General features: G+C 41.2%; 1 protein-coding gene across 7 annotated transcripts; it reads left to right on the forward strand.

Annotated features, from left to right (window-relative positions):
- The first annotated feature begins 8,566 nt into the window (after window positions 1–8,566).
- On the forward strand, window positions 8,567–54,053 carry Zfx (zinc finger protein X-linked). 7 transcript variants are annotated; one of them, XM_090326537.1, is made up of 9 exons: window positions 9,124–9,195; window positions 29,645–29,733; window positions 34,859–35,206; window positions 35,309–35,428; window positions 49,539–49,688; window positions 49,859–50,002; window positions 50,712–50,861; window positions 51,659–51,799; window positions 52,615–54,053. In XM_090326537.1, the coding sequence occupies exons 2-9, from the start codon at window positions 29,673–29,675 to the stop codon at window positions 53,796–53,798; spliced, it is 2,298 nt and encodes a 765-aa protein (XP_090182663.1). In that variant the 5' UTR covers window positions 9,124–9,195; window positions 29,645–29,672; the 3' UTR covers window positions 53,799–54,053. The 7 variants fall into 7 exon arrangements, with proteins under 7 accessions (XP_090182660.1, XP_090182663.1, XP_090182658.1 ...); XM_090326534.1 differs by lacking the exon at window positions 9,124–9,195 and adding an exon at window positions 8,567–8,653 and having other exon boundaries at window positions 34,859–35,428; XM_090326532.1 differs by having other exon boundaries at window positions 34,859–35,428.
- The last annotated feature ends 18,036 nt before the right edge of the window (window positions 54,054–72,089 follow it).

A 72,089-nucleotide genomic window follows, 5' to 3' on the forward strand; every position in this document is an offset into this window, starting at 1 on the left:
TTATGAGGTAATCTCATTGCTTTTCCCAGACTGAACTGACATTTCAAGGCTTAGGAGTGCTTCTAGCCTCAGCCTCCCGAGATGCTGAGAATATAGGTGTCCTTCAGTATACCTGGCCATGAGAGATTTGTGCTTTTCTTTTTTCTGGAGCTGGGGCTGGAACCAGGGCCAGAAAAAAAGCTATTACCACTCAAGGCTTGTGTTGTGCCACTTGAGCCGTAACTTTGTTGCACCACGTATCTTTGAACCTTGATCCTCAGATCTCAGGCTACTTAGTAGCTAGGATTTAGGGGTAAAAAGCAACAGGTGCCAGGCTGAGATGCGTTTTAACATACAGAAACGGATTGGGTTCTGAGTTCAAGCCCAGTACTAGCGCAAAAAAATGTTTTGTTAAAAAAAAGGGGCGGCGGGAGCTTGGCTTAGTGGTGGAGTGCTTGGCTAGCATGCACAAAAGACGTGGGTTCGATTCCTTGGTACCACATACACAAAAGAAGCCAGGAGTGCTAGCCTTGAGAAAGCTCAAGGGCAGTGCTTAGGCCCTGAGTTCAAGCCCTAGGACTTGCCAAAAAAGGAAGGAGCCATGTGTGGGAGGTCACAACTGTAATCCCAGGTATTTTTCTTTTCTTGTTTTCCTTCTCTCTCCTTCTTTCTTTCTTTCTTTCTTTTTTTCCTTCCTTCCTTCCTTCCTTCCTTCCTTCCTTCCTTCCTTCCTTCCTTCCTTCCTTCCTTCCTTCCTTCTTTCCTTCTTTCTCATTATGGGCCAGTCTGGAGGCTTGAAGTTAGGGACTTTATTACTCAAGACTGGCACTCTACCACCTGAGCCACAGCTCCCCTTCCAGATTTTTGGTGGTAATTGGAGATAAAAGTTTCATGGAAAAGATGTGTGTGGGGGGTTGTAAATATGACCACTAATATTAAATACATGTATGACTATGGTGTAATGAATCCCATTATAAAGTGTTAAAGAGGGAGAGGAGGGTGAAGGCTAAGAAAGAGTACTATATATGAAGTAAATTTGATTGAAGTACATTATATGCATGTATACAAATATCACAGTGAAATGTTTTTGCACAATTAAATTATGTTAATAAAATGTTCTTTCTGTGTATGTGTGTGGACTTCATGCATGATAGACAAGCACTCTACCACTAATCCACATTCTCAGCTTGCTAATGAAATTTTAAAAGAAAAAAAAGGTTAAGAAAATTCAAACATCGGGGCCGGGAGTTTAGCCTAGTGGTAGAGTGCTTGCCTAGCATGCACGAAGACTCAGGTTCCATTACTCAGTATCACATATATATAAAAACCTGGAAAAAATTTCAAATATCCACATTGTTGGTTTAAAAAAACAAAACAAAACAAAAATTTCATGGGCTTTCCTGCCCGGGCTCACTTTGAACCATGATCTTTATATCTAAACCTTCTGAGTGGCTAGAATTACAGGCATGAGCCACTAGGGTCCCTCTCTCCCTCTCCCTCTCCCTCTCCCTCTCCCTCTCCCTCTCCCTCTCCCTCTCCCTCTCCTTCTCTCTCTCTCTCTCTCCCTCTCTCTCTCTCTCTCTCTCTCTCTCTCTCTCTCTCTCTCTCTCTCTCTCTCTCTCTCTCTTTCCAGTCCTGGGGCTTGAACTCAGGGCCTGCATACTATCCCTGAGCTTCTTTTGCTGAAGGCTAGCATTCTATCACTTGAGCCAGGGCGCTACTTCCAGTTTTTTTCTATTTATGTGGTAGTGAGGCATGAGCCCAGGATTTCATGCATGCTATTCAAGCACTCTACCACTCAGCCACAGTACCAGCCTGAGCTTTTAAGATGCATTGAAATAAGGATGTTGTACATGGTTTTTGCTTTTTTCTTTTTCTTTTTCTTTTTTTCCCTGTGTGTTTGTGTGTAGAAGGAAAGGGATTTAGTATGTTGTCTGGGCTGGCTTCAAATTCAAGACCTGCCTCAGTCACTGAAATAGAGGGGATTATATTGTGCACAGCTGTTGTGGAAACACACACACATACACACACACACACACACACACACACACACACACACACACACACACACACACAATTAAAGTCAAGCACAGTGGCACAGCAGAAGAATCACAAATTTGAGACCAGACCAGCCTGGGTTACAAAATGAGACTGTCTCAAAAGACACTCTCCTCCAGAAAAATTCCCAGAATTTCTGGACAGCAGCATTTTTAAATTATAATTTTAAGTTTATTTTAAGAACTTACCATTTACCATATAACTTGCAACTACCTTATGGCAAACGAACAAACAAGCAGCAGACAAGTAGCATTCTGTAATGTATATGACAAGTGAAGATTTAAGTATTCCAAATGAATGAGAAAATACTTCATAGAATAATAGATTATTCTAAAGCAATTTCACAAACCTGTAACTAATGAAGAGTCAAGGATATTCTGAACTTGACTTGTTACCAAGGAGGTGTAAATTAAAACAATGATTTTGCCATTTCTTATCAGATTGGCAGAAATTTTTAAATAAGAGCACACCGGGATGCTGGCACCTCATAGCTGTAATCCTAGCTATCAAAAGGCTGAGACCTGAGGATCATGATTCAAAGCCAGACCAGGCAGGAAAGTCTGTGAAACCCTTCAACTAATCACCAAAAAGCACTAGCCTTGAGCAAAAGAAGCTCAGGGACAGTGCTCAGGCCCTGACTTGAAGCCCCAGCCCCCCCCCAACCCACAAAACACACACATACACACACACACACACACACATACATATCCCAAAAATAAAACCAGCGGTTCTCCTTATGAATGATTGGGCTAGTGTGAGAAAGAACTTCCATTATGTGTTTCATCTTTCTCTTTACTAGGTTTCAACATAATGAATGGGTTTCCTAGCATTCTCCAAAGGTGATCATTTGATAAAGTTGAGATATAATTTTCATGCTATCAGTATCACTGTTTTAAGGGCGCAGACATGGTGGTGCATGCCTGTCATACCAGCACTCAGGAGACAGATGTGGGAAGATCTGGAGTTTTGTGGCTAGCCAGGCTACATAGTGAGGCCTGGTCATAAGAAACCAAGAGCTAGGGATATAGCTCAGCACTAGAGGGCTTGCCTACAATATGTATGGTCTTGGGTTCCTACCAGGGTGATAGGGGGAAATCATCCTTTTACAGTATACATACAAGTGGCGCTGTGGCTCATACAATTTGGGGCCAGAGTTTGCCCTAGTGGTATAGTGCTTGCCTAGTATGCAGAAAGATCTGGGTTCGATTCTTCGGTACCACAAACATAGAAAAAAAGCCGGAAGTGATGCTGTGGCTCAAGTGGTAGAGCTCTAGTCTTTAAAAAAAGCCCAAGAACAGTGCTCAGACTTAGAATTTAAGCCCCAGGACTGGGGGAAAAAGTGCCTTAAAGTATATATACAATTTGTTAATTTCTTGTACTTTCACAAAGTTGTGTAACTATCACCATGAGGTGATCATTTGTAAAATCTTATAAATTCATGACCATATATATATACCATATATGCTATAATATATATATTGTTTCAATAGCAGTTTATTTTTTTGATGTTCAACCTTTCTGAAATTTGGCCAGCAAGAAACTTTAAACTGACTCCTTAGACCTTTGAGCAACCATCCCCCCTCCTACTTTTTTTTTTTTTTGCGAGTCTTGTGGCTTGAAATCACAGCCTGGGCACTGTCCCTGAGCTTTTTTTGTTCAAGGCTTGTACTCTACCCCTTGAGCCACAGTACCACTTCTGCCTTTTTCTGTGTATGTGGTACCAAGCAGTTGAACCCAGGGCTTCATGCATGTTAGGCAAGCACTCTACCACTAAGCCACATTCCCAGCCCTGAGCAAACCTCTTCTTAACTTTGACCCTCTTTTTCTTATTTTCTAATATGAGATGTTCCTGGCTTTTCTTTTACTTTCTTTTCCAGACTAGAATTCAGTCTTTTTTTTTTGAGGAGCTCTGGTTTCTTCAGTAGAAAATTATTGAAGGTATAATCTGGGCACTACAGGTGTTCTGGTACGGCTGTTGTTTCCTGGCCTATTGATTTTTACCTTTTTAGTAGAGCTAGTTTGTTTGCTCTGTCTTGTGATTTATAATCCATGAGGCAGAATTGGGCCATTACTTGTTTTCAGGAATTGAGCAATATCTTCTTCAACTAATGACTCCTATGAAAAATATTGTTTGAAAAATCACATAATTGTCATTTTTTAAGATTCTTTTAATTGGGGGAAGTTGTATAGCTTAAAGATGCAGGTTTAAACTAGTTATTTGGCATTTATTATGGCCAACTCAATTGCTACAGAAGCCATAATTTCAAGTTGTCAAGTAGTAGATAAGCAGTTGATTTTTTACAGGGCATGCTTAGATCATTAAAATAAGGCCTATTTGAGGGAAGGTAAATTATTTTTAACTGCTAGGTTATAAAAAATGCATTATCACAACTTTATTCAAAAGGACTGATGCTTTGTTTTCTTATAAGCTAGTAGTTTGTTGTTTTCTCTCTGGATTCCTATCAGTGACTAATGTGTTAGTACAAATCAATGGCTTCTTTTGTACTCTTTCCCTAGAAAAATGATTGAATGGCTGTGTTGCTTCTGACTCAAGCACCTATAAATATATCAGAGGTTTTGGGCTGTTATTAAAATACCTTCAAAATCTTGAGTAGATGCTTTTAACTATCTGATATACATTAACAGTGCTGGTGGAACAAATAAATTTTAGCACCTCATCAACATTCCTTTGATTGCTTTGAAACCAGCCATTTTGTATTCAGAACATATGTTCTTGAAATGTTCTGCTCCCAATCTGCCTAGCTAAAATTTCCTTTATTGTGTGTTTATTTAAATGAGAACACAAGCCCGGCAGCAATGCCTCATACTGCCTATAATCAGAGCAGCTCAGGAGGCTGAGATCTGAGAATTGCAGTTGAAAGCCAACCCAAGCAGAAAATCTGTGAGCCACAACTCTAATTAACCAGTAAAAAGCTGGAAGTGGAGATGTGACTCGTATGGTAGAGCTCTAGTAGTGGTCCACACACATGCACACAGTGTGAAAGAAAACAAATTTTTTCTTCCATTTTCGTTTTTAAGACAGGGTCTTCCTAGCTAGTCCAGAATTTCCTGTATGGCTGGGTTGGCCTCAAACTGGCAATCCTCCTGCTTCAACCTCCCAAATATGGGAATTAAAGGCTTGCATTAGCGTTTCCAGTTCAAGAATGCTTTCTTTTCTCCCCCCCCCTTTTTTTTCCTGTCCTGGGCTTTGACCCCAGGTCCTGAGCTCACTGTCCTTGGACTTTCTTAAGGCTAGAAATCTACCACTTGAGCCACAGCACCACTTTTGGCTTTTTTCTATGTATGTGGTACGGAGGAATCGAACCCAGGTCTTCATGCATGCTAGGCAAGCATGCTACCACTAGGTCACACCCCTGGCCCCTCACAAATGTTTTCATTCAGGAGAGGGGTTAAGAAAATATAGTACAGGGGGCAGGAGTGTGGCCTAATGGTTGAGTGCTTGTCTACCACATGAAGACCTGGGTTAGATTCTTCGGTACCACATACATAGAAAAGCCAGAAATGGTGCTGTGGCTCAAAGTGGTAGAGCCCTAGCCTTGAGGAAAAAGCCCAAGGACAGTGCTCAGGCCCTGAGTTCAAGCCCCAGGACTGGCAAAAAAAGTACTACAGGGGATGAATTTGATCAAAGTAAATTGTATGCTTGTAAATATCACATTGATATTCTTTTTTTGGGGGGGGTCATGGGGCTTGAACTTGGCCTTGGCACTGCCCCTGAGCTCTTCAGCTCAAGGTTACCAGCCTACCCCCGGGCCTGGGAGTTGTTCCAAGCTCTATAACTCAAGGCTAGCCCTACCCTTGAGCCAAGCCCTGCTTCCTGTTTTCTAGTGTCTCAGATTCTTTTGTGCCTGGGCTGGCTTTGAACCTTGATCCTCAGATCTCAGCCTCCTGAGTACCTAGGATTACAGGCATGGTACGCTGGCACATCCTTTTTACAATTAACATAGTTTCCTTATTCACATTGCTCCAGGAAAAGGGGCACCTCTTTTCTTTCTCTGTTTGCTTAGGTCCTTAGCGTAAGAAAAGATCAAATTTATCAAGGCTAGCTAGATAGGCTCTTAAATACAACAGGTCTAGGGCTTAACTGGGCCAGGCTTGATTATCAAATGCTTTCAGTGATCTTAGGTGCCCTCGGGGTGTTTTCTACTTTCACAGCCAATGTAGGTTTTAATTATTATAAGCAAATGATTTCTCTTCTGTTACTCTGGCTCTTCATGTATTTTATCAGAATATTAAGAGTCCCCCTACTAAGATGATTTTTTTTAAACTGTAGTTGTTTAAACACTATTTAATGATGCTGTTTACTTCACTTCCGTAATTGGACTTGAAGCACACAGGACTTTCTTTTTTCTTTTCTTGTATGGTATCATCAGGGATTTAAGGTCTCTGTTACTGAGCTACATTTCTAGCTTCTTTTAGTTTGTTGAAAACTTTATTTAGGGCCAGGAGTGTGGCCTACTGGTGGTGTGCTCGCCTAGCATGCACAAAGCCTTAGGTTTAATTCCCCGGAACCAAATATACAAAAAAAGCTGGAAGTGGTGCTGTGGCTCAAGTGGAAGTGTGCTAGCCTTGAGCCAAAAGTGTTCAAGGACCTTGGCTAGGTCCCAGGACTGGCAAAAACAAAAAAAACAAAAAAACCCCCAAACATCTTTATACATCTATATGACATAATTTGTACAATGTTATATATAGATGACTTACTTTTGGTAGACTTTAGTAAAAGTTTATCTAGTCTAATAAAACTAACCTTTATTTCCTGCCAAAGTCTTTTATGTATGACGAGTAATGACAACAGGCTCTTTGATCATATCAATACATAAATGACTTGTGAGTATGTGGTGATTTTTTTATTTTATTTATGTATTTATTTATTTATTTTTGCCAGTCCTGGGCTTGAGCTCAGGGCCTGAGCACTGTCCTTGGACTAGAGCTCTACCGCTTGAGCCTCAGCACCACTTCCGGCTTTTTTCTATGTATGTGGTACCGAGGAATCGAACCTGGGTCGTCGTGCATGCTAGGCAAGCACTTTACCACTAGGCCAAACTCCCGGCCCCTATGTGGTGATTTTTCTTCTTTAGTCTCCTTGGATCTTTTTTTAAGCGTTTAAAATTCATGTTTAGAAGTATTTGATGGTAAGGGAAAAACTAGTAAGAATGCTGGTATGAGGATTTTGTGTCTTAAGGGTGGGATTTTCAGTTGCATAAATGAGTAAGAGACCCTATTCCTGGCAGAGACTGTATAATACAAACTATTCCTCCCCCCCCTCTCTTTGAGACAGCACCCCATTGTATTTTGGGCTTGTCTTGAATGCCTGAGCTTAGCTTAAGTTATCCTCCTGCCTCAGCCTCCAGTATAGCTGGGACTGTAGATATCAGCCAACAGGCTGGTTTTGTTTCTTTCACTTGAAGTAACACTGCTCAGTTTTATTTACTTGAGATAATATTCCTTAGCTTTATTTATATTCATGTAAATGCACTCTATCACAAGCCTGAAGGAATTTTCTATAAATGATGAAGAAAGAGTACTTACTATATGCAAAAGTAAAATTTAATCTTTTTTTTCTTGCCAGTCCTGGGCTTGAGCTCAGGGCCTGAGCACTGTCCTTGGACTTTCTCAAGGCTAGAGCTCTACCACTTGAGCCTCAGCACCACTTCCGGCTTTTTTCTATGTATGTGATACCGAGGAATCGAACCCGGGTCTTCATGCATGCTAGGCAAGCACTTTAATCACTAGGCCAAACTCCCGGCCCTAAAATTTAATCTTTAGGAGGAAAAAAAATCAAAGCTGAAGTTCTGTATACATGGTATCTGTATTTAAATATTTTCCCTAATGTGGTTGTTACTTTTTATATATGTATTTGTTATTGTTTAACTATTTAGAGCTTTGAAGAAATAATGTGTCCGACTCTGGGTTAATGGAAAGACTGCACTATTTGACTTCTTTACATAGCTGAATCCCAAGTTTAGTACAGAAATACAGCCTAAAAACGTGAACTTAGAAAAGCACAAAATACACGTCGAAAGGTGATAAGTGCTTTGTTGAAACAAATACATTTCCTCCTCTCACAAACAAACTTCTTTGAAGGCTTGTTTAAACAGTTTTTTTTTTAAATGGATATTTATGGAAGCCTGTGGAAAAACTCATTGTTTATGCAACAGTTACACAGGACTTATGTTTCATGTGCTCTCAACTGTTAAAACACAGGTATATAGCATGTATATCCCTAAAAATCCCTGTTTGCTACAATGTGCAAAACCATAACCTTTTTCCTCATTGCACTCCCCCACTAATGAAATTAACTTGCCTCGCTGACTGAAAAGCCTTTTCATTAAAAAATGTAGGGGCTTGGGAGTTGTTCTAAGGCAATCCTCCACCTCCCCCCGCAGCCTGCACACCCTTTTAAACTGGCAAACCCATTTTCATTTTAATGTTTCGAGGATTTTTTTTTTAAGGGAAAGCAGGGGACGGCGGGGATTGCTAAATTTATCTTCTTCCCCTAGCCACGGGGATGGAGAAAACACATTTACTGCGGGCGGGGGTCTGAGGGCCTCCAAACAACTCGAGCTGGCGCCTCGGCCAGGACCGACGCGACGAGGCGGTAGGTCTCCCAGGAGGCCCCCGGGGGGCGGCCGCGGCCCAAGGACAAGGTGGGGGGCGGCCGGGGCCTCCTGCCTCTCCTCGGGGTCGGCGGACCGCGGCCTCGCGCGGGCTTTACGGCCGAGGCGGCGGCTGCAGCGCGTTTGGTGGCGGCGGTGGCGGGAGGGAGCGCGGAGGAGTTGGAAAGAAGGGGGGCGCTGTCACGGCGACTCAGGCCGCCGGAGACCCCGCCACAGTGAGGCCACTGGGCTTCCCGGTCGCGGGGCGTAAGCGGCGCCGACCCGGGGCGCCAGGGGGACCCTCCGGGCGGAGGAGGGGGCCTATCAACCCTTCCGCATTTTCCTGGGTCTCTCTCCCGGGCGGTGACGTGACGTGCTGACGGCGGGCCCGTGCCGGGGAGCTGGGCCGCTTTTTGTCAGCTCCGAGCTCGGCCCCTCCTCCCTCCCTCCGCCCGCCCCACCAGCCGGAGCCCGGCCCAGTGCTCCAGAGAAAGGCCGGCCTGCTGCACCCGCCACCGTCGGCGACCGCTCGTACGCCCGTTCGGTGAGTCCCGGGTGTCGCCGCGGCCGTGGGGCCTAGTGCGCGCCCGGCGGCCTGGTCTCGGCCTGGTCGGCGGCCCGCAAGGCGCCCTTCCGTGGTAGGCCAGGCGGCGTGGCGCGCGGCGCCGAGCAGGCCCTGAGGAGGCCGCAGTTAGGCCCAGGGAGGAGCCGGACTGCCTTGAGCGGCGGCGAAGGCGCGCTCTGTAAGCAGGCGGGGGTTGGGATTGGGTTGCCCGGCGGTCCGGGAGGCTGTGGAGGGGTCTTGGGTGGGCGCCGCGGCCGACCCAGGGCACCGCGCGGGGGCGAGGCCTGGCGAGGAGGCGAAGGCTGCAGGCGTGAGGTGAAGGCCGCAGGCCGGCCGGGCCGATTTTCGCTATGTAAATATCGGCGAGGGGGGGGCGGGAGGGACGGGGGACAAAATGGCGGCATCTCGGCGCCTGCTGCAGGGAACGACTGAGGGGGTTGCCGGGAGGGGGAGCCGCCATCTTGAAGGCGGTGTCTGGAGAGAAAATTCCGCTACAGCCCGTGAGGGGGGGTGGGAGAGCGGGCGACGGCGGTGCCGTCGCCGCCGGTGACGGACACCGGAGCCTTGGCGCAGTGGCGTGTGCGCGCAGAGGGGCGTGCTCGCTCCCTATGGCGGCCATTGCCCTCGCTGCCATGAGCGCTTAGGTTCCAGGCGTAAGGCGGCAGCGCCACCTTCCTGCCCTGCCTCCCACAGCCCCGTGACTAGTTGCTGTTTCCGCTGCCTTTCAGCGGAGCTGCCTCAGGCGACCATCGTCGCCTCCCGGGCGCGGGAGCCATGTCGCCTAATGTAACTAAGCTCCCGGCTTCCAGTCTTTCCTCCATGGCGTCCGGAGCCACCTGAGAGCGATCTGGCGGGTGGCAACCGGGGACGGCGGTGGGGGGGGACACAGGCCAAATTTGCTTGTTGTTTTAAAGTCCTACATGGCGGTGAGGGTGACCTCCTTGCGGTGGTTTTCCACCAATCATTGCCTTCTATGTGTAACAAGAAAACCTGATGGGAAAGTTCTCACCGTTCCTGTGACCAATAAGCGGGGAAAATGCCCGGCACGAAAGCGGAAGAATAAAGAATTTCAAGGAGTCTTTTGTATTCATTTCTGGGGAAACTTTCTTGTTTACAGACGTGTTCTTTAGTCTTCAGAAGGCATAAGAAAGGGGCACAATGTTACTTGGTTTTGAATCGAAGACGAGAAAAGGTGATGCAGTAGTTACAGTATCTTGAAGGCTTTCTCGGTGACGTTTTCAAGTGGAGTTCCCTGCCTAAAAGTTCTTGAGCAGCTTGCACACGGCACACAACTTTCCCAGGGTTGGAGATGCCTGGTGCTAGGTGCCTAAGAAAGATAAAAGGAGGTTTTTGCTGGTTTTGTTTTGTGTCGTCGTTCAGAGGTGGAGCGTGACAACTGGTGAACTTAGCACTAAAGCACTAAATACTGCCGGAAAGGTATAGCCGATTAAGGAGATTTTTTTTTCTAATTAAAGACCAGATTTCTGTTTGGAACGTCAGTCAAGGAAGGGTTTGAAATTGTGGAGACAGGACGTTGTTAGGTACTGGCGGGGGTGGGCAAAGGGCATTTCAAGGGTGAAGCTTCTGGAAAAAGCGATATTGACAAGGAGGCTGAAATGCTTGGTGCACAGGTAGAGGATGGTGGGAAAGGTAGCCAGGAGGGTGGATGGCTGCTGGAAAGCCTAGTAGGAGCGAGCAGACCGGGGATGATGCTTGCGCGGGATTGATTTTTTTTTTTTTTTTGTCGGTCCTGGGCTTGAGCTCAGGGCCTGAGCACTGTCCTTGGACTTTCTCAAAGCTAGAGCTCTACCACTTGAGCCTCAGCACCACTTCCGGCTTTTTTTCTATGTATGTGGTACTGAGGAATTGAACCGGGTGAAAGCTACGCAAGCACTCTACCACTAGGCCAAACTCCCAGCCCCATGGTAATTGATTTTTATGATAATTGGACTAGGACAGATTTCAGATTCAAATACCCAAAGTCTGAAATTGATCAGTTTTTCATGATTAAGGACAAGGTTACACACGGAATTAAGAGATTTGTTACCTTTTGAATTAGCTGATTTTTTTTCTATCCTAATTTTCCATCTAATAATAAACAGTTGCTCAATTGTTATTTCTGTGGTAAACAAAAAGGAGTTTCTAATATTTCATTTACCCTGGCTGAAGATTATAGGACTAATGCTGACAAACAAAAACATAAAAAAGAATCTGTAAGTGTTCCTATGGTAGTTTTTTTAAATTGTAATGTATAGAGGGGTTACAGTTATATTCACCAGACAGTAGATGCATTACTTCTCACACATTGATACCCCTTATCATGTGTTTGTCCCCATTTTGTTTTGTTTTTTAAAAGAAGTTTTGAAAAGGTTGAAAGAGTGATTATTAAGAGAATAGTGGCCTTGGAATGTCCTTTATAGTTTGTGTCCTCTTTGCCAAAAAGTAAACCCTCCTTTTGTTAGAGAAGCCTTCACGCTCTTGTTTGGATTAATATTTGACTAATCTAGATGCACACGTGGGGAATACTTTCTAGAACTTTATTATATAAACCTGAGGGTTAAGTAGTTTTGGTTAATTCATTTTTTTTTACCAGTCCTGGGTCTTGATCTCAGGGCCTGGGCACTGTCCTGAGCTTTCTCAAGGGTAGCGCACTACCATTTGAGCCACAGTACCACTTCCTAACTTTTCTGTTTGTGGTACCAAGGAATCGAACCCAGGGTTTCGTGCATGTTGGGCGGGCACTCTACCACTAGGCCACACTTTTGGCCAGGTTTTTCTGTCTTTGTGCCACAACAGATGAGAGTAGTTTTGCAAAAGGAGCAGAGGGACTTTGCAGAGAGACCTTGAGAGTTTATCAGGAAGGGTATCCTTCAGAAAAGTCTGAGCAACAGCACATGTCATAAGGCTGGCTAGAAGCAAGATGTAAGTTGGGCTGCGCTAGTTTAGGTCTTAAGGGGAAACAGATTTAGAAAACCAGTTCCTTTTATATTTTATCAGCTGGAAAAGACATAGTAGAGCTATTTTTTAAACCAACCTTTAAAAAAAAGCTATGAAGAGCTGTTGTTTTGGGATGTCCATCTGGGAATTCCCTTGTCTTCAGAGAATCTACTCCCACTAACTCATCTGTTTCCCCCTCCTTAAAAAAAAATAGAACCTGGGGCCGGGAGTGTGGCCTAGTGGTAGAGTGCTTGCTAGCATGCACGAAGACCCAGGTTCGATTCCTTGGTACCACATACAGAGAAAAAAGCTGGAAGTGGTGCTGAGGCTCAAGTGGTAGAACTCTAACCTTGAGAAAGTCCAAGGACAGTGCTCAGACCCTGAGCTCAAGCCCAGGACTGCTCAAAAAAAATGGAATCTGTTTTTTTGTTTTTGTGTGAGCGTGCGCACACATGTGCATGTGCTTGAATTCAGGGTCTGGGTGAACTTTTTGCTCAAGGCTAGCACTCTAATAGTTTGAGCCAGAGCTCCACTTCCAATTTTTTAGATAGTTAAATTGGAGATGAGAGTCTCACACACTTTTCTGCCTGGGCTTCTATCTTCAAAGAGGGATCCACAAATCTTGGCCCCTTGATTAGCTAGGATTACAGGCATGAGCCACCAGCACCCGACCTGTTGTTGTGTGTCTATGTATGTGTGTGTAGCCAGACAGTATATCCACAGTGGATGTTTGTGATTAATATTAAATTGGACCCGTTGTATGATTAGGAAAATAAGCGTAGTGTTTGTTTTCCATGAGAAATGGTTAAATGCAAAAAAAAAAAAATGAAAGGGCTTGTTAGCCATCCATCTTGGATAAATAAATATTTGTCTTAAGTTTTTATGCATTATTTTCCAGATAGGTGCCAGTTCTCATTTCCAAAAAATCTTCTGTAGGTTGTTGTTTTTGTGCCCACTGGCAATTCAGTTTTTTTTTTTTTGGCCAGTCCTGGGGCTTGAACTCAGGGCTTGGGCGCTGTCCTTAGACACTTTTTGCTCCAGGTTAGCGCTCTGCGACTTAAACCACAGTGCCACTTCTGGCTTTTTCTGTGTATATGGTACCGAGGAATTGAAACCAGGGCTTCGTGCATGAGAGGTGAGCACTCTACTATTAGGTTAGGTTCCTGTCCCCTGCAATTCAGGTTTTTAAATTTATTTTATTTTATTTATTTTTGGGCAGGATCTAACTGTGTAGCCCAGGCTGGACTGGCACTTTGGATGCTTTGGCCTCAGCTTCAGCGCCAAAGTTATAAGTATGTACTTCACACCTGGCTAGGATTGCCTACTTTTTTACTTAATGGAGAAGTTGCTAAGTAGCCACATGATATAAACAATTGAGTTTTCCTCCCTCCTTGCGATGCTTTCACACTATCTGTCTAAAGCTATCTTTGTCCTTTTGCCTCTCCTCCAGCCAAGCTGCGCTCTTGGTGCCTGCTTGCTCCTTTGGAACTGAGCTCTGTCAAGGGTGCTTTCTCTTGTATCATTAACCTCAAACATGTTGGCACCTTTCCATCTCTTAATAAATATTCTTTGGTTTGCTCTTCTCACAAAAACCTCGCCTATCATATTTCTTTTCACCAATACTTTCGTTTGTCTTCTATGCACTTATACCTAAATCCAATACTTCCCAAATTTGGAAAGTTATACCACATGTGTCATTAAAATATAATCTCTGCCTTCTCTGGTGAGATTTTTCTCAAGGTCAATTCTTCCTTTCTCTTGAATCTTCTCCCCTCCCTTATATGTCTTTAAAAATGTCTACTCTTGGGGCCGAGAGTTTGGCCTAGTGGTTAAAGTGCTTGCCTAGCATGCATGAAGACCCGGGTTCGATTCCTTGGTACCACATACATAGAAAAAAGCCAGAAGTGGTGCTGAGGCTCAAGTGGTAGAGCTCTAGCCTTGAGAAAGTCCAAGGACAGTGCTCAGGCCCTGAGCCCAAGCCCTGGACTGGCCAAAAAAAAAAAAATGTCTACTCTTCTAGGTTCTTGTCTGATATTTTTATTTACACACTGACTGGGTCTACTCATGGGTCAAAGCTGTCTTAAACTGGGCAAATTTATCTGGCACATGATAGATGCCCAATACTACGTCTAGAAAAAAAAAGTTAATCCCCTGAAATGTCTACTGTGTTTTTGTTTTTGGGTTTGTTTGTGTTTTTTTTTTTTGGTCAGTCATGGGACTTGAACTTTGGGCCTGGGCGATGTCTTGAGCTCTTCATCTCAAGGCTTCACCCTACCCCTTGAGCCACAGTGCCAGTTCCAGTTTTCTGGTAGTTAATTGGAAATAAGAGTCTCATGGACTTTAGTGCCTGGGCTGGCCTTGAACCGCAATCCTCAGATTTTAGCCTCTTGAGTAGCTAGGATTACAGGTGTGAACCACGGCACCGGGCTCTATTGTTTTTTTTTTTTAACTTTTTTTTTTGTTTCTCCCTTTTTGGTACTGGGGACCTAGCCTAGGGTGTTGCACTTGCTAGGGCAAGTGCTTTTCCACTGTACTACATCCCAGCCATGGTTTTTAATTTTTTTTTCTGTAAATACCACTATCCTTTTTCCAGGCTCATTCTTCTTCACCCCTTAGAGAAATGCTTGTTAACATGTGGGGTTTTTTTTTGGTCAGTCATGGGGCTTGAACTCAGGGCCTGGGTACTGTCCTTGATCTCTTGCTTGAGGCTAGCATTGTACCACTTGGAGCCACAGCTCCACTTCCACTTTTATGGTGGTTAATTGAAGAGTCTTACGGGGACTATTCAGCACGGGCTGGCTTCGAACCATGATTCTCAGATCTGAGCCTTCTAAGTAGGTAGAATTACATGTGTTAGCCACCTGTGCCCAGCTAATCTTTAATCTTTTAGGTTTTAACTGTATGTATGTTTGTATCTCCTAAACTGAATATAGAGAGGTTCTCATTTGTGTTTGTCCCTAAGCAGTACCTGGCATATAATCATTATCTCCAAAAACAATTACCTCAATTATCGGTGAAGTAAATTTGTTGTAGTTGAATAGTTTCCAACTATCCAAAATCAATTAATCTAGTCAGTGTGTTCTTTGACCAAAGGGTATTCATATTAAGACACACTTTTCATTAGGGCAGCAGGTCAAACCCAGGCACTGAATAACCTCTCCCACCCTTTAACTGATTGGAATATGGCCAACTAAGCAAATGCCAAATTGCTTTTCCAAACAACATTTTATAAAATTCAGTTGTCTTTTGACTATATTTTACTCAAAGGGAATTATACTTTAAAGAAACAATGGTCATAGAGTATGCAACCATTAGGTTTTTATAAAATATATTTAGCCAGTTGCCAGTGGCTCATGCTTCTAATCCTAGCAATTTAGGTAGCTGAGATTTGAGGACTACAGTTGTAAGCTAGCATGGGCAGGAAAGTTTCTGTCTGTGAAACTCTTTATGTCCACTGAATCACTAAAAAGCTACAGGTGGTCCCGCTAGAGGTGGGCTAGGTCCCCAGTACCAAAAAGGAAGAAACAAAAAAAATAGTTAAAAAAATAGAGCCTGGTGCTGTGGCTCACACCTGTAATCCTAGCTACTCAGGAGGCTAAAATCTGAGGATTGTGGTTCAAGGCCAGCCCAGGCACTAAAGTCCATGAGACTCTTATTTCCAATCACTAAAAAGCTACTGGTACAGCAGTATCAGGAACAGTGCCCAGGCCCTGATGTAAAGCCCCAAGAATGACACACAAAAAAAGGAAATATATATATATATGCATGCCAGTCTTGGGACTTGAGCTCAGGGTCTGAGCACTGTCTTCAGGCTTTCTCATGGCTACTGCTCTGGCACTTGAGCACCACTTCCGGCTTTTTCTATGAATGTGGTACCAAGGAATTGAACCTGGGTCATCATGCATGCTAGGCAAGCACTCTACCACTAGGTCAAACTCCTGCCCCCCCCCCAATATACTTTTTTTGGTCAGTCTTGGGGATTGAACTTTGGGCCTGGGCACTGTCCCTGAGCTCTTCAGCTCAAAGCTACTCCTTGGGCCACAGCGCCACTTCTGGTTTTCTGGTGGTTAATTGGAGACAAGGCTCACCAACTTTAGTGGCTGGCTTTGGACTGAGATCCTCAGATCTTAGCCTCCTGAGTAGCTAGGATTACAGGTGTGAGTCACTGCACCTGGCCTTGCTAGTTTGTTTTAATGGTATATATATATATATTTCCTGTTATATTGTATGTGCATTTATTTGATTATTTGAAATAGGAAAGGGAAGGGGGCAAACAAGATGATTGGGAGGGGGTAGGGAAGGGAAATGGGGACAAAAACATAAGAAGGGGTATCAATGTATGAGAAGTAATGCACCTACTATCTTTTTTTTTTTTTGCCAGTCCTGGGCTTGAGCTCAGGGCATGAGCACTGTCCTTGGACTTTCTCAAGGCTAGAGCTCTACCACTTGAGCCTCAGCACCACTTCTGGCTTTTTTTTTTTATGTATGTGGTACCGAGGAATCGAACCCGGGTCTTCATGCATGCTAGGCAAGCACTTTAACCACTAGGCCAAACTCCCAGCCCCTGCACCTACTATCTTAATTGTATATTTTTTTGTCCTTTCTTTTTTGGTACTGGAGATTGAACCCAGGATGTTGCACTTGCTAGGCAAGTGATTAGCTACTGAACTACATCCCAACCCAAAAATGTTTTTAAAGTTTAAAATTATGATATATTTCAAAATTAGTGAAAATTAATATTTTGTGATGTTTTTGCTTCATTTTCTTTCTTGTTTAATGAAGTAAAACCTTACAAATCTAGTTAATAGATGCACCCCTCCCCATCCTCAGTCCTGTCTTTCCAGAAGTAGCCATTGTCTTAAAACACACACACACACACACACATACACATTCATATACATCCACATGCATATACCAAAAAAATTAAGTATTTACTGCATGAACAGAAGCACACTGTGTGCATTATTTTATATATTAGTTTGAGTACATGATGTTTATGTGCATCCAGTGCATTGGCTTTCAAAGTGTGCTCCAGTTATTCCTGGGGATCCATCTTGAACATTTTTTTGCCAGTCTTGGGGCTTGAACTCAGCCTGAGCTTCTTTCTACCACTTGAGCCACAGTACCACTTCCAGGCTTTTTCTGTGTATGTGGTACTGAGGAATTGTACCCAGGGCTTCATGAACACTAGGCATGCACTCTACTACTAAGTCACTTTCCCAGCCCTTTAAATTAATAAATTTATTTATTTGTCAATCATGGGGCTTGAATTTGGGGCCTGGACATTGAGCATTGTTGTAGGAAGCACTTGAGGTCAAAACATTGTGTGTGTGGTGTGTGTGTGTGTGTGTCCGTGTCCGCGCACGTGCGCACGTATGCTGGTCCTGGTCCTGGTCCTGGTCCTGGTCCTGGTCCTGGTCCTGGTCCTGGTCCTGGTCCTGGTCCTGGTCCTGGGGCTTGAACTCAAGAGTGTGGGTGCTTTCCCTGAGCCTTTTCTACTTAAATGTTACTCTACCACTTGAGTCACAACTCCATTTCTAGCTTATTGGTAGTTAAGTTCTGGCTTGCTTTGAACTGTGCTTCTCCTTAGTCACCTGAGAAGGATTATAGATTTGGGCCACTGGAGCCTTTTTTTAAAAAAAATTACAAGTTATCTTTGTGTAGCCTAGGAATCAAACTTGAGGCCTTCCTGCTGACTTTGAATCTTGATCCTCGGAACTCAGCCTCCTGAATAGCTAGGATTACAGGCATGAGCCATCGTGCAGGGCTAACTTGGTGATTCTTAAAAGCTTAAAGGGGTTGTGAGACCCCAAATTTAAAATCTGTTGACTAATTTCTACTTTTTTTGCCATGTTTGGATTGAACCCAGGGCCTCACACATTTTAGGCAAGTAATTCTACCAATATTAGTTGTATTTTAATGTGTAAATGGTAGTTTATTCCTATAGAGGGACCATTAGACTGTTTATAGTTACTAACAGTTTCAAACAGTGATGCTGTGAGCATCCATTAACACAGTTCTTCTCCTTGGGGGATTACAGTAGAATACGATTGCTACATTGAAGATGTCTGTGCATTGTCAGTTTTTTCTGGAAATTGCTAAAATGCCAAATTGTACTCTACTTGACACTCCCACCAGCTGTGTATGAGCTTGTTTATCCAGATCCCTGCCAAAAGATTAGATTTTGCAATTTTTCCCATCTGTTAGGTATAAATGCAATCTCTTTGCTGTTTTCATTTTACATTTCCTAGATTACTGTTGAGACTGACCTTTTTCCCACATAATTATTAGCCATTTGAGTTTTCTGTTAATTAGGTATGCATATCCTACTCCATTTTTCTGTTGGATTATTGCTTTTACTTTTGGTTTATGGCTTATTTCATATTCTAGATACTAACACACACACACACACACACACAAACGTACATCTTTCTAGTCTGTGGCTTTTCTTTTAACTTTATGTGTGGAGCACTTTGTGTAGGAGTTCTTAGTGTGATGGCACCAGTTTTCTCAGCTTTTTTCCCCCATCTACAGCGGTGTTATCCTGTCTTCAAGAAGTTCTTCACTTATTCTAAGGTAATAATAATAATGATGATGGTTTAAATAATATTTAGTTCATTAATTCACCTGGAGGTTTTTAACTCAGTTGTATGGTGTAGGGATCTAATTTTATCTTTTTCATATGGATTTATCAAATAGGTAAGTCATCTCAATTCCTGAGGTATATTTATTTTCACATTTACACATTAGGTTTTAGTTTCTGAGTTCTACTTTTACTTGATTGGTTCTTTCTACTGATATCACTTTAATTTAGTAATGCTCTTATAGTAATTAAATCTCAATATATGTTCTTTTTCTTTAGAGTTATTATAATTGTTTTTCACCCTTTGCTTTATACTCCTTTGGAGTTGTATTTTAAATTTCTGTGAGGATTGTTTAGATTTTTATTGCATTTATATCAAATTTATAGAATGAATAGATTCATATATAAGCCAATGGTAGAGCTGGGATTTGAATCTGAATATATATCATTAATTTTCGTAAAGTTCTTATACAACTTTTGTTAGGAATTTTGCTATGTTGTAATTTTTTTAACATGACAGTGTTTTATCCTTTTTAATATCTATACCTTTGATTGGTTATTTTATTTCTAAAAGTTTATCATTGAAAATTAAAATCTGTGTGCAAAAATATGTATTTCAGGGGCCGGGAGTTTGGCCTAGTGGTAGAGTGCTTGCCTTGCATGCACGAAGACCCGGGTTCAATTCCTCGGTACCACATACATAGAAAAATGCTAGAAGTGGTGCTGAGGCTCAAGTGGTAGAGCTCTAGCCTTGAGAAAGTCCAAGGACAGCGCTCAGGCCCTGAGCTCAAGCCCAGGACCGGAAAAAAAAAGATATGTATTTCAGCATTGTAATATTAAATAAAGTGGAATAACAGATGGCTTTCAATGGGTAACCAGTTAAATGATACTAAATCTAAACAGTGAAATTACATATATTGAAGGTGGGGGAATAGAAACTTCTTGTAACTTTTGTAACTCTGAGAAAGAAGAGAGTCTGTAACAAAGGAGAGACTGTAGTCCCAAGAGAGAAAGAGGAATTGCACTGGAAACAAAGGAAGAGGAGACTGGACACCAAAAACAAAACAAAACAAAACAAAAAACAAGTAGCACAGAGAAAAATGTAGAGAAAAGAAACAAACAGCTTACTGCTCCAATATTTGGGTGGGGGCTACTTTGTAATCTTTGTTGTCATTTTTCTTTCTGGCGAGAAGAGAAATGTGGGTGTTCTCATTTGCATTTTTTTTTACTCTACTTTGCATTTCAGAGCTCTTAGCATGTATAGGAATAGAACTTTCCTAAAGTGTTTACCACATCTATTGGTGTGATTGAGTGTCCTAATAGATATATTCTCATTCTCATTCTCTCTTCTGCTGGGGTTTGAACTCACGGCTTGTGTATACTAGGCAAGGATGTATTGCTGTGCTATATGCTATATCCCTATCCCCAGCCTTCTTCTCCTCCTCCTCCTCCTCTCTCCCCCCCTTCTTCTTTTTTTTTTTTGCCAGTCCTGGGGCTTGAATTCAGGGCCTGAGCTTCTGTGTCTCTGAGCTTCTTTTGCTGAAGGCTAGCACTCTACCACCTAAGTTACAGCACCATTTCTGGTTCTGTGTGTGTGTGTGTGTGTATGTGTGTGTGTGTATGGGGCTTGAACTGGGCGTGGGCGCTGTCCCTGAGCTCTTCAGTTCAAGGCTACCATCCTACCCTTGAGCCAAGCCTCTTCCCTTTTTTCTTTTTCTTTTTTTGCCAGTCCTGGGTCTTGAACTCAGGGCCTGAGCACTGTCCTTGGGCGTTTTCCTCAAGGCTAACACTTGAGCCACAACACCACTCCCAGTTTTTTTTCTATGTATGTGGTACTGAGGAATCCAACCCGGGCCTTTGTGCATGCTAGGCAAGCACTCTACCACTAAGCCAAACTCCCAGCCCACACTTTCCATTTTTTAAAGGTTAATTGGAGAAAAGAGTCTCAGATTCTTTTGTGTCCGTGCTGGCTTTGAACCTTGATCCTCAGATCACAGCCTTCTGAGTAGCTAGAATAATAGGTGTGAGCCACTGTGCCCAGTTTACTTCTGGCTTTTTCTGTGTTTGAACCCAGGGCTTCATGCATGCTAGGCAGGCAATCTGCCACTAAGCCACATTCCCAGTCCATGTTTTTTTTTTTTTTTTTGCCAGTCCTGGGGCTTGAACTTGACCTAAGCACTGTCCTTGGGCTTTCTCAAGGCTAGTGCTCTACTGATTGGACCGCAGCACCACTTCCAGCTTTTTCTGTGTATGTGAACCAAAGAGTCAACCTAGGGTTTCCTGCATGCTAGGCAAGCACTCTACCACTAGGCCACACTCTCTGCCCCTATTTGTTTTTTGTTTTTTAATTTTTTTATTGTAATTAATAAAAGGGTTACATGATATTTGCCAGATAGAAGGTGCATTAATTCACAAACATTGATACCCTTTCACATGTCTTGGTACCCATTACCCTCCCTCCCACCCCCCACCCGTCTTGGTTTTCCCCCCTTCCCTATCAAATTAAAGACAGGCTCTCCCTATATTGTCCAGACTGGGTTCAAGTGCCTAGACTCAAGTGATCCTCCTACCTCAGCCTCTTGAGTAGGTAATACTATAGGTGTGCACCACTGTGGCTAGACTAACCACATAACATGAGTTGGGGTATATTCTCTTTTATAGGATAGGTCTATTTTTGAAAGATAGAATGTGTCTGTGAAATTGTCTGCACTTGCTTTCTTTTCTGTGATACATTTGGGTTTTGAGTAACTTGTGGATTGTTTTCCCCATGAAATGCCTGTCTTATGAATTATTTATACAAAGATAATTTCCTATGAAAAATAAAATTTAAAATATGTTGGTATAAATTTTAGACTTCCTTGATAACCTTAATCTAGTTTCATTAATCCCCCCATTTTTTTTTAAGATCAAAGACCGAGACTTAAACTCGATACTTGACCGCTTTCATACATTAGCTAATACTCTGCCAACTAAGCTATGACACAAACGCCTCATTTCCCTTTTTCTAATCAGGATTGCCTGTGACTTGGCTATATTTATTAGACTTTTCAGATAGCTCTTTTTATTGATCTCTTGTACTTTTCTTATGGCTATTTCTGCTTTATTTATTTAGCTTAATCAACAGAGTTGTGTCACAATTCCTCTGAAGTCTGCTTTATTTTTTATTTTTACATTTAGTAATTAAATAACAGGCTTAACTTACTAGTATTTAACTTTCTATGGTATATTTATTTAAAATTAAATTGTTCTCTGAACTAATTGTATGCTATAATTTCTGCAGTTTGTGTGCCTGTGCCTGCTGTGTGTTCGGGCGCCCCAGTCCTAGGGTTTGAAACTCAGAGCCTGAGTGTTATCAGTGAGCTTTTTTACTCAAGGCTAGTGCTGTGTCACTTGAGCCACAGCTCCACTTCGGGGTGTGTGTGTGTGTGTGTGTGTGTGTGTGTGTGTGTGTGTGTGTGTGTGTATGTGTATGTATTTGTTTAATTGGAGATAAGAGTGTCACAGACTTTCCTGCTGTGACTGGCTTCGAACTGCAGTCCTCAGATCTCAGCCTTCTTAGTAGCTAGCATGAGCCACTGGTGCCAGGCCTTCATGAACTGTTTTTTTTTATTTGTTTGTTTTTTCCATTAATGAAGATTTTTTTTTTGTTTTTGTTTTTTGGCCAGTCCTGAGGCTTGAACTCAGGGCCTGAGTACTGTCCTTGGGCTTTTCCCTCAAGGCAAGCACTCTGACACAGCACCATGAATAGCTTTTTCTATGTATGTGATACCAAGGAATCAAACCTGGGTCTTCATGCATGCTAGGCAAGCACTCTACTACTAGGCCAAACTCCCAATCCTCAAGGTATTTTTATTATCGAGAGGTTACAGATATATTCGCCAGATAGTGGATGCATTTCTTCTCACCCATTGATATCCCTTCTTATTTTGTTGTCCCCATTTCCTTCCCTCCACCCCCTATGAACTGTTTTTTTTTTTTTTTGCCAGTCATGGGCTTGTATGCCAAAGATCAAGATCAACGTTGGAGGTGTGGCTCAGTATGTAGAATGATAGTCAATGAGCAAAAGTGTCAGGTCTCATACCTTAAAAAAGAAAGATCAGGCTGGGAGTGTGGCCTAGTGGCATGCACGAAGCCCTGAGTTCAATTCCTTGGTACCACATACACAGAAAACACTGGAAGTGGTGCTGTGGCTCAAGTGGTAGAGTGCTAGCTTTGAGAAAGCTCACGGACAATGCCCAGGCCCTCAGTTCAAGTCCCGGGACTGACAAAAATCAATGGAAAAAGTACTCAGCTGATTACATGTACCAATTAAAAATATTGCATTTGTTGAAAGGCCTATGCTCTGTTTTTGCCAGTATTTAGCATGCCAGTATTTAGACTATTATTAATGTTAGTAGTGCCAAGTTCCACAGACCCAAAATGTATCTAGGCAAAGCCATAATAGGAATCATGTGTTTACTAGGTAAAATATAGAGTAGGGACTAGATAAGATAAGCTTTAGTGGTGATGATTGGCAAGACAATATTAAGGTTCATTGAATATTAAAATATTTTAAAAAGTACAAAGCTGTCATATATGACATTTATAACTAGTTGCTACACAACTAAAGGAAGTTTATTAGATTGACCAAAGTAACATGAAAGTGAGCATACACTAATCTAACAAAACATAAAAATCCAAAATTCTAATTTATTATTAGATTTCTTTTTTCTTTTTTCTGTGGGTCCTGGGGCTTGAACTCTGGGCCTGGGTATTGCCCATGAGCTCTTCAGCTCAAGGCTACCGCCCTATGCCTTAAGCCTCAGCCTCGCTTCCCATTTTCTAGTGATTAATAGGTGATAAGAGTCTCAGAAAGTTCTTCAGTACTCTGGCTGGCTTGGCTTTGAACCTCAATCCTCAGATCTCAGCCTCCTAGGATTACAGGCGTGAGCCACCATACCCAGCTTTTTCCTAATGGTTCTTGACAACACTTTTCTTAAGCCTGCTCTGCATTTGATGCAAATTAATCTTTTGAAAATTTTACCTGTGGCAGTTTCATATCATTTATTCTATCTAAAATATTTTCTAAATTTATACCTTTTATTATGTCAAAATACTATCTTCTACATTTGATCATATCAAATGTTTGCTATACTCCATAACTAAAGATAGAGAATGCTTCATTAAAGGAAACATTCAAATAAGACTTTTGTTCAAAATCTCATATGTTCTTCAATAGATTACCATAAGAGTGGATTGGTAAATTATTACATGCATTTAAATGACAGTATTTTGTTGTGGTTGTGTGAAAACAAGTTCAAGCATACATCCTTCCTTCTATGTTCCTATCTTTCTTTCTATCTATCCTTCCTTCCTTCACTCCCTCCCTCCCTCCCTCCCCCTCCCTCCCTCCCTCCCTCCCTCCCTCCCTCCCTCCCTCCCTCTCCCTCCCTCCCTCCCTCCCTCCCTCTCTCTCTCTCTCTCTCTCTCTCTCTCTCTCTCTCTCTCTCTCTCTCTCTCTCTCTCTCTCTTTCTTTCTTTCATCATGGGGCTTGAACTCTGGCCTGGGCTGCTCTTCAGCTCAAGGCTACCACCCTACTCCTGGGCCTGGCTGCTGTCCCTGAGCTCTTCAGCTCAAGGCTACCATCCTACCCTTGAGCCACAGCCCCACTTCCTTATCTAGTGATTACTTTGTATTGCCCAGCTGGCTTTCAACTGTGATCCTCAGATCTCAGCCTCCTGAGTAGCTAGGATTACTGGTATGAGCCCCCGGCCTGGCTAGAGCATACATATTTTCTAACGTGCTAGTTTTAAAGTCTTTAAAACTATCTTTAAAACCATCCTGTTCTTAGCCCATCAATATAACGAAGTTCAGAGGGCATTTTGTTAGCGCTCTTCTTTTGTGTATGCCTGTACTATGGTTCAACTTAGAGTCTAGTACTCTCATTTGGCCTTTTCTTTTTCTTTTTGTTGGTGGTGGGGCTTCAACTCTGGGCCTAGGTGCTGTCCCTGAGCTCTTTAGCTCAAGGCTAATTCCTAACTCTGGAGCCACAGAGGATTACAAGCTGAGCCACAGGAGCCACCATGCCTGCCTGGCTATCATTTGTCTTTTTCATTCAAGGATGTTCTACTACTTGAGTCACACCTCTACTTGAGTTTTTTCTGTTTTTTTTTTCGGGGGGGGGTAATTGAAGATAAAATTCTCTGTTAGATTTTTTTTTGTCCAGGCTGGCTTCAAACTGAGATCCTTAGATCTCTGAGTAGAATTTTAGGTATGCACCACCAATACCCAGCTTTCTAGTAGCTCTTTTTTTTCCTGCCAGTCCTGGGGCTTGAACTCAGGGCTTGAACACTGTCCTTGGGCTTTCTTTTTTCCATATATTTTTATTGTAATTAATAGAAGGCTTACATTATATTCACCAGATAGAAGGTGCATTACTTCACATACATTGATATCCTTTCTCATGTCTTGGTCCCCATTACCCTCCCCCCACCCCTGCCCCTCATCTTATTTTCCTCCCTTACCTATCCAAATTCAAATAACCAAATACACATATATATAGTATATCAGATAACCAGGTGAAATACTGTAACAATATGTCCTTGTGCTTTCTTAAGGTTAGTGCTCTACCCTTGAGCCACAGCACCACTTCTGGCTTTTTCTGTGTATGTAGTACTGAGGAATCGAACCCAGGTCCATTACCACTAGGCCATGCTCCTGGACCCTCTAGTAGCTCTTAATCTGAGTAAAATAGGAGCTGTGGAAATATTGTACTTACATTTGTCTTTTTTGGGGCCAGATTCTAATAACTTTCATGTTTAGTTTATTTTTCTTTTCTTTTTTGCCAGTCCTGCGATTGCCTTCAGCTCATGCCTATAATCCTGCCTCCTCAGGAGACTGGAGACTGGGTGGGTTCTAAAAATTGTAGTTCAGGCCAGCCTGGGCAGGAAAGTCTGTGAGAGTTGTATCCCCAGTTAACCAACAAAAAGCCAGAAATGGAGCTCTAGTGGTAGAGTGCTGGCCTTGAGCATAAAAACTAAGAGATCCAGGTCCTGAATTCAAGCCCCTGGACGGCACCAAAAAAAAAAAAAAAGAGTAGGGAAAATAATCAATCACCCAAGTCAATGTAAGGTGAATGGTATCTTTTTTTTGTATTGCAGAATATCTGTTAGATGTATAGGATGCTAAAAGGATGGTAATACCAGCAAATAATTCTGTCCGGACATGTTGGGTTAATATTGTGGATCTCCCTGAATTTGGGGGCCTGTGAAAGTGTTTGGAGCAGGGGCATTGCTATAACTGAGCTGACTGGGAGTAGGAGTGTGAAGACTGCAGGAATCCTCTGTGCTTGGCACCAGCCCTTCCTTGTGTAGAGTTCCTGGTCATTTGTTGTGGGAGTGGCAGAAAGGAGCAAGGCCACTGGAAGCTATTTTCATGCCTCAAGGATCAGGAAGTCTGATGCTGAGAGGGAGTATATAAGATGAGAAAATAACTCAGGCAGATTCCTGAGAATCAACCAAAAGTACAAGCAACAGACAGGACCCAGCACTCTGATTGAATGTAAGTGGGGAAGAAGGCAAAAGAGCAGTGGGATGGTAGGAGAAAATTGTGTTTTATCCAGATGAAAACACTCAGCAGACCATCTGGGAAGGTGTTAGGGCCTATCCTGAGAATGAATTTGGGGACTCTGCTAATGGCACTTGAAAGGGCCACAGGGAAGGATAAGGCAAAATGAGTGGAGGTTGAGTAGCCATCAGTTCCCCAGGCTGGATAGAGAAGTAGGATTTCACTTTAAAAATAGAAGAAGGAGCGTTCTTCAGAACTGAGAGAACTTTCTTTTTGGTGCTAATAGAAAAGTCCAGGAGGATGAAAGCTAAGAAAGGCTGAGAATTTTTAGAGTTGATGAAATTGGGTTTATGTAGGGAAATTTGAGCCCCCCCTCTCTTTCTTTCTTTCTTTCTTTCTTTCTTTCTTTCTTTCTTTCTTTCTTTCTTTCTCTCTCTCTCTCTCTCTCTCTCTCTCTCTCTCTCTCTCTCTCTCTCTCTCACACGCACTCTCACATACACATGCATGCTCACACATGTGGTTTAAGTACATTAGCAGATCTCCTTTATGACCTTCTTAATTGGTTTAATTTCATATACTATTTTATTGTGCTTAGGTACATTTATCATTTTACATTTTGTTGCATTTTTATTTTAATTTTAAAATGTATTTTATTGTAATTAATAGAAGGGTTACATTATATTTGTCGGATAGAAGGTGCACTACTTAACATTGTTTATTGCATTTTTAAAGGTGGGGGAATAGTTTATCGTCAGAGATGATTTTGGGAGAGAGCGGGCACGGCCAGCTTATTCAGAAGAGCATATGCATTTTTTTTGCCAGTCCTGGGCCTCAGACTCGGCCTGAGCACTGTCCTTGGGCTTTCTCAAGGCCAGAGCTATACCATTTGAGCCACAGCCCCACTTCTGGCTTTTTTCTACCAAGGAATCGAATCTGGGTCATTGTGCATGCTAGGCAAGCACTCTACCAGTAGGCCAAACTCCCTGCCGAGCATATGTACTTTTATGTTTTGTTTTGTTTTCCTAGTGCTGGGGCTTGAGCTCAGGGTCTGGCCTCTGTCCTTGGACTTTCTCAAGGCTAGTGTTCTAGTGCTCTATCAATTGAGTCACAGCACCACTTTTAGCTTTTCTTGAGTATGTGGTACCAAGAAATTCAGAGCCTTCTTGGTTGGCTAAAGTATGTACATGTGCACACATGTGATGTGCAGTAGTGTTGGGAGGTGTTTGAAGGGAAGTTAGAGGAGTTAGTGATAGTTTACATTGTTTGGAGCCAAATTAGTCTGGGGAGACATTAGGGAGTCATTACTACTTCCAACAGAAGAATGATGTTACCTAGCTGATGCTTTATAAGAATGACTTGTATTTCTCATACTTGAAATATTAACAAGAGACATTCAGTACTATGCCATTAGCAAAAAAAAAAAGTTAAATGCTTATAGCTTTGTTTAGGTGGATTAGAACATGAGAGAGTAAAGATAAGGAAACTAATGAGAGATTTATAGTGTTTACAGCATGCACAAACATAATCCCTGATGTCTGATCTTTTCAATCAACAATTCAATAGTAAGTAATACATTATTTTATTGGATAAGATTCTTTTTGTCATAGTTTTTTTTGCCAGTCCTGGGGATTGAACTCAGGGCCTGAGCACTGTTCTTGGGCTTTCTCAAAACTAGGACTCTACCACGTGAGCCATAGTACCACTTCTAGCTTTTTTTCTATATATATGGTACTGAGGAATCAAACCCGGATCTTCTTGCATATTAGGCAAGCACTCTTACCACTAGGCTAAATACCAGGCCTGTCGTAGGTCTTTAGCTGAAGTAGATAAGGGAAAATTAATATCGGTGGGATGTATTGCAAAATATGGGTATGCTGGGCACAGTGGTACGTGGTTATAATCACAGCATTCATTCAGTGGAGGCAGCTGAGGCTACATAGTGATACTCTCCCATGTCTTCCCCCTGCCATCCCAAAGCAAGAATAGAGTTGGGACATAGAAAGTTCAAAAATAGAGCTAGGCTAAGAGTTCAAAAGCTGTTGGTAAGCCCTCTTCATTCAGCTCCTGTGTTCCAGCCATATGTGCTGAGGGAAGTTGGGAGGGAGGGAGTCAGTGAAACAAAATTGATAGATGAAGAAGGAGATAATAATTCTTGCTCATGGTTTCAGATTCTCAGGAGAATAGACTGTGATTTTATTTTGTTAAAAATAAACTCTTTTGCCATTTTATTCATTCTTTCTTTTTTTTTAAACCAGTCCTGGGCTTAAGCTCAGGGCCAGAGGACTGTCCTTGGATTTTTCTTAAGGCTAGAACTCTACCACTTGAGCCTCAGCACCACTTCTTGCTTTTCCTAAGTACGTGGTACCAAGGAATCGAACCTGGGCTTTCGTGCATGCTAGGCAAGCACTCTACCACTAGGATAAACTCCCGGCCCTCTTTTTTTTTTACTTTTTGTTTTTGCTGGTATAAGAGCTTGGACTCAACCATGTGCTCTCTCTCACCTAGCTTTTTTTGCTCATGGCATGCCTCCATTTCTGACTTTTCTGCTGGTTTTGGGGATAAGTGACTTGAGGATTTGTTCTTCAACACTGGCTCTGAAGCTTGATTCTTAGATCTCATCCTCCTGAGCAGCTAGGACTATAGTTGTAAGCTATTGACATTACTTTTAGCCATCAGAGTATAAATATGCAAGGGGGATTTAACTTGGGTTGTGTGTGTGTGCCTGTGTCTATGTCTGTGTCTGTGTGTGTGTGTTCTGGTCCTAGGGGTTGAATATGGGGCCTGGGAACTGTCCTTGAGCTTTTGTGCTCAAGGCTAACACTCAAACACTTGAGCCTCAGCTCCACTTCCAGCTTTTTAGTGGTTAATTGGAGAGATGAATCTTGTGGACTTTTCCTGCCTAGGATGGCTTTGAACCACAATCCTCAGATCTCAGCCTCCTGAGTAGTTAGGATTAGAAATGTGAACTGGCTGCACCTGACTTATATTATGCTTATGTTTTTGATTGATGTTCACCTGTCACATAATTGAAGCTTCCAAGAAATGATCATTTCAGGTCAGGCACAGAGGCTCACATCATTTTTTTTTAATGGGTCATGGGGCTTGAACTCGGCCTGGGCATTGTCCCTGAGCTCCTCAGCTCAAGGCTATGGCTCTCCCACTTGGGATAACAGTGCTACTTCCATTTTTCTGGTGGCTCATTGGAGATAAGAGTCTTATGGGCTTTCCTGCTTGGTTTGATTTTGAACTGCGAGCCTCAGATCTCAGCCTCCTGAGTAGCTACTATTATAGGCATGAACCACCTGAGCCTTTGTGGCATTTTTTTATGTTAAAATAATGCTTTGTCTTTTTCCTTGATTTAGGAGGTGTAACTGATGAAAGTTAAAGGCCATGGATGAAGATGGACTTGAATTACAACCCCAAGAGCCAAATTCGTTTTTTGATGTAACAGGTATAACTACTTGGTCTGTTCCAATTTTTGCCTACCAAATTTGCAGTTATCATGTGGACAGATTGCTAGACTCTTAACTTTCAGTTATACTTTGATATCTTGTTATTCATGTCAGAATCTACAAACATGAAAGTAAGCATATTATTCATCTTTTGTAAAGTTTGGTTTCTTAAAAAAAATTCGGGGGACTGGGAGTTTGGCCTAGTGGTACATTGCTTGCATAGCATGCACAAAGACCTGGGTTCGATTCCTTAGTACCACATACATAGAAAAAAAGCCAGAAGGGGTACTATGGCTCAAGTGGTAGAGCTCTAGCCTTGAGAAAACCCAAGGACTGTGCTCAAACCCTGAGCCCATGCCCAGGACTGGCAAAAAAAAAAGTTTGGTTTCTTCATAACGGAGTCTTATATTATTGAGGTAGCTTGAACACCTCTAACCTAAAAATCCATACTGCTCCAAAATAAAAAAAAATATTTTGAGTGCTGACATGACACCACGAGTGGAAAAAAAATTCATCCCCTGACATCATGTAATGGGTTGAAGCCAAAACACAGGTACAGGGGAGTCAGGAGGGGGGGGGGAAACTGGGAGATAAAGAGGGAAGAGGTGACATTGTTCAAAAAGAAATGTACTCATTACCTGACTTATGTAACTTATCCCTCTATACATCATCTTTATGATAAAAATAAATAATTAAGAGTACACAAAAATAGTGTAGAAAATAACCATTAGGTTATGAGTACATATGAAAACCTAAATGAGTTTTGTGTTTAGTCTTGTATCCCATCCCTGAGATAACTCATTTATATGTAAATATTGTAAAGTTTGAAAATACCCAAAATATTTGTGTTCACAAGTATTTTGGATAAGAGATACTCAATCTATAACAATAACTATATAAAAACTTTAGTGACAGCCACACAGCAGTGGCTCACACCTGTTAGCTTCTCGGGGGCTTGAGATCTGAAGGATCACGATTTGAGGTCAGTCCGTGCAGAAGAATTTATTGGACTCACTTCCCCAAAATAACCAACAAAACCAGAAGCTAAGAGCCTAAACTCCTTAGTGTTAACTTAACATTTTAATCTTGCCCAGTTTTCCTACTCAGTTGTTGGTTGTCCCTTTGAAAATATTTCTTAATTACATCTGTTTCTCTTCATTCTACTTGTGTTACATAGACTATTGTTCCACTCTTTGTAGTAACTTTCACATTTCCTTAGCCTAAGTGTCTTTTATCTAGCCCACGAATCAGAGTATTTAACCATAACATGTACATCATGTCTTTTCTTTGTTCTCTGTTTTCCATCAGATAAAATATAACCCAAGGTCCTTCACATTCTGACCGTGTCCTACTTTATAACCTTTATCTCTCACGAGTTCCCACAATGAGCCTTCTACTTTAGGAAGATAGTCTTAACCTTACCCAGCTCCCCCCCAAGTGTACAAGAAAAAGTGTATTTGTTAAAAAAAAAAAGAAGGTTTTTTTTGGTCATGGGCTTGAACTCTGGGTCTGGGTGATCCTCAGCTCAAGGCTTGTGTTCTACCACTTGAGCCACACAGTGCCACTTCTGGTTTTCTGGTGGTTAATTGGAGATAAGAGTCTTACAGACTTTTTGTGTTTGGGCTAGCTTTGAACCGCAATCCTCAGATCTCAGCCTCCTGAGTAGCTAGGATCAGGCATGAGCCACTGGCACCCGGCTAAAAAATTTTTTTTATAATATTACATGTGTGTGTATGTGTATGTGTGTATGTGTGTATGTGTGTGTATGCATGTGTGGGTGTGTACGACTGTCCTGGGGCTTGAAGTGGGAAACTGTGTGAGCCTGGGCTCTTTCTCGGAGTTTTTCTGCTCAAGGTTACCACTTGAACATTCTACTTCTGGTTTTTTAGTTTTTAATTTAAGGTAAGAGTCTCTCCTACTTTGCTGCCTGGCTGGCTTTGAACTAAGATCCTCAGATCTCAGCCTCCTGAGTGGCTCAAATTACAGGTGTGAGCCATTGGCACCTAGCTAATATTAAATGTTCAATAGCTTACCTATCATTGTAAGCAAAATGTTTTTGAATTCTCCCCTTGACTTTAAGCAGTCAGATTGTCATATGTTAAATGACAGCTGAGCCTAGCACAGGTACTACTTACTGTCCTGATTTTCCTGATGAGGAAATAAAGGTTTAATGTGTAGAGGTCACCACACTATTAAGTGTATGAATATGACACTTATCTCTAATTTTGCTTTTGTAACCACAGCTCTCTACTAAATGCTTTCATCTTGTGTCTGCCAAATGGAGATTATAGTGATGTATTACTTGATGATAGTGTTGAGAATATTGAAAACAAATGAGCATATGGCATTTTGTAGCAGTCCTATAGACATGAAAGGGAATATATTCTTTTCATTGTTTCTAGTAATTGTGCTAGTTATTAACTGACTTTAAAGACTTCCCATAATTTGTAGTATTCTTTGGTGCTTAATCATTTCTGTTTGTTGACAAAGCCATGTGTTTCTTTGTAGACTTGGCCAGAGACACACAGTCATTGAGTGAGGCACCTGTTTGGACTTAGCCTTCCTGGTCTGAGTCACAACCAGAAGCACTCATGTACTAATAAGCTTTTCATTTTGACTTTTATAAATCAATCAATCTTTCTTTCTTCCTCTCTTTCTTTCTCTCTTTCGAGTCATGGGGCTTGAACTTGTCCTGGGCACTGTCCCTGAGTTCTTCAACTCAAGGCTACTACCCTACCCTTGAGCCAAGCCTCACTTTTGTTTTCTAGAGTTTATTCAGAGATAAGAGTCTCAGGTCCTTTAGGTCCTCTTGTGCCTGGGCTAGCTTTGAACCTTGATCCTTAGATCTCAGCCTCCTGAGTAGCTAGGATTACAGGCATGAGCATGAGCTACCATGCCAAATTGACTTTTAATAAAACTTTCTATGCTGTTTTCTAGACTAGCAGCCAAGAGATTGGATTTACTTATTATCAACACCATCATCATCATTATTATTATTATGTGTTTTGGTATGGATATAGGATTTCAGTTCCATTTGTGACATTCACTCAGAATAGCATTTATTGCCCACCATATGCTGTTATGCAAACTGTGTGACATTAGTTAAGCCATTTACTTTTATTGGGCTGCAGTTGATTGAATTTAATTGTAAAATGGACTCCAGTAAGATTTCCTGTGTATTGAACAACTGCCTTGGGGGTAGACTTTGGGGACAGAGAGAAAGCTAGATGGAGTTGAGTTCCCCTCACCAAGTTAGGGCAGACCTGCCCTAACCTCTCTTGGCCTCTATTGCCCCAACATAGCTGCATTTTATTTCTCCATGGAAATAGATATGCTAAACCAGTTGTCTCTTCATAACTGTGATCTTCTTTTCATTTGTGTTCTACTCCTTTTATGTCCTAGAATCAGAAGTTGGCTTGGAAATTTCTGTAGTCACAGATGGGGGGATGTTGGTGCTATAGTTTCTGTGCTGGAGCAGAAAGTGAAGGATGTGAAGGAAGAAAGGGCTTAAATGGGAAGGAAGAACATGGAAGAGATGAAAGGAACAAAAAAAACAGGAGTTGAGGAGAAGGAAATGGAGCAAGAAATGAAAGAAAACATGTAATGGAAGAAAGCAGTACTCCCTAATTACCTATGAATATAAGTTTAATTTTAGTGTGCCTGCTGTGGGAATATATTTATTCTGTGCCTTTTTCAGTTGCTTTTACTAATTCTTTTACTTACTCTTTTATTGTTGGTGTTCATGTGTCTTGAACTCAGGACTAGGTACTGTCCCTGAGGGTTTTTTTTTTTTATATCAGTCACGGGGCTTGAACTCCCTGAGCTCTTCAGCTCAAGGCTACCACCCTACCCTTGAGCCAAGCCCCACTTCCCATTTTCTAGAGGTTAATTGGAGATAAGAGTCCCAGGTCTTTATATGTGTCCTGGAGCTGGCATTGAACCTTGATCCTCAGATCTCAGCCTCCTGAGAGCTAGGATTACAGACCTGAGCCACCATGCCCAGCCTCCCAGAGGTTTTCTGCTCCTGGCTAGCACTGACAGAGTCTCACGAACTTAACTACCCACGCTGATTTTGAACCATGATCCTCAGATCTCGGCCTTCCAAGTAGCTAGGATTGCAGGCATGAACCACTAGCACCAGCACCTGGCCTATTAATTGATTTGAATGAGGTACAAGATGGTTGTTTTATATTAAAAGCTGTTATAATGAGCTTATTATTCAAATAGATTTCCTTAATCTTTTCCTCCTCCTCCTCTTCTTCTTGTTCTTTCACGTCCTCTTCTCCTCCGCCTTCTTGGTGCTGATAGTAGGGCTTGAGCTTGGCTTTTCATTCTTTGTACTCTTAGTTTTTTTTTTCCTCAAGGCTAGCACTCTGCCACTTAAGCCACACCTCTGCTTCCAGCTTTTTACTGGTTAGAGATAAAAGTGTCTTGGCTCTGCCTGCTATCCTCAGATCTCAGTATCCTGAGTAGATAGGATTATAAGCATGGACCCTCATTGATACTCTTATTAATCTCTTTTTAAAAATATATATATATATATTTATTCATTTATTGCCAGTCCTGGGGCTTGAACTCAGGGCCTAGGCACTGTTCTTGGACACTTTTTGCTCAAGGCTAACACTCTGCTACTTGAGCCACTGCACCACTTCTGGCTTTTCCTCTGTATGTGGTTCCTGGGAATCGAGCTCAGGGCTCTGTGCATGTTAGGTTGAGTACACCACCACTAGGCCATGCCCCTGGCCCATTTTTAATTTTTTTTGTGCCAGTCTTAGGGCTTGAAACCAGGGCCCAGGCACTGTCCATGAGCTTCTTTTGCTCAAACCTAGTGCTCTACCACTTGTGCCAGAGCTCTATTTTTGGCTTTTTGGGGTGTGTGTAGTTTATTGGAAATAAAGAGTCTTGTGGACTTTCTTACCTATCTGTTTTCGAGCCACAATCCTCAGATCGTAGCTTCCCGAGTAGCTACAGGTATAAGCCATTAGTGCCCAGCTTCCTTTAATCTATCTTGATGTTTGAGAAAACTTGTGGAGCTAGCTCATTGGTTCTGGAAGAAATTTAATAACATTTACCTTGAGGTATTTGTTCCTATCTGACATTTGTCATGTTCATTTTTTTTTAAAGGAGCTGGTGCTACACACATGGATGGTGATCAAATTGTTGTGGAAGTCCAAGAAACTGTTTTTGTTTCAGATGTTGTGGATTCAGATATAACTGTTCATAACTTTGTTCCTGATGACCCAGACTCAGTTGTAATCCAAGATGTTATTGAGGACGTTGTTATAGAAGATGTTCAGTGCCCAGATATCATGGATGAAGCAGATGTATCTGAAACGGTCATCATTCCTGAGCAAGTGCTGGATTCCGATGTAACAGAAGAAGTTTCTTTAACGCATTGCACCGTTCCCGATGATGTTCTAGCTTCTGATATTACTTCAGCCTCAATGCCTATGCCAGAGCATGTCTTGACAGGTGAATCTTTACATGTGTCTCATGTTGGACACATCGAGCATGTGGTCCATGATAGTGTGGTAGAAGCAGAAATTGTCACTGATCCTCTAACCACTGATGTAGTTTCAGAAGAAGTATTGGTAGCAGATTGTGCCTCCGAAGCAGTCATTGATGCCAATGGGATCCCTGTGGACGAGCAAGATGACAGCAAGAACAACTGTGAAGACTACCTAATGATATCCTGTAAGTCTTGGGGTATAGTTTTTAACTGAATGTTTTGGGTTTTTTGTTTGTTTTTTTTAAGATAGTACTGGGGTTTGAACTAAACATCTTGTGCTTGCTACACAAGTACTGTACTACTTGAATCATGCCTCAGCCCTTGTTAGACTATTTTGTTTGTTGTTTTGAGTGGACTAGGGTTTGAATTTAGGGATTTATTCTTGCTAGATTTATGTTCTCCACATGAGTCACAACTCCAGCTCTTTTTGCTCTGAGCCTATACATTGTCCCTGAGCTCTTCAGCTCAAGGCTAGTGCTCTACCACTTGAGCCACAGCGCCACTTCCAGTTTCCTGGTGGTTAATTGGAGATAAGAGTCTCACGGACTTAGGTGCCCAAGCTGGCTTTGAACTGTGATCCTCAGATCTCAGCCTCGTGAGTAGCTAGGATTCAGGCACAAGACACCAGCACCCAGCTGGTTATTCTTGATATAGGGTCTTGTTTTTTGGCTAGCCTGGATTGCAGTCTGATTTTGTGCATATTGCTATATCTAGCAGGACAAGTATGTACCGACATGTCTAGCCATTCCTGTTGAAATGTGGGGTCCGACTTTTTTTTTTTAACCTCAACTCAGATTCATAATCCTCCCTATCTTAGCCTCATAGCTGGATGACAGATATTTACCATCACACCCAGCAATTGATGGAGATAGGGTCTTTTGAATTTTTACCTGACCGGTATGGGTTTTGTGGGTTTTTTTTTGTGGGGGAGGTGGCTTAGGGATGGCCTTGGACCATAATCTACCCTCTATCTCCCTTGAGACTGTATATAGACATGTATTGCTTTTTATGACAGGGTCTTGTGAACTTTTTTTTGTCAGAGCTGTCCGTAAACTTCCTTCTTCTTGATCTCTGCCCCAAGTAGCTAGAATTATAGGAGTATCTGGTTAGAGGTGATTCTCCTAATTTGTATAAGGGTAAAAATGCCAGTAGATACAGGAAACAAGCTATAGGACAGAAAAGGCGCTTAATGTTCGTGGATGCACAGTACTGCTTATGTAATCCTCATGTACTTAGTCTAATTATATGTAAAATACTATTTATGTAATAGCACAGGAAAGAGCTATGGCATAATACAGAAACATGATTTCACATATGGTAGATTCATACTAGATGACTGTAGAAGTGAGATGTTTAGCAACACATCTCTAAATGGGTCAATTATGTCTTTTACAGTATTTTTCTTGGTACCATTTTCAGATATAGGATTGTAGGTTGGATAGAGTTAGGTCACAGTTCTGATCCTATGTGGAATTTCTTATTCCTTAAGGAACTAAATGTCAAATATATACTCATAGGGTCCAAACTTGGAATTTGCATACCACAACAAGGAAACTTTCAGGTCCTAGTTTTATAGCTGTTGGATAATAGGAATAAGATTTTAAGATCTTGCGCCTGTCCTGGGGCTTGAGCTCTTCATTTCTAGTGTAGCACTCTACCCTTAAGCCACAGTACCACTTTCTCCTTGAACACTTTTTGCTTAAGGCTAGCACTCTGCCACTTGAGCCACAGATCTGCTTCTGGCTTTTTCTATGTATGTGGTAGCAAGGAATTGAACCTAGAGCTTTGTGCATGCTAGGCAAGCATTCTACCACTAGACCATACTCTTGGCCCCCTGCAGCTCATTTTTTATGGGTCACGGGGCTTGAACTCAGGGCCTGGGTGCTGTTCCTGAGCTCTTCAGCTCAAGGCTTTTGCCCTACCCTTGGGCCTGGGCATTGCCCCTAGCTCTTCAGCTCAAGGCTACTGCCCTACCCTTGAGCCAAGCCCGCTTCCCATTTTCTAGAGGTCCATTGGAGATGAGTCTCAGGTCCTTTTTTGCCTGGGTTGGCTTTGAACCTTGATCCTCAGATCTCAGCATCCTGAGTAGCTTAAGATTACAGGTGTGAGCCACCACACCTGGCTATTTTTTTTTGCTGGTCCTGGGCTTGAACTCAGGGCCTGGGCACTGTCCTTGGACACTTTTTGCTCAAGGCTAACACTCTGCCACTTGAGCCACAGAGCCAATTCTAGGTTTTTCTGTATATCTTGTTCCAGGGACTCGAACCTGGGGCTTCCTGCATGCTAGGTGAGTATGCTACTACTTACTAGGTCACATGTTCCTGGCCCTCTTTTTTTGGCCAGTCCTGAAGCTTGGACTCAGGCCCAGAGCACTATCCTTGGATGTTCTCAAGGCTACAGCTCTACCTCTTGAGCCACAGCACCACTTCTGGCATTTTCTGTGTATGTGGTACCTTGGAATCAAACCCAGGTCTTTGTGCATGCTAGGCAAGCACTCTACCACTACTTCAAACTCCCAGCCCCCCTGCAGCTAAGGAGTTCTGCCCTAAACTCAACACCATCCTCATTGTATGTAGTCTAGATCGCTGAATGTATTATTTTTATTATCATCTGTGTGATAGTTTCAGTTGTACCCACCTTGGGAGTCAGGAATATTCTCTTCTTTAGTATTGTCAGTTTTTTGGCTTTAGTACAAATAGATAATTCTGTGAGCAAGAGACAAAAAACGATTTTACTTTTCATAGTATTGATCAAAGATAATAAGCTGACTGCCTATTTTAACCTTGAAGGCAAAAAATATATATATTTTCATTACAGATACTTGGAACAGTTAAAACAGAGTACAGCAAAGTACATATTTGATGCTTCTGTCTTTTTATAACAATGTGCTAACAACTGGTGTTAATATTTTACTCAGCCGGAGTCGTATTCATTTGCTAAACAAACATTGGGAACATCATGTATTTTTACCTTAACCATAAATAAATCCCTGAGAGTGTTCTATATTTGGATTGTGATTTGTACTCAAGTTAACTCTATTGCCTTTTTTTTCCGCACTTGTTGAAAAATCTGTGAATAGCATAGTAAGTGAAGGATCTCCAGCTTGGAAAATATAATGATGTGAAACCTAAGTGCTATGTTAAAAATAAATGTTTTTTGATTTGTTATTTTTGCCACACCACTAAGTGGCCAAGAAAGACAGAAAGAGAGATACTCATAGGCTTTATAAAGTTATAAGAATATTTACTTGCATAACTATTTTTTGATCAGTTGTGGGGCTTGAGCTCAGGGCATGAACACTGTCCCCAAACCTCTTGATGTTCAAAGCTAGCACTGTGCCATGGGTGGGAGTGGGGGGGAGGGAAATGGGGACCAAGACATGTGAAAGGGTATCAATGTATGGAAATTAATGCACCATCTATCTGGCAAATATCATGTAACCCTTCTATTAATTACAATAAAAATATATGAAAAAAAAGAAAAAAAAAGCTAGCATGGTGCCACATGAACCACTGGTGCCTAGCATATATCTGTTTTTATACAGAAATTTAATATAGCATATTGGAGTCTGCCAGCCTTTTTAAAAAGTTATTGAGAATTTGAAAATCAGAAGAAATCAGGAAGAAAATACATTCACGTATCATATATTTATTAGATCACTAATTGTCAGACATTGTAGGTAGTGTCAATCTGGTTATGTATTGATAAGTGAATACATAAAACAGTTATCCCTGGGGGCTGATAATCTACTGTGGAAAAGTTGTAGGGTGATGCACAGGTGTCAGTAAATTCTTGTGGAGACAGGATGGAGTAGCTGACCTTTGACTCAAGGATGACTTGGTTTTCTAAGATGAAGAAGGACATGGGTGGAAGACATTCCAAGCAAATGGTATAGTATGTAAAAAAAATGGGGGGTGGGGCTGGGGTCTTGGCTTTGGTTGGAAATGATGGAGACTTCAAGATGTTGTTAAATCTCTGTGTATTTTTCTTGCAATTTGTAGAAATAGAATTATAAAACCAAAGGGTATACACATTTTTAGACATGGTTATACTGCCTCAGCATTTTGTCATATATAATTGCTCCTCACCAGGTTTTTGAATCTGTTCATATTCCTACACCTTTATGAACATAGAGTATTTCATTTTTAGTTTTTGCCAGCTTGATAGGGAATTATACTTGGTAACATATAGGGAATTATAGTATATCCTGTTTCTGTTTGCACTTTTATTTACTTTTCATTTTTTGGCTGTGGGGCTTGACCTTGGGGCTGGGTGTTGTCCATGAGCTCTTTTCCTCAAGCACTCTACCACATTTAGCCACAGTGCCACTTGCAATTTCCTGGTGGATAATTGGAGATAAAGAGTCTTATAAACTTTCTTGCCTGGGCTGGCATTGAACCACAATCCTTAGATCTTAGCCTCCTGAGTAGCCAGAATTATAAGCATGAGCCACCAGCACCTGGCTTATTTTGATTTTTTTTAAGGTACACAGAGTAAGTTTATTTGAAACTGAATGGAAATCTGTGAATGAAAGTAGTAGAAGCTCCCAACTGGAGAGGGACCTCAGGGAGGAGTCCGTTGTCCTTTGTTTCAGCTTTAAAATTACTTTAGGTCCATAATTATGGTAACAACAATATAATAGGCGAGGGAGAGATTTGTGATACAGGGTAGATATGAGATATAATGAATACTCCAAGCAGGATGTTTTGATGCATGCAATTAATATTGGTATTCTAGAAACTGATATAAGAGACTCAAGTTTATGGATAGTCTGGGAAAGATAGCTACCAGAAATAAGAATACCACAAAGTCTTAATAGTAAATGAGATGAGCTCAAGAGATTAGGAAGTAAAATGGTTGAAATTTGGTGATAAAATGGGTGGCCATTTGAGGAGAAAGAAAATACAATAATGACTAAATTCTTCCTTTGGGTACTGTTGCTGGTCAAGAAAATTACCTGAGAAGAAGAGCAGATTTGGTGGTGGGGTGATGATGATTGAAGAAGTGATCACAGTTTGATTTGCAGGCTAGGAGCATGACCTTGTGGTAGAGAGTGCTTGCCTGGCATGCATGAAGCCCTGGATTCGATTTCTTGGTATCACATACATAGAAAAAGCCGGAAGTGGTGCTGTGGCTCAAATAGTAGAGCACTAGCTTTGAGAAAGCCTGAGGACAGTGCTCAGGCCCTGAATTCAAGCCCCAGGACTGGGGGGAAAAGTTTGATTTGCTTACTGGGGACAATCTGGTGGATATTTTTCTAGGAAACTGGTAACATGAAATTGATGCTTTTGAGAGAGGTATGGCTAGGGGAAAAATGGGTGACAACAGAATATGGGAGGAAACCCATGTGGAAATAGGAATGGATAGTGGTCCCTAGAGAGTGTTTATGAAGTAAATGTCACTGTGAACTTTTGGGGGATGTAAAAGGTAGACAGGAGGAAGAGCCCATGAAATCAGGTTTAGGGAGGAGACAACACCTTTAGGTATCACCTTTTTGGTACTAGCTATTGGAGATATAGTCTCAGAATCGTCTGCCCAGGCTGGCTACAAACTTCAATACCTCCTAGGTAGCTAAGATTGTAGGCATGAGCCACTGGCACCTAGCTTAAACAACAAAAACTACTACCGCTACTACTACAATTACTGTTTTTGGTTGATCATGGGACTTGAACACTGGGCCTTGGTACTGTCCCCCAAGCTCTTCAGCTCAAGGTTGGTGCTCTACCATATTGAGCCACAGTGCCACTTCCATTTTTCTGATGGTTAATTGGAGATGAGTCTCATGGACTTTTGTGCCTGGGCTGGCTTTGAACTTTGATCCTTAGATCTCAGCTAGGATTACAGGCATGAGGCACCAGTGCCAGGTGTTAAACATCTGCTTAAAAGCCTGTTTTTGAAAACTACTGTGTAGGGCTGGTGATATAGCACAATAGGATAAGGAAGTATTGTGTAGGCATTAAGAAATTTGTTGAAAAGTCACCGCTAAAATTAATGAATTAGGAGCTTTTAGCTTTACATTCAGTCTGAGTATTGGTTGTATTTAACTAAATAGAGTACTCAAGGCAAAGTTTTTTTTTCTTTTTTTTGTCTGTTGTGGAACTTTAACTCTGTTCCTGGGCGTTGTCCTGAGCTCTTCGGTTCCAAGGCTACTGCCCTACCCCTTGAGCCACAGCACCACTTGTGGTTTTCTGGTGGTTAATTCAAGATAAGTGTTTCATGGATTTTTAGTGCCTGGGCTGGCTTTGAACTGTAATTCTCAGATCTCAGCCTCCTGCGTAGTTAGGATTATAGGCTTGAGCTACTGTGCCTGGCTGAGGCAAAGATGTTTTAACTTTCTTATCCTTCTACCAAATGCAACACTGGGAGAACATCTGAAATGCGTTATATGCAATTGACGTTTTAGACTAGCCTTGTAGCATTTACTGTTTATCTGCTGATACTTAGGCTAAGTGAGTATGATCCTGCCCTTTGAACAGGACACATGGTTATGACAGTGATGGGGAGGAAGAGATGGTTTGGAGTAGTAAGGAGAACTTTATAAAGAGGTTGGTAGGTGCTAGGGAGGACCACAGATGGTTTGTGGGTCTAGGCATTGGTAGGTAATAGTCCATGAACCTTCTCTTAGGAATATTTCTACTTCATTTCAGCCATGTGACAAGGTCAGCAACAGACACACAAGGATGCAGAGATAGTATTAAGAGATTTTGGAGGAAAGGAGAATCTGGAGAAGGGAAAAGTAGTCAAAAAGATCCACTTCAGGTTCAAGGTCATAGATTGGAAATGAAACCATGAGCAGGGTAGGGTTGTGTGTGTGTTTACATTTTCAACCAGATTTAGCTTCACAGGCGCTGGATAAAGGCATCAAGGCAATTTGCCAAGTTAGTGGTCTACCAAGCCATTGTGAGGAAAATAGAGATTGGGGGGAAAATGGACCAAGAACAAATGCGATAGACTGTAGAAATTGAAGTTGTTTTGTTATGGTTGAGTTCAAGTAAATTCTCATGTAATAATTTTTAATAACTTGTAACACAACAAGCTGTCGTGGTGGTGGTTGTTGTTGTTGTTATTGTTATTGTTTTTGTTTTGTCGATCATGGGCCTTGAATTTAGGGCCTGAGCATTACTCTGAGCTCTTCCATTCAAAGCTAGTGTGCTACCACTTTGAGTCACATTGCTGTTCCTTTCCCTTCGCTTTTACACTCAAGGTTGGTGCTCTACCACGTGAGCCACAGCTCCACTTAGGGACATATTGGTGTTTGATGGAGATAAGACTTTCATGGGCTTTCCTGCCTGAGTTGGCTTTTAACTGTAATACTTAGGTCTCAGCCTCCTGAATAGCTAGGATTATAGGCTTGACTTGTCTTTTAAAGCAATCTGAAGTATAAAGGAATAAAATAAAAATGTAGCTGGGCGCTGGTGGCTCATACATCTAGCTATTTAAGAGGTAGAGATCTGCAGGTCAAGATTTGAAGCCAGTCCAGATAAACAAAGATGACTGTTTCCAATTAATCAACTAGAACTGGAGACAATGACTCAAGTGACAGAGCGCCAGTCATAAATGAAGAAGCTGAGTGAGAGCTGGAGATTCTGAATTCAAGCGTCAATACCAGAACACTCTCCCCCTATCCCCCCGTGCTGGTGGCTCCTAGCTGCACAGCCCCTTTGTGCTGGTATAATCCTAGCTGCTCAGGAGGCTGAGATATGAGAATCAGGGTTCTCCTCCTCCTTCTCCTTCTTCTTCCTTCTCCTTCCTTCCTTCCTTCCTCTCTTTCCTTCCTTCCTTCCTTCCTTCCTTCTTTCTTTCTTTCTTTCTTTCTTTTTTTGCCAGTCCTGGTCCTTGAACCCAGAGTATGAGCACTGTCCTTGGACTTTCTCAAGTCTAGAGCTGTACCACTTGGACCACAGCATCACTTCCAGCTTTTTCTATATATGTGGTACTGAGAAATTGAACCCGGGTCTTTGTGCATACTAGGCAAGCACTCTACCACTAGGCCAAACTCCCAGCCTGAGAATCAGGGTTCTAAGCCAGCCTGGGCAGAAAAATCTCCTTGAATGTTTGAGATTCTTTTTTTTTTGGTGAGTTGTGGGGCTTGAGCTCAGCCTGGGCACTATCCCTGAGCTCTTCAGTTCAAGGCTACCACTCTACCCTTGAGCCAAGCCCTACTTCCCATTTTCAGGAGGTTAATTTGAAAGAAGAATCTCAGGTCCTTTTGTGCCCAGGCTAGTTTTGAACCTTAATCCTCAGACCTCAGCCTCCTGAGTAGTTAGGACTACAGGCATGAGCCACTAGCCAGTTTCCTTGAGACTCTTAGCTTCAGTTATCCAATCAAAAACAGGAAGTGGACTGTAGTTCAAAGTGGTAGAATGCTAGCCTTGAATAAAACTACTCTGAGACAGTAAGTACCCAAGCCCTGAATTTTCAAGCTCTACAACTAACAAAAACAAAACAATCTTTCATTTCTCTTTAGTTTGCGATTTAAAATGTTGAATGAGATACAAAGATTTATATAATCTTTTTTGTTGTTGTTAGTGTGGGACTTGAACTTGGGGCCTGGGTTATGTCCTTGGACAGTTTTTGTGATCATGGGGCCTGAACTCTGGCCTGAGTGCTCTCCCTGGGCTCTTCAGCTCAAAGCTATCACCCTACCCTTGAGCCACAGTTACCATTTTCTAGAGATTAATTGGAGATAAGAATCTCATTGCTTTGTATCGCTGAGCTGGGCCCCCGGCCCTTTTTGCTCAAGGCTAGTGCTCAGCCACTTGAGCCACAGCACCACTTCCGGCTTTTTCTGAGTATGTGGTACCAAGGAATCAAACCCAGGGCTTTGTGCATGCTAGGCAAGCACTCTACCACTAGGTTGCGCTCCCGGGCCCTAATTGCAATTTTTGCTGGTGGGATTATTGGTAATTTTTTAATTCTAAATTTGGCACAGTGAGCATACATACTTTTGTTCAAATATCAGAAGACAAAAATAAAAGGTATAAGTTCTAAAGATAGGCACATTCAGTCTCCTTCACTCCTCATACGCCGTCTTAGAACCTTTTTTTCTTTATCTGGAAAAGATGAAAATCAAATGAAGTAATGTTACGTAGAAACACGAAGAATATTGCAAAATGCCATGCAAATGGCAGTTATTATTAGAAATAGTCTTAATTTCCAGAAATTATGCTCTTCTATTTTGGTGAGGCCTTATTCTAAACCTCTAGTTCTTTATCATTACATTAGAAGAAAAGGCATTTACATAGAAATCATGCATATGATGACTCAGTTTTATTGAAGTGTTCTTTGTCTGTTTTTAGAAATTCATTTTTAATGGTAACTTAAAAGTCACAGTGAATTTTGAATGCTTAACAGGACCGTCAGTGTTCTTTGCTTTTAAAATCACTTCTGTAATGTTTCATATTTAGAATAATTTCATAGGTTGCTATAGTGGAGCAAGTTCTCAAGGTGAAAATCTGAAGGTGAATTCTACTTTTGTCTAGTGATAGAATAGCTTCACTGTCAGGTAAGTTGGTATGTATAAAATGTGTTTTCCCACACATTTATGAAAGTAATCAGGTCTTTTACTCCAGGGTTTATTTAGCTTAAATGTATAACATTTTTACAAGCTCTAAAATGATTGTTTTTTTTCCAGTCATTACGAGTTTTATAATGGTACTGACAAACCAGTGTATGCCGAAGTAACAGTCTGGGCCTTGTTTTTTGTAAAGATAGAGATGTTTGATTATCTAATACCATTGCAATCAGTTCTGATGAACCTTGGGAAAAAATGTAGACCACTTTCATTGAGGTCAAACTGTTTGTGCTAGGTGCCTTAGGTCTTCTGTGACCTGACTTTAACTTAGCATTTTTTTAGCCTATGTTTCCTAACATGCCTAGAGTCACACTTTATCCATAATCCCATCTTGTTCTTTATCTTTCTTCCTGGAATAAGCAGCCTTTTCTTTCTCTCAGCTGGAGCCATTTTTCTTCTTGTTTCCATGACAGCTGTCAGTGTTCAACGATATATTTACAGATAGTTTCTGACTAAACTTCTTTCAGGTTCCATATCAACTTGTTACTAAAGATTGAACTAGAATTTACCTTTGTTTCATCTTATAATGTATGTAAACAGCCTTTTCTTTTTTCCTGTACGTGACCTGCATTGTAACTTACTTTTAAATTATGTAAGGAAAAGTAAAATAATCAACAGATGTACTTGAAGTGACATGTTTGTTTTCCAAATTGAATGTATATTAAATGTAATTTGTTGCTTAATGAAATGCTGTTTAAGGCTGGGAGTTTGGCCTAGTGGTAGAGTGTTTGCCTAGCATGCACAAAGACCGGGATTCGAATCCTTAGTACCACATGCATAGAAAAAGCCAGAAGTGGGGGCGGGAAACAAACAAAAACATGAGGAGTATTAATGTGCGAGAAGTAATGTACCTATTACCTGACGAATGGGACTGTAACCCCTCTATACATTATCCCAACAATTAAAAAAAGGAAAGAAAGAAAAAGCCAGAAGTGGTGCTGTGGGTCAAGTGGTAGAGCTGTAGCCTTGAGAAAGCCCAGGGACACAGTGCTCAGGCCCTGAGGTCAAGCCCCAATGCCGTGGCTCTACCACGTGAGCCACAGCACCACTTTTGGATTTTTCTGTGTATGTGGTACCAAGGCATCGAACGTGGATCTTAGTGCATGCTAGGCAAGCACTCTACACTAGGCCAAACTTCTGGGCCCCTAAAATCTAATATACATTTCTGAGCCATCGTTGGCTCAACTGAATAAACAATACAGATTCAACCAAAAGGGAAACAAGTGTGTTTAGCAAGGGAACATGAGAAAGGGAATTAGAAGGGAAAGGGGGACATAAAAAGACTTGTTGGGGTTGGAGGCATGGTTCATGGTAGAGCATCAGTTAGTGAGTAAGAGCATCAGATACGGAGTTTGAGCCCTGGTCTCAGACAAGATAAAAAGCTTGCTGGGAGTATTGAGGACAAGCTTAAATGAACCCTTTTTTTCCATATATTTTTTATTGTAATTAATAGAAGGGTTACATGATATTTGCCAAATAGATGGTGCATTAATTCTCATACATTGATACCCTTTCACATGTCTTGGTCCCCATTTTCCTCCCCCCCACCCCCACCCCTCATCTTGTTTTCCCCCGTTCCCTATCCAATTTCAGATAACCAAATACAAATATATCCGATATATCAGGTAACAAAGTGAGATAGTGTAACAATATGAGATAACCAAGGGACAGCAAAAGTGATAAGAGATAACATAGTACCTTAAGAACAACAATCATTCATTATATGGCTTATGTTTACATCATATTTTAAATGACAAATTTAACAAACAAGTGTTACAATCTCTGGGACTTGGTATTTAGAACTTAATCAAAAGTAGGCTAAGGGTTTGTATGTCATAGAAACATATCAATTTATGAAATAAAATATTGTCTATAGAATCATAGGTTTTTATGTCTATATAGTTATGTTTGTATTTCCATGTCCGTAGCTTTGGGTATGCAGTTATTGAGTCCTCGCTCTTGTACTCTTTGGATTTAATAGCCGCATATTAAGGATACCATGCGCCTTTTGTTCCTTAGGTCTTGACTTGTCTCACTCAACATGATTCGCTCTAGATTCATCCACTTCCCTGTGAATGCCATTATTTTATCTTGTCTGTTGGTTATGTAGAATTCCATTGTGTATATATACCACATTTTCTGTATCCATTCATCTGCAGTAGGGCATCTGGATTGTTTCCATCGCCTGGCTCTTGTGAATAGTGCAGAGATGAACATAGCTGAGCGAGGTGTCTTTATGATATCCTCGGTCATGCTGTTCAGGATAGATGCCCAGAAGTGGTATGGCGGGATCATAGGGAAGGTCTATTTTCAGTTCTTTAAGGAACCTCCACACTGCTTTCCAGAGTGGCTGAACTAGTCTACATTCCCACCAGCAGTGTAGTAGGGTTCCTTTTTCTCCACAACCCTGCTAGCAACTGTCATTGTCTGAGTTCAAGATCTTGGCCATTCTTGTTGGGGTAAGGTGGTATCTTAGGGTTGTTTTTGTTTGCATTTCCTTTATGACCATAGATGATGAACATTTTCTCATATGCTTTTCTGCCATTTTAATCTCTTCTTCTGATAGGTCTCTCTTTAGTTCCTTTGCCCATTTAGTGAATGGTTTATTGGGTTTTCAGGGGATTAGTTTCTTGAGTTCCCTGTAGATACTAGATATTAAGCATTTGTCAGATGTATTGTTGGTGAATATCTTTTCCCAGTTGGTTGGCTGTCTCTCTACTTTTGCAACTATGTTTTTATCCGTACAGAAACTTTTTATTTTTAGGTAGTCCCATTTATCGAGTCTCTCTCCAATCTGTTGTGACCCTGGGATTCTGTTCAGGAATCTCTTGCCTGTGCCTATGAGTTCCAATGTCTCTCCTACTTTATCATGTAGCAGTTTCACGGTTTCCGGTCTGACGTTGAGAAATGAACCCTTTTTGGTCTTTAGTCCTGCTCCTCTGCCATTGGCCTAGAGCATTTCTTCAAGGTTTCTTTCCTTTGTGTTTCTTTACTCAGTAAAGTTTCTTTGCTTTACTTGGTGAAGCTCTTTTTTTTTGTTGTTCAACCCCATTTTTATTCAGGTTATGATGAATTGTCCTAGAGACTGGCTGAGCTTTCATTTAGTTTTGCTAAACTTTCTGTTGTGTGGTGTACTGTAAGGTTACATTGTATCAGGATTACAATTTTGAGTTTATTCAAATCCAGAGTCTTTTGTGAAGATACCATTTTCCTTGTACTTTATTTTCCTAGTTTTATGCATTATAGTGTATTTTCCCCCTGGCTACTTTATTATAAAGCTTAAAAAAATAAAATGTTAGCCTTGTGTGGTGGCTCACGCCTGTAATCCTAGCTACTCAGAAGGCTCTGAAAATCAAGGTTCAAAGCCAACCCAGGCACAAAAAGGACCTGAGACTCTTATCTCCAGTGAACCTCAATAAAACAGGAAGTGGGGCTTGGCTCAAGGGTAGGGTGGTGGCCTTGAGCTCAATAGCTCAGTGTCAGTGCCCAGTCCCAGACTCCAAGCCCCAAGATGAGCTCTAGCCTTGAGAAAACCCAAGGACAGTGCTCAGGCCCTGAGTTCAAGGCCCAGGACTGGCAAAAAAAGTATCTCATGGACTCTCCTACCTGGGCTGGCTTTGAACCACAATTCTTAGATCTCAACCTCCTGGAGAAGCTAGGATTATAGGCCTGAGCCACCAGCACCAACTTAAGTACACTCTTTTTTTTAATTTGTAAGTCTATAGAGGAGTTCTCTCTGTGTAGTATGTTTTGCTTTAAAACCAGATCCCATTTTAAGAAGTCTTTAGAAACTTATTGATTGGTGGGAACTGTTTAATACCTCTGTGCCTTGTACTCATACTGCTGAACCATGTTTCCAGCCTAGAAATGTTTTTTATTTCTTTCTTTAGTCCTACAACTTGAACTCAGGGCCTGAGCACTGGCCTTGGAATTTTCTTTTTTTTTTTTTGTTTGCCAGTCCTGGGCTTAAGCTCAGGGCCTGAGCACTGTCCTTGGATTTTTCTCAAGGCTAGAGCTCTACCACTTGAGCCTCAGTACCACTTCTGGCTTTTTCTAAGTATGTGGTACCAAGGAATCGAACCTGGGTCTTCGTGCATGCTAGGCAAGCACTCTACCACTAGGCCAAACTCCCAGCCCCTGGCCTTGGAATTTTCAAGGCCAGCACTCTACCACTTGAGCCACAGCACCACTTCCGGCTTTTTCTATGTATGTGGTACCAAGGAATCAAACCCCATGCCTTTGTGCATGCTAGGCAAGCACCCTACCACTAGCTCCCCTCCCTTCTTTTGGCAGTTGTAGGGCTTGAACGCTGGGCCTGAGAACTGTTCCTGAGCTCTTCAGCTCATGGCTAGCTAGCACTTTATCATTTGAGTCAAAACACCACTTCTGGTTTTCTGTTGGTTAATTGGAGATAAGGGTCTCATGGAGTTTTGTGCCTCTGCTTCCTGAGTAGCTATGATAACAGACATGAGCCACCAGCACCCATCTATATTCAGCTTTTTCTATGTATGTGGTACTGAGGACTGGATCCCGGGTCTTCATTCATGCTAGGCAAGCACTAGGCCAAACTCCCAGCCCTAGAAATATATTTATTAACCCTTTTCCTTGCCTAGGTAAAAATCATTCAGTTTTATGTGAATTAGAGTTTATGTTAAAGGACTTTGAAAATCAAACTTTTTATTTGTTCTTCCATTATTTGTGATGTCTTTCCTGCCTATTAGTGGATGATGCTGGCAAAATAGAACATGATGGTTCATCTGGAATGGCCATGGACACAGAAGCAGAGATCGATCCTTGTAAAGTGGATGGCAGTTGCCCTGAAGTCATCAAGGTGTACATTTTTAAAGCTGACCCAGGAGAGGATGACTTAGGTAACCTTTCTCTTGATGAGATACAACCGGGTTGTATTTTGGTTAAGAATATTTTATATCTTTTCGGGAAATAACTTTTAAACAAGAATTATAATGTAGTACCAGAAAGCTATGTGAAATAGAGGTGGAAATGAAGGTTTTAGATAAATCCTTGGGGTCTTCTTTGATAGGTGGCACTGTAGACATAGTGGAAAGTGAGCCTGAGAATGACCATGCGGTTGAATTACTCGATCAGAACAACACTGTTCGTGTGCCCAGGGAAAAGATGGTTTATATGGCTGTCAATGACTCTCAGCAAGAAGATGAAGAAATAAGTAAGTAGGTGGCCTTTTCATGGGACAAAAGATTGTATGTGTTTCTTTCTTTCTTTTTTTTTGCCAGTCCTGGGCTTGAGCTCAGGGCCTGAGCACTGTCCTTGGACTTTCTCAAGGCTAGAGCTCTACCACTTGAGCCTCAGCACCACTTCTGGCTTTTTTCTATGTGTGTGGTACCAAGGAATTGAACTCGGGTCTTCGTGCATGCTAGGCAAGCACTCTACCACCAGGCCAAACTCCCGGCCCTAGAGTGTTTCTTTTAAGTTACTATCTCTAAGTAGCTGTAAGAAAGGGCTTGAATTCAACATACCAGTTTGTGAGTACAATGTATCTTGATCAGTGTCTCCCGTTTTCATCATTCTCCCCTCTCTCACTTCCACCCATCCCCTTAATTCTATCTGATTTTAGCATGATTTTAGAGGTTTTGCTGCCATACACTGAAGGAAACAAGTGCCATCCACTTTAGTTGCTGCCATGCAAGTGACTGTGTATGTATGTTTAGAAGTTATTTTCCAACAAACTATTGGTCACGAAATGAATATTTAGTAAATAGTTACTGAGTGCTTAGTACTTGAAAGTGATAGTAGCCTAGGTGTATAATATCTTGACCTTCTTTCCATTTTCTTATGAACTAAATTGAAATATAAAAGTATCTTTGTTATGATCTCTGTAAACTGGGTCAGAAAAGTTCATAAAACTTTCTACTTAGATGTTGCAGAAATCGCTGATGAAGTTTATATGGAAGTGATCGTGGGTGAGGAGGATGCGGCGGCAGCAGCTGCAGCTGCTGTACATGAACAGCAAATAGACAATAGTGAAATGAAAACCTTCATGCCAATCGCATGGGCAGCAGCTTATGGTAAGTCATGCAGCTGCCCTTTAGTTGGAGTAGTATCAGTACACCATAAGGATTAGTGGATTCAAACAAAAGTAAAGGAGAATTATAAAGTCTACATTTTTGTTTGATTGTTTTTGGTCCTGGGTTGGGGCTTGAATTCAGGGCCTGGATGATGTTTCTGAGCTTTATTATTATTTTTTTGATGCCAGTCCTCGGGCTTGAATTAGGGCCTGAACACTGTCCTTGGGCTTTCCTCAAGGCTAGTGCTCTACCACTTGAATCACAGCACCACTTCTGGCTTTTCTATGGATGTGGTACTGAGGAATCAAACCGGGGTCTTGGTGCATGCTAGGCAAGCACTCTACCACTAGGCCAAACTCATGGCCCCTGATCTTTGTTTTTGTTCAAGGTTAGTACTCTACCACTTGAGCCACAGCTCCATATCCTCAAGACTAGTTTTTGCCTTTACATTTGACAAGAATTTCCTTCGTGAGTCTGTTGTATAGAAGGAAGTACTGCAAGAAGTACTCAGGCTTTTAAGTTGAAAAATTTCATCTCGCTTACATCTGGATGGTGACTTCACAGTTTGGGAGACAACATGGGGAAAATTCTGAATGTGTTTTAGCTTTGTGAGCATAGACATTTCCCATGGACTTGCTGTAACAAATGTTCTTATAAACCTCGTCATTACCCAGAATGGAGATTTTTCTGTCATTCATGAGTATCATGGCTTACTTTTCATTGTCACAGTTAAAGAATTCCTCATTCTTTATCATTTATAATACTGTATAATTTTGTTTTTTAATACACATTGTTAGGTAATAATTCTGATGGAATTGAAAACCGGAATGGCACTGCAAGTGCCCTCTTGCACATAGATGAGTCTGCTGGCCTCGGCAGACTGGCTAAACAAAAACCAAAGAAAAGGAGAAGACCTGATTCCAGGCAGTACCAAACAGGTGAGGGGGCACAAGTTCCAAGGTGCAGTGTACGCTGCAAGCGCTCTGGAAACTCTATGTGTATCATGATGGCGTTTTAGCTGTTAGACCACATGTAACTTTTGTGCGTGGAATTTGAAAATACTATTTACAGACTTTGGTGATATTCATGAATGATGTCAATGGAGAAAAAGAAATAGGAAAAGTACTAGAAATAGAAAAAAACAATTCAAAACTTGGACAATTTTTTTAAATGTGAAAATGAAAAGGAATCCTTCATATAAGCACTAACTTTAAATATATATATATATATATATGTATGTATGTATTTAAAGAATCCAATTATGTCAGGCTAAAACTGGCATAATTTACCGAGCAGCAGGATAGGTGCTTTAGTTCTTAGACATGTTCTGCCGATTTTTATATTGATTTGCATATTCAAATGTATGAGTATATTGAAGCTTTAGTATAAATTAACATAATGGATTTTTCTGAGTAACCAAAGTAAGAATTTTAATTTCAATACTTTTATTCTTATAGGTCATTCCCTAAAGATTTCTAAAATTCATAGGGATTTAATCATGAGTTGATAGAAGGTCCTTAATTATTCATTCACTTTGTTAAACTGGAGAGGTGTGATTGGTGCAGTACTACTGAAGTAAATTTCCAGACCAGGTTCTCGTTATTACCAGGTTATTTTGTCTCTTATGTAGACAAAATACATTCCTAAGTCTGGAGTCTTTGACTACCAGTAGTGCTCAGAATACACTAAAGTTATAAGAAACGATACCAGAATGTGGTTTGGTCATTCACGCTGGCCTCTTTTCCTTTCTTAGCAATAATTATTGGCCCTGACGGTCATCCCTTGACAGTCTACCCTTGCATGATTTGTGGGAAGAAGTTTAAATCAAGAGGTTTCTTGAAAAGGCATATGAAAAACCATCCTGAACACCTTGCCAAGAAAAAGTACCGCTGTACTGACTGTGATTACACTACCAATAAGAAGATAAGTTTGCACAATCACCTGGAGAGCCACAAGCTCACTAGCAAGTCTGAGAAGACCACTGAATGCGATGACTGTGGGAAGCATTTCTCTCATGCTGGGGCTTTGTTTACTCACAAAATGGTGCATAAGGAAAAAGGAGCCAACAAAATGTACAAGTGTAAATTCTGTGAATATGAGACAGCTGAACAAGGGTTACTGAACCGCCACCTTTTGGCAGTCCACAGCAAGAACTTTCCTCATATTTGCGTAGAGTGTGGCAAAGGTTTTCGCCACCCATCAGAGCTCAAAAAGCACATGCGAATCCATACTGGGGAAAAACCGTACCAATGCCAGTACTGCGAATATAGATCTGCAGACTCTTCGAATCTGAAAACGCATGTAAAGACTAAGCATAGCAAGGAGATGCCATTCAAGTGTGATGTTTGTCTTCTGACTTTCTCAGATACCAAAGATGTGCAGCAACACGCTCTTATCCACCAAGAAAGCAAAACACACCAGTGTTTGCACTGCGACCACAAGAGCTCAAACTCAAGCGATTTGAAGCGACACATAATTTCAGTTCACACCAAGGACTATCCCCATAAGTGTGACATGTGCGATAAAGGCTTTCACAGGCCTTCAGAACTCAAGAAGCATGTGGCTGCCCACAAGGGTAAAAAAATGCACCAGTGTAGACATTGTGACTTCAAGATTGCAGATCCATTTGTGCTAAGTCGCCACATCCTCTCGGTTCACACCAAGGACCTTCCATTCAGGTGTAAGAGATGTAGAAAGGGATTTCGACAACAGAATGAGCTTAAAAAGCACATGAAGACCCACAGTGGTCGGAAAGTGTATCAGTGTGAATACTGTGAGTATAGCACTACAGATGCCTCAGGCTTTAAACGGCACGTTATCTCCATTCATACAAAAGACTACCCTCACCGCTGTGAGTACTGCAAGAAAGGGTTCCGAAGACCCTCTGAAAAGAACCAGCACATAATGCGACATCATAAAGAAGTTGGCCTGCCCTAACAATATTTCCACCGTCGTTTACAGAGAAACTGGCCTTGAAGCAGAAAGTCCATTTAAAAAAGCCAACCAGTCTTGTTCACGTACAATACTGTATATTGATTTATGCTGTGTACAAATAGAATTATGCTTAGTTGACTTTTTTTTTACATTTTGTTCAGTAGTGTGTTCTGAGTTCTCTTCAGTTTGTTTAATACATGGGGAAAAGCAGCAAGCAGCTAGTTGCTTTTAATAAAGCAATCCCTGATCCTACATTGATTTTTTTCTTAGAAGTTTTGTATTTATTTAAGTACTTAACCTGGCTTACCTTGATGGTATTCTTCTAAGACCCTTAAGGTAACTTCAGATCTATAACTCTGAAAGTTCTCACGTTGACTTTTTTCCCCATAAATTTCTCACAATAAAAATTTCAGAGACCATATCTAATGAGAATGGGTGATTTTTCTGGTCAGGCCTAATAACTACAATGTGGAGATCATTGCTTATCTCACTTGATGTCTTTAGACCATATGGCCATGGAAGTTTCCATTTGAGCTTTTGTGTCCCTGGCTGAGTAAAGAACAATGACTGGGTTCTTGTTTCTTTTTCTTTTTGTGTAGTAGAAAAAATATACTTCTTATACTTTTCTTTGGACTATTTACAGCAGAGTTTTAGAAAACCTTATTGGAACATTGTGCTCAATTCTGTTTCAATTACTCTATCTGTGCTGCTTTTTCTTGGAATGGTTGTGTGCTATAAATGAAAATCTACAGAGGACTCCATTTTGGAATCTCCTAGAGGCAACTTTTGGCTCATAGAATTTTTTGCAACTTTCTATATGTAAATGTATCCTGAAATATATATATATATATATATACACACACACATATATATATGTATAACATGTATCTGTGTGTATTGATTATTTTACATGTTTAGACACACAACCCCCAGTAGTAGTTGTTTAAAGTCTATAATGAAAAGTATTAAATTTACAGTAACATGAAAGATGCAGGGATGCATGAGAGCATTTTAGAAGTCTTGCTCTTCAGAGAGATTACTCAGGTGAAGAATTAGAAGGAAAATAAGGACACTAGTATTTTTAAAGAGTAAGATATTTTCTTTTAAATATCTTTGGTAATTCAGAATAATCGACAAATAGAGGTTAAGATGTTTATAGATAGAATGATGTTTTCATACTGTTTCGGCTCCATGCCTTTATATTTTTCTGCAAAGCTTATGAGTATCAGATAGGAGCCCTTCAGTTTTCTCTGAGAGGCCTGAGTGAGACCACCATCTCCCCAAACGAGGGCAGGGCCGGAGAGGATGTGATGGCTCCCAGAGCAAGGGGTGCGGATTAGGACTTACACTTTATAAGTCCAACCTGCTCTCTGTTACTTCTTAAAACAGTTACAATTAGCAGACATTAAAAATTTAACTCAAGCTGGCTTGGATTAGAAAGATAAAGGTATTCCAAGTGCATGAGTAAAGTCTGAGGCCTATGTCTTCTACAGTTCTGTTTCTCTTTGACAGTCGGGGCAATTTTTACTATATAGGTCTGACTCAGTTTTATATTCATAAAATGAACTTGGTTAATTAGAAATTCAGCTATGCTAAGATGACTCTTGGGGAGCAAAGAGCATATTGAAGAGTCCCTGGAATTGGCTTTTGGCACACATAATCTGGCATATCATGGGAAATCTAGGTGTTTCTTTTTCTCCCACTTGATAACTGCCTTGTCCATCTTGTTAATGGTGCTTCACCCTCTTCATGCCTTTAGGGTTTTTGGTTGTTGTTGTTTTACTTTTTATCTTCATCTTTGCCACCACAATTTGTATCAAGAGTTATATTTTTAGTATTAGATAACTAAAATATTTGATATATGGCAAGCCTCTGAAGTACTAGATTGATCTCATCTAGTTCTAAGTCAAGTGCTTTAGGCTGGTATAAATTTGAATAGTAATGCCAGTCAGAGCCAAGGTGTACATGGGCTCCCTAATCCAATAGGGAATTCCTGTGCCCTTGTAGCTTCCCCCTAATGTACTTTTGGGAAATGTAATTTAACACTTGTATGATTTATTGCCCTGCTATTCTAGAAAGCTCTGTCTGTTTTTTGTGAGAACCTTTAAAATCTGCCCCAGAAATATGATAAAAACACTTACATGGAAATGGAAATTTTTATTAATTTTAAAACATTCTATAAATTTAGTAAGGAAAATATTCATCAGTTAGACCATTTAACTATATATTTTTAAATAAACTGAAAGATAAAGAACACAGTACTTTACATACTTTATATTTCTCTTTACATAATCTGGAATTATATACAGTTTTTTGGTTTTTTTCTTTTTAAAGCACAATATCGAAGCCTTTAAAAGGTATTTAAGGGTTTGGTCAAGTGAATATAAAATGTGTGTGTCTGTATAAAGAGAAAATGAGATTGTTGTCACTGTTATGTACTGACATTAGTTACAATTAGTTTTAATTGCTAAAACAATTTTGATTAGCAAAGCTAAAAATGATATTTCAGTTAAATGTTTTAAAGAGGTACAGATTTTTACAAGGACATAATATAAGTTATTGTTCTGTAGAAATATCTTATTAAATATTGTACGCCCCTCCCTCTGTACACTTTGTAAAAAAAAAAGTAAAGTACATAAAAAGAAAATCATATAGGGATGTGTGACATTATTGTAATTGTGTACTTGAGAATAACGTGCAAAAATAAAAATCAGAATATTTTCCTGTTAACGAATGTTTAGTCTATTTGATACCAGTGCTAAGTTAATGCTTTTTTCTGAAGAAAAAATGTACAGTTTTTGTAAACCTAATAAATATCAAAAGTGATGGGTTATTTTCACCCCTCCCCATTTCTTATTTCCTTTTATGTAGCAGTGGAATACAGAATGTTTGATTCCTTTGAATTTTGTGACTCGGATGCAAATACTGATAAATGTCAGTCCTGTGAATTTGCAAGTAATATTTCAGAGAAGATAGGAGGTGATTGGTGAGTCCTTTGATGAGCATGTCATTGAAATTCATTTTTATTCTTTTATCTTCATAAAATATTTGATTTCTTAGCATCTTTAGTTCCCCTGAGACAAATTACCCATGTACAAAGTGGGTTTTGAAAGCACTTAAGTTTATTTCAAATATGAATCTAAGCACATTTGGTGGAAGCTGTCACCCATTTCTGCTGCAGAATCCCCACCTTTTAGTCATCCCTTTGTCCCCAGTTTTTGAGTGTTCCAGTAGACACTAATATGCTAGAGGATGGTCATTGTCATAGTCAAAATTGGAAATTAGATAAATTTTCTCAAGAGTTAGGTTTGTTCCACCTTTGACTTTAAAAATGAAATTCTGGGCCGGGAGTTTAGCCTGGTGGTAAAGTGCTTGCCTAGCATGCACCAAGACCCGGGTTCGATTCCTCAGTACCACATACATAGAAAAAAACAGAAATGGTGCTGTGGCTTAAGTGGTAGAGCTCTAGCCTTGAGAAAGCCCAAGGACTGCTCCCAGGCCATGAGTTCAAGCCACAGGATTGGCCAAAAAAAATGAAATTCTGTAGCTCTCCAAGGGAAAGAACAAGTTTTGGCCCTATAGGTATTTTGAAATAGTTAATAAACTATTGATCATTAATTAATAAATGAGTTAGATGATCAAGAGAATGTGGTGAATATCTCTGCCCAGAGCCATAAATCCCACCAAACCTGTAGCATGCTGAAAAATAGTAACACCTGACAGAAGGCATCTACATCTAACTTACATTGTCATCTTAACCTAGTCAGGTAGCATGCCCACTTCTTCTCTGGGAATGTCAGTATTAACAATTTCCTTGATTCCCAGCAAGTTCTAGGATTCATCAAAGGAAAAGCACGAACAATCAAAATTCTGAAAGGGGCAATATTGCAGTGAAGTGGTTTTCAAAGTATGCACTGGCAGCACTGACCCTATGTGGGGAGAGTCCTTGTTACAGATGTAAATTCTCAGCTCCACCCTGGTCCCTACTGGATTGGTAAACTAGGCACAGGGCCCAGTGATAGGTTTTAACATGCTCCCCAAATGATTCTCTAGTCTAACATGCCTCAAAGTTTGGGAAATGATGTTTTAGGGCACTTGAAGAAGTTGAAATATTACTGGTGTGACAAAATGTATGGTAGCAAAACCACAAAGAGCCACTAGACAGTTGAGGGTGCAGTAGGACCCAGAAAGTTTCGACCTTTGGTTTACGCTTGTTAAGTGTGAGCCTGCCAGGCAATAAGTATATTTAGAGCATGTGTAAATAGTCTACTTCCTGCATCTTATATGGCCTCCCAAAGTTGTATTCCTCAAAAGTAAATGAAGTCAGAGGTTTAGCAAATGCAAAAGAGAAGGGCTGAAAGTGTGTGTGTGTGTGTGTGTGTGTGTGTGTGTGTGTGTGTGTGTGTGTGTGTGTGAGAGAGAGAGAGAGAGAGAGAGAGAGAGAGAGAGAGAGAGAGAGAGAGAGAGAGAGAGAGAGAGAGAGAGAGAGAGAGAGGGGTGGTTGGGTGTATTGGCCCAGTTTTACATAAGTAATTCATAACCATTTTGCCACATTCTGCATTTTAGATAAGGTCAAGCTTAAATTTGCTCTATGGATTTTGTTTTATCTTTTGTTTCTTGTATATATTGTTTGCCTTTTTCATGAAATCCTGGCTTTGTTATATATTGTTCTTGTTATTTTTGACATCTTTGCTATTGTAAATAAATCCTATTTTGTTTTACGTTACCCTAGTGGAGTATTGGCTAAAGACAAAGCATGTAAACAGAGAACAGCGCGCACACACACACACACACACACACACAGATGAATCACATAGTAAATACACACCAAGAGTTCTATCTCCCCCATCAGTAAGAAACAGTCAACACCTATCATACCAAGGAGGCCATAGTTGCCTGTGGGTATGACATCTGAACCAATTTGGGCTTTAAAATCCTTTTCAGACCTCTGTAATAGAAATACTCAGTCTCATCAAGTTTGAGGTCAAAACCTTAAATTCTTTGCCTTTACAGTTTTTCTTATTACCTCATGTTACTTACCTTGCAGTATTAAGAGAACCTTTACCACTATTGTGACATGCTGATGTTCTAAAGCAACTAGCATACTTTCTACCAAAACCCTGCTTCAGAATTCTGGGTGTCATTTAGCTCTGTGAATGCTCACACAAACTCCTGAACACATTGGTACTAAAATGACAGAATAATGAACTAGACACATCTTTTTGTTTTTATTAATTTGTTTTGCTTGCTAGAAGATACTTCCAGAACAGCTTTTCTTCCTGTGTTAATCTGTCCTCCTCTGCACCGTAACCGTGTTGAAAATCAACACAATTGGTTAAGTATATGACTGTTCTAGTGTTGCTCATTTGGAGAATTGAGGCTGAAAAGAGTCCACCTGCAAGTTACTTTTCCCCCATTGCGGATCTGACTAATGTAGCCCATCACTTTTAGGAATGGGGCCTTAAAGTAACCTCTTGAGAGTTTTTTTTCCCCAGATACATGGAGTATCTTCTATAGCCTTCCCAGGCTGGGTCACAGAAAAGTGGCCATCTAATAGTCTAATCTGGGTTATCCTCTGCCGTGAGCACACTAGTGAAAGACCAGCTTTTCTCCTTTATCCTTGCATCTAGGTGTCCCTTTCCCCTTAGGATTTTTTGTTGTTGTTTAGCCAGTCTTAGGGCTTGACCTCAGTGCTTGGGCTTCTTTTGCTCAAGGTCGGCACTGCACCACTTGAGCCACAGCTCCACTTCAGCTCTCTGTTTATGTGGTACTGAGGAATCAAAGCCAGGGCCTCATGCATGCTAGGCAAACATTCTGCGATTAAGCCAAATTCTCAGCCCCATTATTACACCTTTTTTTAACCAGTCTTGGGACTTGAACACAGGGCCTGAACACTGTCCTTGGGCTTTCTCAAGGCTAATGCTCTAACACTTGAGCCACAGCACCACTTCCGGCCTTTTCTGTGTATTGTGGTATTGAGGAACTGAACCCAGGGCCTTGTGCATGCTAGGCAAGCACTCTACCGCTAAGCCACACTCCTGGCCGATTATTACGCTTTTTAAGATTTCCTTTGCTGAATTTAAATTTTATTCACTTTTAAAAATTGCAAAATATGTGCTGTGCCTGGTGTTGGCAGATCATGCTTGTAATCCTAGCCTTACTGTCAAAATGTGGTGGAGGATGTCTCATGGGACAGGACTGAAAGAGGGGTGACAGAAGAGGAGAGGGGAGGAAAGAAAGGAAGGGAAGAGGGGGGAGGGAAGAGAGGAGAGGTAAGTAAAAGGGAGAGATAGGGAGGGGAGGAATGGAAAGCATGAGTACCACAATAATCCTTTCCTGTGACATGATGTTAGGAAGAGCCCTCTGAGCATTAGCTCTTAAGGCTACCACATCTTAATACTCTTAGTGATGCAATTCAACTTGAGTTTTAGAGGAGTCATTCAAACCATAGCACCTCCCTGTCCCTTTGGGACTATTGGAAGCACAGTACAGTTCCTGTCTATGAAGTCATAGTTTTCTACTAAGCTGCTCAGCTCTTTTGGCTACTTCTTTCAACTCTCAGTCAATGCTTTGAAGGGAAAAACAGGGCTGGCTTTTGGTTTGGTCTTTTGTGCGCGTCTCATCATCTTGGCTCTCAAATCTTCACTGTATTAGCAGCTGTCTGATACTTTCAAAGCCAGTTTTAAACAATCTCCTACCTAATTGTTCTGAGTGTGCTTAGTGGGAGAGTTAGAAGGCAAGAAGTAATCTCTCTTGCCACAAATTGAATGTCATATGGCATTGTTTTTTGTTTGTTGTAATTTGTTGTTTACAATTTGCCAACACTTTGTGATCAGCAACACCATAAGCATATATGAATATACACATATATAAGTATATATGTGTTCTAAATTTATATGGGTCGGTGGTCACCATCCATGATCACCATTGTAGTAGCAAGATTTCCACTCTTAATTCAGCATTTGGATTATAGTCACAAAAATATTTTTCCACAGCCAGGTGCTGGTGGCTCACACATGTAAACATAACTGTTCGGGAGACTGAGATCTGAGGATCAAGGTTCAAAGACAGCCCCAGCAGGAAAGTCCTTGAGACTCCAATTACCCACCAGAAAAACCGGAAGTGGTGCTGTGGCTGAAGTGGTAGAACACTAGCATTGAGCTGAAGAGCTCAGGGATAACACCCAGACCCAGAGTTCAAGCCCTGTAACCAACAACAACAAAAAAAATCCCTAAGATCCCCTTTCCCCTGATCCAACTGCCTTGATTTCTTTTCAAGGCTATCTGTGCAGCTGCTTGAAGTATTTCTTAATATTTCCTGGTTAAATATACTATTACTTTAATGTTGCGTCTTTCCCTTTAGCTTGCATAACCTTATCATATACTGGGGGCATAAAGTTGACTCCTTTGTTGCCAGTCCTAGTGCTTGAACTCAGGCCCTGGGCACTGTCCCTGAGCTTCTTTTGCTTAAGTCTAGTACTCTACCACTTGAGCTACAGTGCCACTTCCAGATTTTTCTGTGTATGTAGTACTGAGGAATTGAACCCAGGCCTTCATATGTGCTAGGCAGGCACTCTACCACTATGCTGCATTCCCAGCCAAAGTTGACATTGTTTTGTATGTGTGTGGTTTTGTTGTTGTAGAACTTAAACTCTGGGCCTGGGCATTGTCCCAGAGAATTTCAGCTCAGGGCTAGTGCCCTACCCCTTCGGCCACAGGGCCACTCCAGTTTTCCAGTGGTTAATTGGAGATAAAATCTCACGTTCTTTAGTGCCCAGGCTGTCTTTGAACCTTGATCCTAAGATCTCAGCCTCCTGAGTAGTTAGAATTACAGGCGTGAGTCACCATGCCCAGCGGCCCCCTGGTTTTCATTTTTTTTTTTTGCCAATCCTGGGCCTTGAACTCAGGGCCTGGGCATTGTCCTTGGGCTTTCTCAAGGCTACAACTCTACCACTTGAGCCACAGCACTATTTCTGGCTTTTTTCTATGTATGTGGTACCAAGGAATCGAACCCTGGTCTTTATGCATGCTAGGCAAGCACTCTACCACTAGGCCAAACTCCCAGCCCCTGGTCTCCATTCGTGACAGTTGACACTATATTATTTCATTTCATATAGCATTTAGAAACACCGATGGGAAGTCTGCACTGGTGGCTCACACTTGTCGTTACTCAGGAGGCTCAGATCTGATGATTGTGATTCAAAGCCAGCCTGGGCAGGAAAGTTCATGAAGCATTTATCTCCAGTTATCCATAAAAGGCCAGACATAGAGCTGTGGCTCAATTGGTAGAGCTCTAGCCTAGAGCACAAGAGCTCAAAAATAGCCCTTAGGCCCTGAGTTCAAGCCCTTAGATGGATGTATGGGCGATCTGGCTGTGACTCTACCACTAAGCCACATTTCCAGCCCCTATATAAATTTTAAAATTAATCATCTTTCTTGGATTTAAGTGCCTTTTTAAATAGGAAAACTGGTGTCTCTTGTTCCTCTCTGGGAAATTTTCATCTCATTTAGAAATGATTTTCTCTTGTTTATCTTTAACACTCCACAACCCCATTAAATAGATCTGTGCCAGCATTTCTTGATCAGTGCTTGTTCTAATCACTTTTCTTTTACATTATAATCTCTTTTGTTTCTTCTTGGATAGTGTTTGAAGAAAATCACTCAGAAAAACTTCCCAGCTAGAGGTTTGGATATTCAAATTTTGATTTTTCAGTCATAATCTTTCTTTACCACCAGTTCTTGTATTAGGCATGCATAGCCTTTGTAATTTTTCCACAGATGTTAATTATCATGAATTTTCAGTAATCTTATATTTGCTCCATCTACCTTTAGTCATTTTCATATAAGTCAGAGTCTTACGTGATTCATTTATTGCGAGGCATCCATCCAAAGAAATCTAGGTCAGCAGCTAAAATTCATGACAAGTAATTTGTGGCTTTACTTCATCCTCTTGAGAAGAGCCAAAGAGGAAATGCATTTTTAATTCCTACCTAACATCTGAATTGTTCTTTTTGGCAAGCAAGCAATCTCTGTACATCTCGCCTGTTTCCCACCATTACTGTACAGCCCTCTCTGAGTCCCTGTTAGTATCAAGTCCTTGCAGCTTCTTTGTCCCTCTCTATTTTCTTCCTGTTGGAATCTCCAGATTCTTTATTGAAAAACATCTTGTATATCTTTGTGTAGATTTTCTGTGGTCCACAGTTCTAATATGAAGAATCTTCCTCCTTTGGAAAATGAACATAGTAGGCCAGGCACTGGTAACGCATGCCTGTAATCCTATCTACTCAAGAGGCTGAGATCTGAGGATGGCAATTCAAAGCCAGACAGGGTGGAAAAAGTCCATGAGACTGTTATCTCCAATTAACTAGCAAAGCACTGGAAATGGAGCTGTGGCTCAAGTTATAGAGTACCAGCCTTTAGCAGAAAAAGCTAAACAAGGGCAGAAGGCTCTAAGTTCAAACCCCAGCACCAGGGGTGGAAAGGGGAGAATATCTCCATATATAGTCCTCAATTATCTACTCAAAAGAATGCTCCACGATTCCATTATCCTCTTAACATTCATTATGTCCAGAATTTTCTAGCTCTGTTTCTCAGTCTTCTTTTTGTGTGGGCCACAAACTTGATCCTACCTTATACATACTTTTTTTCCTAAAGATTCTTCAAATTTACTGGTTTGCCATGTTTGTTTGCTTTTTTAGTAGTGTTGTACACAATTTAATTTTTCCCTGTTCTTTCAGGCATTTGAAAAGGATTTATGAGTATGTAATCAGTTTGCAATTTTTATCTGAATGCCAGAAGGCTGCCTTAAAAGGGAGGAAGTTCTTCATTATCACAGCCTTTCATGTTTAAGTAGAAGGGATATGGAAAATATTCAAGTTTATGATAAGGAAATGCTCTCTGTGAGTGAATTTCAAAAATGTTGACTGTGACCTATAAAAAGAAATACATTTTACATGGAAATTTGTTCATGATATACACACCATATATACATATAACAGATTGGTTTCATTAAATAATGTTTATCCTGAGTATGAACTGTAATTTTTTGTGTGGGACATGGGGCTTGAACTCTGAGTCTGAGCACTGTCCCTGAGCTCTTCAGCTCAAGGCTTCCGACCTACCACTTGAGCCACAGCCCCAGTTTCCCTTTTCCAGTGATTAATTGGAGATAAGAGTTTCACAGTATTTAGTGCCCGAGTTGGCTTTGAACCTCGAGCCTCAGATCTCAACTTGCTGAGTAGCTAGGATTACAGGCATGAGCCATTGTGCTCGGCAAACTTTTTTTTTTGCCAGTCTCAGGCTTGAGCTCAGGGTCTGAACACTGTCCTTGGGCTTTCTCAAGGCTAGAGCTCTACCACTTGAGCCACAGCACCACTTCTGGCCTTTTGTATGTATGTGGTACTGAGGAATTGAACCTGGGTTTTCGTGTATGGTAGGCCAGCACTCTACCACTAGGCCAAAGTCCCAGCCCCTGCAATTTTTATAGTATATTTTGTTAAGATACTTAGATCTAATTATGACACTGAAAGTCCAAGAAATAAAAGGAAAAAATAAGTGAATTGGACTTTATGAAAACTTTGGTGTCAAAAAACACTATCGGGAAACTGAAGAGACACTCCACAAAATGAGAGAAAATATTTACCAATCATATAGCTAAGGAAAATTTAATATCTATTATGTATAAATGATTCCAACAAGTCAATGACATACAAGCAAGGGGAAAAAAAGCCAATTTGAAAGTGGGTAAAACGTGACAAAAGTGTCTCAAAGCCTGTACTAGTTATGTGGGAGGCAGAGATGAAGGGATCATGCTTTGAGGCCAGACTGGTTACAAAAAAGATCATGAGACTCCATCTCAATTAATGATTGAGTATGGTAATTCACATCTATTATCCCAGGTAGGGGAACACAATGTTTGGGCCCAGAAGCACTCAGCAACACCAGAAGAACAAACAGGAGGATTACAGCCCAGGTTGGTCTGGGTATTAATGGAAACTCTACCTCAAAAACAATATAAAAAGGCTCAGAGTGTGATTCAAGGGGTATAGTTCAGTCCTTAGTACTGAAAAAAAAAGTAAACAAAGACCAATAGACATGTTCCAAGAAGATACAGAGATAACTAACAAATACATGGAAACGATGCTCTGTATTGTTAGTCCTTAGGGATAATAAAAACCACAATGAGATACCCAAACAGGTATTATCTTACAAATGGAAAATAAAAAGTGTTGGAAAGTATGAGAAGTTGGAGGCCTCAAGCAAGACTGGTAGAAGTATAAAATGATAGTCAGTGTAAGAAAAAAACAAAAACAAAACAAAACTTGGTTCTCACAAAAAAAAAATGTTCAGGGCCAGGAGTTTGGCCTAGTGGTAGAATGCTTGCCTAGCATACACGAAGATGGGTTCGATTCCTCAGTACCACATACATAGAAAAAAGCTGGAAGTGGTGAGGTAGCTCAAGTGGCAGGGTGCTAGCCTTGAGCAAAAAGTGGCTAAGGACAGTGCCCAGGCTCTGAGTTAAAGCCCCAGAACTGGCAAAAAAAACCCAAAACCCTACAGTCCTACAATATTAGGCCGGGAGTTTGGCCTAGTGGTAGAGTGCCTGCCTAGCATGCAGGAAGACCACGGTTTGAGTCTTTGGTATCACATACACAGAAAAAGCCAGAAGTGGTGCTATGGCTCAAGTGTTAGAGCTCTAGCCTTGAAAAAACCCAAGGACAGTGCTCAGGCACTGAGCTCAAGGCCAGGACTGGCAAACAAACAAAACAAAACAAACAACAACAAAAAAAAAACATGGGAAGTGAAACAAGCCAGATGTAAAAAACAGCTTCATATATAATCGTACTCGTGAAAATATCTAGGATGAGCAAATTCACAGAGGCAGAGAGTAGAGAGGAAGAAAGAATGGGAAGTTATTAGTTAAATAAGTTTTGGTGTGCAATAATGAAAAGGTTCTCTAAATAATGCTGATAGTTAAGCAACACCTTGAATATACAGAGTGCCATTGAATACTATACTTGCAACTGTAAAGGGTGTTATATGTATTTTGCCACAATAAAATTTGTGATATAGGTGAGTGCTGGTAGCTCATGCCTGTAATCCTTGCTATTTCAGAAAGCTGGGACCTCATAGTATCAAGCTTCAAAGCTAGCCAGGGTAGAAAAGCCTATGAGACTTTTATTTCCAATTAACCAGTAAAAAACCAGAAGTGGAGCTATGGCTTAAGTGGTAGAACACTAGCCTTGAGCAAAAAATCCAAATGAGAATACAAAGATTTGAATTCAAGCCCTAGTATTAGCACAAAAAATGTAATATGAAGGGCCAGGAGTTTGGCCTAGTGGTAGAGTGCTTGCCTAGCATGCATGAAGACCCCAGTCCAATTCCTTGGTACCACATACACAGAAAAAAGCCAGAAGTGGTGCTGTGGCTCAAATGGTAGAGCTCTAACTGAGAAAACCCAAGGACAGTGCTCAGACCCTGAGCCCAAGCCCAGGACTGGCAAAAAAAGAAAAAGAAAAAGAAAATATGTGATATAAAAACATTTTTTTACTCAAGTGTTAGTGGCTCACATCTGTAATCCTAGCTATTCAAGAGGCTGAGATATGAGGGTTGCGGTTTTAAGCCAACTTAGGAAAGTACATGAGGCTTTTTTTTGCTAGTTCCAGGGCTTGAACTCAAGGCTGGGGCACTGTCCTTGGGCTTTCTCAAGGCTAGAGCTCTACCACTTGAGCCATAGCACCACTTTTGGCTTTTTCTATGTATGTGGTACTAAGGAATCAAACCAGGTCTCCTTGCATGCTAGGCAAGCACTCTACCACTAGGCCAAACATCCAACCACATGTGTTTACTTTTACAAATCATATCACTATGTTCACTCCTTCTTGCTTTTTTTCCCCCACATAACCCTCTCCTCCAGTTATGAAATGTCTGTTGATACATGTGGGTATAGTTCATTCTTAACCATAAAATGGAAACACTTCATTTCACGTGGTGTTTTTCTACTGATGGCCTTTAGGATAGTTCCTGATTTTCATCCTGCTACAAAACAATGCAGTGAACATACCACCCCTCCCATATCTGTGCCAGAGTGTTTTTCAAGGGCAAACATACAGGGGAGGAAATGCTGGGTCATATAACCTGTACATCTTAAATCTTAGAGACACCATCAAATTGCTTGCCAAAAATGGTTGTGCCAATTCATACTTGCAGTAACAAAGGTGCCTGTTAGCTTCAAACTTTCCCAGAATGTCATATTTTCCAGTCTAGGAAGTGTAAAAAAAAACCAACATGATTTCATGTTTGAGTTTTCATTTCCCTGGTTATACAAATCTTTTTATATATTCACTGGCAGGTCCTCTACTTTTTTTTTCTTTGAAATCGGGCTCTTATGAGAGAACTTTTGTGCACATGTGGGTGTGGGTGGGGTACAGGGAGTGGAATAAAATCTCCGTGCCAACTAGTCTATGCATACCAGTTCTGAGAACATCAGCTGCTGAGTGCTGAGAAATTGAGCTCACATACAACCTCTCCCTCTGGGGTGATGCACAACCACTGGTTTCAGCAAGGGAATTGACTGGATAAGAGAGCCAGTACACTAACTGCTCACTCTGCTTACAATGTTATTGAGTGAATGAAAGCCAAGGCAAGGGCGAAGACATTGGCATGACTAATTGCCTTGGATCAATGCAAAGTAGGGCTGGAACTCAGAGGGCTCCCTTGAATGAAACAGAATAGGAGACTATTGGATGCCTAAATAGGCAGAGTAAGAAGGAAGACTAAGCTATCCCTTCCCCTGCCCCTCAGGAACTAAAGTTGGGAATATTTCACACAAGCATGAAAGAGAAAGATTGGATAATGGTGAAGGGAAGTCTCCTAGAGGATTACAAATCATAAAAACTCTGGCTGGGTACTAGTGGCTCATGCCCTATAATCTTAGCTACCCAGCAATCTGAGATCTCGGGATCACAGTTCAAAGCTAGTCTGGGCAGGAAGGTTCATAAGACTCTTCATCTCCAATTAACCACCAAAAGCCTGTTGTGGAGCTGTGGCTCAGGTAGAGTGCCAGTGTTGAGCAAAAGAAGATCAGGAACAGTGCCCAGATTCTGAGTCAACGCCCCCTCCCCCAACCCCCAACTGACTCTTGCCGAGCCTCAATTTTCTTCCTATCAAATGTTTATGTTTATGTATTTTAAAGAAATGTTCATCTCTGGCTCCCTTTCTCAATAGAGATAAAGACAGATAGACTGCCATGTAGACCCTGGATTACAGCATTCCAATGGAATTAGAAGAGGATTAATCTGATCCACACAGATGTCTATCTTCAGAGTTGCAGGAAGAGAAAGAGGAGACCTTGGGAAGTATGAGCACGGTGTGGTTTGTGAAGTAAGTCATATTATTTTAGGCAATGGAATTTTAAATATATAGCTGGCAAGATTGGGCCCAAAGAGATGGATGGTTTCGTGACACTGGAGGTTCTTATTCAACTTTCATTCAGTCTTCCTAAGAACACACATGGTTACTTGTGAGCAATTCCCAAGGTGTGTGCAGTCATGGTGGAACAATAAATCAAGGCTCTGGCAGAGCTCTCATTGTGGAAACTAAAGTCCCCATCTGCCAGATTCTTTCTCTAATCTCTGCTGTTAAAGCCAAGGTGCCAGCATGTTGCCTTAAGTATGTGAGGGTGACTCACTCTTCTGGAACTTTTTAAATCCTTTAATCCTAAATTGAGTGAAGCAAGTCTATTCATTCCAGAGGCAGTGCTGGGAAAGATTGTCAAACTCCTCCAGCCATTGAATGTTTCTGGTATTCCTATATTCTGTTTGGTTCCATTAACATGGGTATACAATGAATGATTGTTCTCAGTTGATATCTGGGGATATCTGAAATGCTTTGACTAGGAGCATTTTTATATTTCTTTTTTGATGTACGTGTTCACACATTTCTCATAGACATTTGTCCAGCAGTAGAATTGCAATAGTAATACAGATGAAAACATCTGTGTGTGTGTGTGTGTGTGTGTGTGTGTGTGTGTGTGTGTGTGTGTGTGCGCTGACACTGGGGCTTGAACTCAGGGCCTTGGTACTCTGCCACATCAGCCACTGTTCCACTTCTGACTTTTTGGTGGTAAACTGGAGATAAAGAGTCTCAAAGAATTTTTCTTTGTGGGCTGGCTTTGATCTTTTTTTTTTTGCCAGTCCTGGGCTTGAGCTCAGGGCCTGAGCACTGTCCTTGGACTTTCTCAAGGCTAGAGCTCTATCCCTTGAGCCTCAGCACCACTTCTGGCTTTTATCTATGTATGTGGTACCGAGGAATCGAACCCGGGTCTTCATGCATGCTAGGCAAGCACTTTAACCACTAGGCCAAACTCCCGGCTGGCTTTGATCTTTGATCCTCACATCTCCTGAAGTAGCTTGGATTGATTACAGGCATGAGCCGCTAGTATCCACTACAACATTCATCTTTTTTTTTCTTTTCTTTTTGCCAGTCCTGGGGTTTGAACTCAGGGCCTATGCATTGTCCCTGAGCTTCTTTTGCTCGAGGCTAGCACTCTACCACTTCCAGCCTTTTCTGTTCATGTGGTACTGAGGAATTGAACTCAGGGCTTCACGCATACACTCTATCATTAGGCCACATTCCTAGCCCAACATTCATCTTTGATTTATTTAAGTCTGGGGTTCAGAGTTTGGCCTAGTGGTGGAGTGCTTGTCTAGCACACATGAAGACTCGGGTTCCATTATTTGGTACCACATACATAAAAAAGCCAGAAGTGGTGCTGTGGCTCAAGTGGTAGAGCACTAGCCTTGAGAAATCCCAAGGACAGTGCTCGGGCCCTGAGTTCAAGCCCAGGACTGGCAAATAAAGAAAGAAAAAAAAATCAAAAGAAAGAAAGAAAGAAGGAAAGAAAGGAAGGAAGGAAGGAAGGAAGAAGTCTATTGTTCATTGGCATTTCTCCCTACTTTCTACACAATACAGAGATTCTAGAACTTTCCATTTGTATTCTTCGTGGCATATATATATATATATATATATGCACCACTGTAGTTATGTGTATTAAACCCTATTAGATGGTATCATTGCTGGGCACCATTGGCTCCCAACTAAAATCCTAGCTACTCAGGAGGCTTAGATCTAAGAATCACAGTTCAAAGCCAGCTGGAACACAAAACTCCATGAAACTTTTTTTTTCTTTTTTTTGTTGGGGGGGGGTCATTGTGTAGGGAGCCAGGACAAACGCCATTATAAGATGGCGCCCGTTTCCTGACTCCTTAGAGGTAAACAACTCCATATAAGGCAATGCGGTGCTCGACTACGTGTCCTAAGTTATGCGCATGCGCGAATCACATGATGATCCCTGGCCAATCCCGCGGCACCTCGTTGTGGCAGTAGGGCGGCAGCCAATGGTGGAGCGACCCGTGTTCCTGTTCCCTATATAAGCAGCTGCTTTTTGATGCCTCGCCCCTTTCGCTTCCTGCTCCCCCTTCAATCAAAAGGCTCTCCAATAAAGTATGATTTGAGAAGAATCCTCGAGTGGTGGTCGTTCTTCCTCGCTGGTCGAGGAGCTCGCCCCATCATTGGGCTTGAACTCAGTCTGGGTGCTGTCTCTGCGCTCTTCAGCTCAAGGCTACCTCCCTACCCCTGGGCCTGGGCATTGTCCCTGAGCACTTCAGCTCAAGGCTACTGCCCTACACTTGGGCCATTCCCCACTTCCCATTTTCTAGAGGTTAACTGGAGATAAGCGTATCAGGTCCTTTTGTGCCCTGGCTGGCTTTGAACTGAGATCCTCATATCTCAGCCTCCTGAGTAGCTAGGATTACAGGCGTGAGCCATCGCACCTTGCTAAAAAGTCCATGAAACTCTTATCTCTAATTAACCACCAGAAAAGTGGAACTGGCCCTTGGCTCAAGTGGTAGAACCTTGAGCTGAAGAGCTCAGGGACAGTGCCCAGGCCCAGAGTTAAAGCCCCAAGACAAAAAGAAAAAAGAAAAGCAAAGAGAGAGATATTATTGTAGTGTATGGTTGCTGTTAATTTAGAGCTGCCCACATATTTATAATTTCACTGCCACTGCATTAATTCCAGCAAGTACAACTTTCCATCAGGATAATTTTCCTTACAGAATGACATCTTTTAGTATTTAATTGAACAAAATTCAAGTAGTGAATTCCACAACTTTTTTTTTTATCAGCAAGTACATTCTTTTCAGCATTCAGTGGGGATTAGGTTATTACATTTCTTCATCTCCATTTTTGAAGGATATTTGGTTGAATATAAAATTTGAGGTAGATAGGTGTCTTACACTTCAAGTTAGAATTCAATTCTACATTATTATTTGTTTTGTTATATGGAAAATTTTCCAGGTTTTCCATCCATAGCTCCTATGAGTTACTCCTTTAAAGGTGCTCTATGTTTGTCATGCATTTTATTTTTATTTTATTGGCTCAAATGAATACCTGTCTGGCAAGTGTGAAGCCTTGAGTTCAAACCCCAGTACCACCCCCCTCCCCTCCTCCCCACCCCCAAGAATCACAAATACAACTTGAATTTCCCATAACCACCTTGGTAACACAAAGGAGCTGCAAATTCACACAAAAGCCCGTTCATGGTCACAGAATTTTTTTTTCACCTCTATCCTATTTTCGTCCCTTCTATTGGCGCTTGTCACCAAGTCACTGCAATCCCAATTTAACACGGGGAAGCACTCCTGTTTCTTGATCTTGGGCGAGTCAGAGTATTATTTTATGTCCTAATTTCTCCCATTCATCTACTAAATTTGAAGCATACATGTTCCTTATAAGCAAATTGCATTGATGTAAAAGTGGTTTTGTGCTTTGAAACATTTTCTCCTCCTGCTCTCTCTTGGATTTTAGCCTGCTGTTTACTTGCTTTTTAATGCTCTCCAAATTTAAAAAGTTTATATCCACATATTTAGTTGTTTTCAGTGGGATGGTTGGTATGAATAATACAGCCTGTGTTTCCTAGAAATCTTTTTTCAATCTAGGGCCACCATCTCTCTTGAACTCTGGAAAATTCTTAGACATTATCTTTTTAAATATTGCTACTTCTTGATTCTGGATGCCTCTCTGGAACATTCACCAAATATGCTTTGATGTCTCTCAGTCTTATCCTTCTTGGTCTTAATAACATTTTTAAAATATTTTAAAATCTTTTTACTACTGTGTTGTCCATAACCAACATCAACTCTATCTCTATCTTTTCCTGTCCTGGACCTTGAACTCAGGGCCTGAGCACTGTCCTTGGGCTTTCTCAAGGCTAGAGCTCTACCACTTGAGCCTCAGC

Source organism: Megascapheus bottae, chromosome X (assembly GCF_031878675.1).
Source record: "Megascapheus bottae isolate mThoBot1 chromosome X, mThoBot2.hap1, whole genome shotgun sequence".
Taxonomy (NCBI): domain Eukaryota; kingdom Metazoa; phylum Chordata; class Mammalia; order Rodentia; family Geomyidae; genus Megascapheus; species Megascapheus bottae.

What these genes read in the sequence shown, in the direction of transcription:
- Zfx (XM_090326534.1), top strand. Translation starts at nt 29,673, where the DNA reads ATGGATGAAGATGGACTTGAATTACAACCCCAAGAGCCAAATTCGTTT. An exon ending in TTCGTTTTTTGATGTAACAG is followed by an intron (nt 29,734 to 34,858) that starts GTATAACTACTT and finishes TTTTTTTTAAAG; the next exon opens with GAGCTGGTGCTACACACATG. An exon ending in CCCAGGAGAGGATGACTTAG is followed by an intron (nt 49,689 to 49,858) that starts GTAACCTTTCTC and finishes CTTCTTTGATAG; the next exon opens with GTGGCACTGTAGACATAGTG.